Source organism: Notamacropus eugenii, chromosome 1, assembly GCF_028372415.1.
Source record: "Notamacropus eugenii isolate mMacEug1 chromosome 1, mMacEug1.pri_v2, whole genome shotgun sequence".
Classification (NCBI taxonomy): Eukaryota; Metazoa; Chordata; class Mammalia; order Diprotodontia; family Macropodidae; genus Notamacropus; species Notamacropus eugenii.
Genome location: NC_092872.1, coordinates 97,977,810 through 98,049,898, shown reverse-complemented (window position 1 = coordinate 98,049,898; position 72,089 = coordinate 97,977,810). Strand labels below are relative to the sequence as shown.

The following is a 72,089-nucleotide window of genomic DNA, read 5'->3' as shown; positions in this document are numbered from 1 at the left end:
CATCCTGTGTTTACTTTGTGCTGTCTCAATTCTGCTTTGCTCAAAGAGCACAGCACCTTTTCCTACATGGGCACACCATGCTGAGTGGTCCTGTGCCAGCGTCTCCCATGTTGCACAGTCAAATACAAAGTTCTTGAGAGAGACCTTGAGAGTGTAGGATGTGTTCAGGGAGGACCAGTACCTTTCATGTGATGGCTGCCGAGCCTTTTTCAGGGCTCCTTCCACCTTTGGTGTCCACCTGTTCTGCCTGACTCTCACCTGTGGCTCCAAGAAGCTGCAGCATGCACAGCAACCACACCCCAGTAAACTGTTTCAGCAGACGGGCCAAACTAGGTTGACAGAAAAATATTAAAGCACCAATGAAAGAAATTAAAAGCAGCACTAATGTATTTGAGGAGAGGATGACCCAAGAAACAGTCAAAATTCAACTTTCCAAACACATCAACATCAAATATTAATGTCACAAAGATATAGATTTGGAAGGGGGGTGGTGGCACATTATCCTGCTAATTCACATTGAGCTTGTAGTCCACTAAAACCCCATGCTCCTTTTAAAGACAACTGCTATCCATGCTTCCCCCATCTTTTATTTGTGAAATTGATTTTCTGTGCCTAAGTACAAAACTTTATATTTATCACTATTGAACTTCATCTTATTATCTTCTGTCTAGTGTGTTAGCCTGTCTAGTACAAGGGTGGGCCTGGAAGCCACATGTGACCTTTTGGGTATGGCCTTTTGACTGAGTTCAAGTTTTACAGAATGTCCTTTTATTAAGGGGATTTGTTCTTTGAAGTTTGGATTCAGTCAAAGGGCTGCACTTGAGGACCTAGAGGCGACGTGTGACCTCCAGGCCCAGGTTCCCCACCCCTGATCTGGTGTATTAGTTATCCCTCTCACCTTTTGTCATTTGCAAATTTGATGAGTTATTATTTTATCCAAATTATTGATAAAATTGGTAAATCAAAGGCAATCATTGGAATCATTGGATAATTCTTGCCATATTGACAGTGAAATGACAATATTTATCCTTGGACATATGAGTACTACAGTCAGCCCATAAAACTGAATATCATAGCCTGAACAATGTACATTTTTCATCCTCTTCTTTGTTTTTTCCTATTTGGATAGTTAGATAAAACCCCTTTGAATGGTTAAGGATCTCATCATCCAGGAAATTTTTTAAGGGTCCAAAGCTTGATGGGATCAGTATAATCTCATCTACTAAGAGAAGGTTCTGGGATACCTTATCATCTATAATTTTGGATTCTGCACTGGATCCCTTCCATGTGATCCAAAGGTAAACACCTTTGATAAATATTTATTTCCTTGATTTATGCCTTGAATGATCATAACATAGATTGACATCAGGAATGGATCTTAGATGTCATCTAGTCCAATGTCTTCATTTTACAGATAATGATCTGAAGCCCAGAAAGGTTAAACAGCTTGTCCAAGGACACACATAGTTGGGATTTGAACTCAAGTCTTCTGATTCCAAATTGAACACTCTCTCCAGTGCACCACTCTGTACCATGCTGATATGTATGTGTGTGTCATTGAACAAAGTTAACTCTGTTCCTATGTCTTTCTCATTTTTAAAAAAAAAATTATTTATTTTTAACATTCATTTAAAATTTTTTGAATTCCAGATTCTCTTCTTCCCTTCTATCCGTTCCTGACTCATTGAGAAGGCAAGCAATAGAATATTAATTATACATGTGAAGTCATGCAAAACATATTTCCATATTTGTTGCACTATCTTTTGAGGGAATATTACATAATGTTTACATATGCAGAGGAAATACCTTGTTGGAGGAAAGTCTTTGAGACAGCATTTTGCTTTACCAAATCAAATGGCTCTCCATAGAAAACACACAATAAGCCAAGATGAGTTTTGTATTCCCTGTCAGTTACATGAGGGTGAAGATATGATCTATTTGAATATCACTTGTGGAAAACTTCCTATTCCTTTCTAATATATTAAGAATGCCATCTATGTGTGTAGCTTTCTCTGTCTCTGTCTCTGTCTCTCTGTCTCTCTCTCTCACACACACACACACACACACACACACACACACACACACTATTACATAGATAATGAGTAGCTGAAGTTTTCACCTTTACTTTTTCCTGGTAATAATATCTTGTGATGTTTAAAAAATTTGAGAGACATAACTTCTGTATAATTTAATCATTTTACTAATAATATTAGCATGTTTATTAATAAAAAAAAAGTCAGTGTCACTCTCAAATGCCAGACCCTCATGATGGTGGGCTCACAGTTTATATACCCTTAGAAGAGTAGGTATTCCTGAGGGTGGCAATCAACTCTGATTGGTTAACAATTAATGAGAAAATGAATATTATAATGAGGGGCTCATTCTAATGAAGGTTTTGGGGGTATGAGACTTGAATCACCCATATCTTGGTCAAAGAGACTTAAATATCACCTGTCTGACTAAAAGGAGAATCAACATTTTCCCAGACTTCTCTGAGTAAACACAATGAGCAAGGATCTATCTATTAGCCTAAACTTAGAATTTCTTTTACTGTCTTTGAGAAAGAGTTCTTACACTGGTAGATTTCTGGATGAAGAAATAGAAAAGGGAACAAAAAAAGACCTTGGTCCTGAATCAATAATTAGTTATTAATACAAAAGAGAAATAATCACTTTTTTCAGTCTACAATTTTTTTATATTCCATTGGTATTTTCCCTTCCTACAAAGACTTTGAGAACTGATACCTCAATGCTTTCATGATTGTTTTATTTCTAAAATGTACCTTCTTAGTATATACTTGGTCCAATACAGCTAAATTTTCAGTTCTCTTTCTGCTTCCTCTTTAAGCACATCTGGAACTGTAATGTTAAAAGTTCACATGTGGTAGTTCCACTATCTTTGATAGTGAAAGAAGTTTGTTATCGAAGTCATGGTAAATATTTTCCTTGTTCTATCTGTTTGTTATACTTGTTCCACTTTGATTCTTAAATAACCTTGGAATGACTTTGCTCTGCTGGTTCTCTCGACAAGCTTTCTTTAAACTAGTTTCCCCCCCATTGCTTCTCTTTGTTTTATGAGGCAATGGTGTTCATAATCTTCCACTAATCTTTTCCATAAGATTTCGTAAACATATTTACATTCTAAAATTATGTTGCCCTTGGTCACCATATCACTCTGCTTGGCAAGGAAGTCAATTGATGACTGATTGTTTTTAGGTTGTTTAGGTGTACTCATTAAAGCAACTGATTTATATCAGTTAAATTTGTATATGGTGCTATTGTAATCTGTGTAATGCTTTTCTTCCACCCATTTTCTCCCTTTCTTTGTATTAGCAACTCATTTAAATATGTTTGGTTGGAGTTATTTTAATTGCATGTGCTATCTTTTCTAATTTATAGTTTTTCCTTTTCCTTTGAATTAATTGTGCTCTTTGCTCTAACAAGTTAGTTCTGACTGGATAGAACTGATTCGGGAATGATTTGTACATGAGTAATTGTTATTTTCCATCTATTAAAATGTAATCAATTTCTTTTGGGGGAGGATGCTACTTAATATTCCATACTTTTAGCACTTTGTCATTCTTTTCTTAAAGAGAAGTATTGATGGAATGAATATGTTTATGATTCTTCTGTGTAGCTTTTAAAACTTTGGATTCTTTCTTTCCTTATTTCCAACATATTTGTAATTGTTTTTTGCCTATTTCCAACTTTGCACTGAAGTCACTGAATATTAAAATACATGTTGATTTGGAGGATCTTATCCAGTCCTTTTGAGGATTTCTCTACCATTTTGTCCTCTGTAACAGATGTCGGCCCATGAGCTGTAATAATTTTCATGGAATCTTTTTCAAATACTTTTAACGAGCTCTGCAATACAGATGACCAAATGTTCCATGAAGTGATATTTCTTATTACCTTTGGATGCATGAAAAGCTAATGACAATAATTCCTTTATTTGTTTCTCCAAGTAGAACTTTGAGCCACCTTTCACAAATCTACTAATTCATTTTATTTTTTCAAGTCCCTCCCCTTTCTCATCTATAGCACCAAAGTGATGTTCCTAAAGTATAGATCTGATCATGTCACTCCCTGGCTTGATAAAGTCTATTGGATCTCTGTTTCCTCTAGGATGAAATAGAAACTCCTCTGTTGGCATTTAAGGTCTATGAGCTTGTGTGAGCTGAGCTCCTTGAGAGCAGGGACGATCTTTTGTCTGTTTTTGCATCCCTAGCACTTGGCACAGTGCTTGGCACATAGGCGGTGTCTAACAAATGTTTGTTGATTGATTGATGACTTCTAGCCCATCTTTCCAGCCTTAATATATATTGCTTTACAGATCAATCAAACTGCATTTTTTCTCTTCCTCACACATGCCATGTCATCTATCCCTGTGCATTTGTGTAGACTGTGCCCTACTCCCATGGTCATATACTTCTTCTCTCTAGTTTTCTTCAAAGTTTAGCTCAAGTGCTACTTTCTACCTGAGTCCTTTCTAGATCTCTGCTCTGTGCCCTCCCCCAGTTGCTAGATCTGATAGAAAAAGAATTTATATCCCTTGACTTTCTTGCCATCATCCCAGGTTCCAGTTCATTGAGCTTTGGTTCTAAGAGATGACATAACCCAAGTTTCAAGAGAAACCAATTCTTCCCACAATTGGAGAATGCATCAGAGTGACCCATGCCAGTTGAGGCTAGTCCTGTTTGCAACCTAGGAGGACAAAGGCAGATGGAACCCTTCACACAATTAATCAATTATGAATTGGCTAGATAAGGGTGAACACAGGGCATGGCATAGAATTCATTTGGGGTCAGAGGTTGTACTTGTAAGCTCCTGAATTGGTCAGGCTCTTTTTGTTTCCCTTCTGGGGAAAGGGACCTAATTTAACTAATCTAGATAACTTAGTCATCTCTCCTGACAGTGCTTATGATAAGCATAATGAAATAGGCCACCAGGAAAAAAATAGTAACTTCTGAGACAACGTCTGTCACAGAGCATGAAGAAGTAAAGAGATTTTGTAAAGAACTGGATGGGATCTTTCAAAATAATTCAATATGACCACGATATATTGAAACTGAAAGGCAAAGTCCCAGGGAATGAGACATAAAAAGAAAACTACAAACTATTGGAAAATGTAGTTAGTTCCTGATCTGGAAGTGAAAATGGAAAAAAAGTCTTGTGGATTTTACAGAACTCTCATACCCATGTAGCATGAGAACTTTCTTCTAGAAGACACTTAAAGGGGATTAGATGTGGTGAACACTGAGTAACACTGCAAAACAATCGCTCCATCAGTGAAGAAGTGTTTATTCAACAGCTATTACATACTGTGCCAGGCACTGGAGAGATAGAGACAAAAACCAAAATGGACTCAGTCCTCAAGGGCATACATTCTATTGGGATAGTATATAAAAATGTATACATTATTAACATTATGTTAGTTGGGAGATAGGAGAAGGGAGGTGAGAAACTGGGAGAACCAGGTGAGGCCTAATCAGAAGGGAAGTGCTAAGTTGAACATTAAAGAAAACTAGTGATTCAAAGAGACTGTAATGAGGAGGGAGTGTATTCCAGGCCCGGAAGAGTGTCATGTGAAAAGTGTGGAAGTAGGAGATAAAATTTGTTGTTAGCTGGAAAGGTAAATAGGAACTGGGTGGTAAAGGACTTAAAATGCCAAACAGGGCTTTAGTTTACTGAGTAGGGGAAGGGCATGATCAGACCTGTGCTTTAGAAATGTCACTGACAGTTGTGTGGAAGAAGGGATGGAGAGGGAAAGGGTTGGTAGCATGGAGAATAATTCTATTGTACCACTTACAAAAACCTCAAGACCAATGTTTATTTTTCATCTGTTTATTATTTAACTACTTTGTTGTATATGTGTAGATACATATATGCCTCTATTTGAGTGTACTTTCTCTGGAAATAGGGATCATTTCATTTTTTTATATGTGTATTCCCAGTGTTTGGAACATAGTAATCAATTAGCAAAATTCTTTATGGTTTTTATTGATTATTGGGATATAACTTTAAGCCTAACCCTGTGTGGGAGACCACGCTAAAAAAGACAGAAATGTTTGTACCTTTTAAGTAATATTTTACTCACTTGCTGTAATCTAGAGTTCTGCATTAGGCCCACCCTTACATATCAGTGTACAATAAAGAGCCCTGAAAAACCCTTGCTATCAAAGGCCACACGTGTGTGCTATATGTGATAGCCTGCAAGGATAACTACAGATCAGGTCAGCCTCTTTTTAACCCTGTAACCAATTTTGATTAAAAAACAAAACAAAATCTGAGACACAGATAATATGTGTAGGGAAAAGAGATAATACTTCACAACCTCAGAAGGAGCACATCTGGGGACTCCAGAGATAAACATCCCTGGAGACCAAGCTAGTCATGGCACTTCTCTGCCCTACATGATTGGAGCCTTGTATTGGTGCCAGTATATGAGCTCAGGAGAAATAGACCCCAGGGAGCTGAGCTATCTGTAACTGGGAAGACAAATCCAGCCACATCTCATCCTCAATGGGACTGGCCAGCTGAGGATGTGTATCCGTGATACACATAAATAAAATAAAATCAGCTCCAAGAACATGAAAATATATACACTGTTCATTGTATGCTGAGGTGGACACAGTGATTTCAATGTACATTTTTATGGTGTTTTAGGGTTTGCAAAGCATTTTATACAAATTATTACATCTGATCTCCACTATAACCCTGTGAGGCAGGTGCTTCTATTATCCCAATCAGGGAACTGAAGTGACTTTAGGCAGGATTGAATGTAGGTCTCCTTGACTAAGTGCAGCATTTGATGCACTGTGCCATCCAGGTTTCTTGTAAACTTTAGAGGTGGGAATAACTGATCTTTCTTGACCATCTTGACAAAAGCTGGGAATTGTGCATTTGCTCTCTAATGCAATATGGTAGCCTCTTGCAACCCTCAAATCGGAATAAAACCCAAACATTTTCATGTCTTTCAGGGGACTGGTGATTTCACAGATGGAAACATTGGCTTCATTGAAGGTGATCACTGAGTATATCTTTTCATTCTGCATGACTCTTATTCACGTTATCTTATAGGTGCTCCATAAAAGATCTCTCCAATATGCTAAAGACCTTCCTTTAGGCATCTAGGTGATGGCTGTGTCTGGAACCAGGAAGACCTGAGTTCAAATCTAGGCTCAGACACTTACTATCTGTGTGACCCTGGGCAAGTCACTCAACTTCTGTCTGCCTCAGTCTCTTCAACTGTAAAATGAGGGTGATAATAGCACTTACATCCTAAGGTTGCCATGAAGATCAGATGAAATAGTATCTGTAAGCCACGTAGCACAGTGCCTGGTACGTAGTAGTTACTAAATGTATAATACTCATTTCCTTCTTTCCTTTTACATTTCATATGTACAAGTGATGTTATGATTTTAATTTTCTGATCATATGTATCTTGTATGATATCCATTATACCACTTCTTAGCTCTAGATATTCAGTGAAAATATACCATAGTCTACCTATGCCCCACGTGTTTCTCCCCATTGATCATCTGAAATTCTGATGAAGATATAAACACAGACAACTAAAGATACATGGCATCCCATATTTAGTGCACTAGGTTGGCCTATAGGAAACTCCTGAGGGAGAAAACTAGTATACTAGAAAGAACACTGGCTCTGAAGTCAGATGACATAGGTTCAAACCTCTGATGCTTACTCCTGGTATCACCTTGGGCAAGTCTGAACCTGTTTCCTCATCTGTAAAATGAGATGATTGAAATAAATGGCCTCTAAGTTCCCTTCTAATTCTAGGTCCTATGAAACTCTCTAGACTAATGCAATTCTGAAATAGTTCTCTGCAACTTCAAGTCTTAGAGAGTTGCTTAGAGCACTAAGAAGTTAAGTGATTTGCCAGTTGAGTCAGAGGTATATCTTGAACCTAGGTTCTTCTGGCTTCAAGGGTTTTTCTCTGTCCACTCGGCCACACTGCCTCTGTAAGTGTACCAGAGAGCTGCAAAAAGAGAGTGATCCCTGAAGTCTAAGAGGAAGGAACCTATAGATTTGTGGAATCATGGATGACCTTATAAAAGAGTTAACATTTGAGTTAGCCTTTAAATGATACGCAGGAATTCACCGGATCATGATAGGAGACTATGGCAATTCCCAGGCAGAGGGATTTGTGTGACCAAAGAAAGAGAGGGGGAAAGGCTGTTTGTCTTGAAAGGCAAGGGTATAGCATAATGATATGAGGTAAGGCTGAAAAGTTGTGACAGTGATGGAATACTAATAAAGCTGCTCCCAGCCCCAGTATGCTAATTTCCTTATAGGCCCCACTGAACAGAAAGCCTCCTGCCTCTACACATACACACACACACGCACACACACACACACTCAACATCCTAACCTAATTTATACCTCACTACTCACTAGAACAACAGGTGTGTTTATGAACTCATATTTCTCACAGAAACACCAGGTATGTCCATGTGATGGGATCCCAGCAACTGCTTCTACTTAGCCACTGCCCCCAGATCCATTCTTCCTATTTCCCACAGAAACAGTTGGCGTGTCTATGAACTCAATCGCAATCACATCCATCTAGTCTCAGACAGAAACACAATACTCAGAAAGCACCATCTCCAGGATGCCCAAGCAGGATATAGACCCCAAAACAATAAAAGGGACCTTCCCTCAGTAGGCACCTATGTGGTAATAGTAAAGAACTGACCTAGAGTGAACTTATAATGTAGAAAGGCTTATTATAATATCATTATCATACGTACATACACTGCCCCCCCAATGGGTTTTTCTGTATGCATTGCAATTATATGCACTATTCTACTGTGGCTGAGATCCCTCCCCTATTACCTAATCCCTTAATTTTTAACCTGGGGCAGCTACATGGTGCAGTAGGTAGAGCACCAGTGAAGGAATCAGGAGGACCTGAGTTCAAATCTCACCTCAGACACTTGACACTCACTAGCTGTGTGACCCTGGGCAAGTCACTTAACCCCAATTGCCTCATCTTGGGTCATCTCCAGTCATCCTAATGAATATCTGGTCACTGGATTCAGATGGCTCTGGAGGAGAAGTGAGGTTGGTGACCTGCACAGCCCTCCCTCATTCAAACAAAGTCAAGTGCAAGTCATGTCATCATTTCTTTGATGGCATGGTCTTCTTTAGCAACGAAGGATGAACACACACACACACACACACACCAATTTTTAACCTAATTTAATTTAACCCTATTAATCTAATCCCTTAGCCTTTTTAATATTCATAATTTCTGCATCTTTATACTATAAAAATCCATCTTGCTTTCTCTGAAGTTCCTCTTGGAAACTTAGCCTACTTCAATGAGAGATGTCAATTTTCAACAAATACCTGTACTTGGATTAGAGGTGGTCTGACTAAATTCTCTGAGATGGTTCCACCACAACACATCATGAAATCGCAGCAGTTTTTGGCATCCCTGGGTGGGCACGAGCCTAAACTGCAACAATGGCATAGCCTTATGGAGAGCTTGGAATGCCAGGAAAAGGAATTTGAACTTTAGCTTGGAAGCAAAACTAAAGCTCTTAAGAATTTGGGTCAAGGAAATGACTTGGCCAGATCTATGCTTAAGAAAATGATTCTATCAATAGTATGAAGGGTGGAAAGGAAACGAGAGTGGAAGAGGAAACCTATTAGGAATCTATTACAGTATTCCAGGAAGATGGTAATTAAGGCCTGATTGATATTTGATGGTAGTGGAAATAAAGAAATTACAGATGAGAAATGTGATGGGAGTAGAATTCACATGACTTATGAACTGTAATTCAGAAGGAAGAATTAAAAATAACCCAAAACTGCAAACATGGGAGAGTGAATGAATAGTGGTGGAAAGAAATACTGTAGTCAGAAAGAATATTTAGTTTAGGGAAAAGTTGATGGACTTGGTTTTGGACAAGTTGAGTTTGAGGTACTACTGGATGTCCTATCGTGATACACCATAGACGGTTATCTGTCCTACAGATACCTGTCTGGAGCCCAGAAGAGAAAGTTAGACCTACAGGGGAAAAAAATGTGGAAGTCATCTTCATGGAGATGTTAGATCAAATGTTGTGAGAAATGAGCCTGGTGAGGAAAAGGGCATGGAGAAACGAGTAGACCAGCTGTACATGTTGAGAAATACATGTTGAAAGGGCACAAAGAGGATAGCAGTGAAAGAGGCAGAGGAGTGGTCAGAGATGTCAGAGAGAAAAGAGGAGATAAGGGAGGAGAGGATACTGAGTAGGGGTAGGTATCAGTAGCATCAGAAACTCAACAGATATCAAATACCATTTTTCAACTTGAAGCTCACATCTGAAAAAAGGTTGTTAGATTGGGTCATTATGAGATTACTGGTGTCCTCTGAAAAAACAATTGCATAGATATTGTGGGGGTAGAAGCTGGCTTGCAAAGAACTAAGGAAACAGTAATAGGGAAGTACCAAGCACAGCTAATTTTTTTTTTCCAAGACGTTGAACAGTGAAGGAGAAGACAGAAATGAGATTAGATGGATGAAGGATTTTTTTTTTTTAAAGGTTATAGAGACACAGGGATATTTATAGGAAAATGGAAAGGGAGAGATTGAAGTTACATGAAAGACAGGGGATGAACACTGAAGCAAGATGAAAAAGAGGCAGGAGGAATAGGATCTAAGGTTCAGGTGGAAGGATTCACCTTAGTAAGGAGCAGTGATGTGGTTGTTGAACACAGACAAGAGAAGATCACAGGATGGCCTTATTCTCTGTGAAGTAGAAAGGTAGGAGGACAATGAATGAATGAAAAACATATTTGTTAAACTCTTATTATGGAAATAATTACCCAGATGAGTAAATACTGATGATCCAAATAAAAAATAAGAAAGTCCATGCTCTCCAAGCATCTCAGGAAGGAGAGCAGAGAGGAGAATTGGAATTTGTGAAAATGAGATACAGCAAAGTGGAAGGCTTGGTAAATAGCAGCAAAGGCCCAGATGAGATTGTGAAACAAGATATTTGTAATGTAAAGTCCTCTCAGTTTCAGGATTTTCTCCGTCAATGATCTGCAGCCCCCAAAACAGGAACAGAGAATTCAGATGCGAGGGTTTACCCAGGGATGAGGAACTCTGGAAGAACAGAAAGTCAGAGGGGCAAGGGTCCATAGGGTAGTAGGTAATAAAACATGAAGTGCTAGCCCTACTAATGTATCAGATACTATATTAAATACTTTGCAAATATTATCTCATTTAATTCTTGCAACAACCTTGGGAGGTAGGTGCTATTATCTTTCCCCTTTTACAGATGAGGAAACTGAGGCAAATAGGGGGTTAGTGACTTGCTCCATGTTCACACAACTAATAAGTGTCTGAAGCTGGATTTGAACTGAGGTCTTCCTGACTCTAGGCACTCTATCCATTACACCACTTACCCACCTCTAGATAGTACTTTGATATGTATAGGTGGACTTTAATAAGTAGAGCAGTAGCAGAATTAATCTACCCCAGAGTTTGAAATAGAATTAGAAATGCTGGTATTTTAGCACTTCTCTGCAAGCCTCATTCCCAGCTGAGAGGCTACCAGTTCCCTCTTAATGGTGAGGAACCAATATTCTGATATCTAGCTATGACAGTGGGGTAACTAGGACAGGTGACTGGTTAATACTATAGTGACATATTTGTTGCCAAGATGTGCAACTCCTGCTTTCCCTCAATGACAGTAATATCATATTTTACCGATTCATCATTGCCACTGCATAATTGTCACACCCTGTTTTTTTTTTTTTTTTAGTCAAAATAATTAGTTTGTAGCCTTTATCGCCTAATTGTGGCATGGTATGCTTCTTTTTTGTCACACTGCTTAATAGATAAACTGAGCTGCAGTGTATTCACCAGTGGCATATGGATACATAGTTATCTCTTTCGCATAGCAAGCCTCCAGCCTAGAATTCTCAGTGCATATACCTTGGCAGTATATTTCTGAAAGTTGACTGGCACTGTTTGTTTAGAGTGCTGAAGTACTTACGGTATGGTTACTCAACCAAAAAGATATCAAGAATTCTCGGTGATAGAGAAAGCATAGAAAGCAAAGGAAGAGGGGAATCTTTCCACATCCACCCTCAAGGATTTTAATATTCATGTTGATTATCTTTTCAGCAACATCACCACATAATTCCTAAAACTTATTGACTCCAATGACTTCCAGCTTAATTCAGTTAACATGGTCCCATGTTAACTCACATTCTCATGGATTCTGGGTTGGATCTCCAAAAGGCAATGACTTGTGATGATTCTAAGAGTTTCCCTGAGGAGTTGAGATTTTCTAGGACATGTGTTCATGAGCCCCCATCTTGTGTGCTCCCGAAAACCAATTAACCGATTGACATCAATTAACTTTTTAAAAAGTATATCTACTGAGAAGGTATAACAAGGATAGAAGTTAAAAAAGCATGCTCCCATACTGGAAGACACTGGGGAAAGTGGGCTCGAACTTAGAGGGGTAGTTACAAAATATCTCCCTCAAATAGTGGAGGTACTTCCTGGCTTTGTAAATTCTTCCTCTCTTCTCTGAGTCCCTATCAAGTCCACTTTTGGATTGGCATACCCAATGGATGAGTCACTCCTTTGCTCAGCTCTTGGATATGAGGTTGACTCACTGCTGGGTTGGGTTGACATTCTTCAGGCACTGGAGTCCCAGTGCTCCTCAACAGACACGTCTTCTGCTACTGGGTCTCAGACTTCAGTTGTTGGAAAGACCTTGGATGACTGATCAGTCTTCTAGGAACCACCTGGTTGCTCCCATCTCAATATACTCATTTACCTAGGAATAGGAAAAAATAAATATAAAACAGATAAAAGAAACAGGCAGAGTGCATTCATAGACACTTAACAATGACTAAGAGACAGAGACAGAACAGTCTGTCCCTCAGTTAATTCATTTGCCTATGAGCTGGAAAGAGTAAACATAAAAGAGACAAAAGAAACAGGCAGGATGCATTCATAGACATTAAGCAACGGGTAAGCAAACCTCCTTACCAGGAAGCTGCCAGGGAAGAGGGTGAGAAATCTTCCCTCAAATCTTTTGTATGTACATTTAATTCTAGCACAAGTAGCCAATTAAAGGGCTTCATCACCTTGCAACAGGCTGACAGGAAACAGTCAAAAGAAATAGTCAAAAACACCATGCTCTGGAGTGGGGGTAAGCGGCCCTCTAATGAGCATACCCAGAAATAGACTCACAAAGCCTTCATGTGCACTGGAACCAGAAAGAGCATATAGCATATGTTCTAAGAACTTAAGGTCCTATTATATCTGTAATGCACTTTCATACACTGTGCAGTAAAGCTGTTGGTTTTGGTAGGGACAATATTTTATCTACACTTTTTATCTTATACAGCATTTGGCATGGTGTTCTGAACATAGATGCTTACTGTGTTTTGGGTTTTTTTTTTGGTTATCCTGAACTTGACACACATAAATATTTCTATGTAAACAGAATGAACAGAAGAAGAGGGGATTGTACATGAAGCCATGAATATTACATATAGCTTGCATGAAAAAATCTAATATTAGTTTCAAAGCTCTCATGCTTGTCTTTGTCTCCTAAATGCCCTAAATCCCACAGGTTTTTGCTGTGTATTTTACAGTGTTACATTGACCTCTTTTCCTTTTTAAAAAACCTTTTTGGTATCAACATTGATAGTCTCCCTCTCCCTTCCAAATTTTCTTCCTCCCATTAAAAACAATAACAAAAACAACAAACCACCACTATAACAAATAAGCTCAGTCAAGAAAAATAAATCCAATCAAACCTTGGCAATGTCTGAAAATTTGTATCTTAATCTGACCTGGACTCCTCGACCTCTCTGTTAGGGGTTGAGTAACATGCTTCATCAGTGATCCTCTGGAGTGGTGGTTGGTCGTTACATTGATTGGAGTTCCTATGTCTTTCAAAATTATAATTTTGTAGTTATTATATAGTTGTTCTCCTAGTTCTGTTCGCCTCACTGTGTATCAGTTCACGTCTTCCCAGATTTCTCTGAATCCATTTTTTCATCATTTCTTATAGCACAGTAATATTCCATTACACTCACATACCATAACTTAGTCGTTCTCTATCTGGTGGGCACTTCGTGGCTTCCCAGTTCTTTACTTATAATAAAACGCTGCTGTAAATTTTTTGTACATATGGATTCTTCTCTTCTTTCTCTGATCTCTTTGGGTATATTCTTAAAGGTGGTATTGTTGGGTCAAAGGTTTAGTGCTTTTTTTTTTAATAGCTCCTGGATGCTTTCCAGAATGTCTGAACCAGTTGACAGTCCCACCAATAGTACATTAGTTGCCTGTATAGTAAATTATTAATAATTTTTGCTATTGTTCATGAAGAACACTGATTTAGGAGTATGGGGACTTGTGTTCAAATCCTATCTTTATCTTTTACTACCTGTATGATCTCTCTGGGCCTTGATTACCTCATCTGTGAAATGAGTGGGTTGGATTCTCATATGTGAAATGGATCAGATAGTATCTCAGGTTTTTCTGGGCTTTAAATGATAACTCCTGATATGGAAAGTAATTACATGTAAGAATGCACATCCACCATAGCAAAGCATCCAATGTAGTTAATTTATCCATTCACTATTTTAATGACTTGTGGTGGTTTATTTTTAAATGAAAAAACAAAAATAGCCTAATTAAACTCCAGGATCATGAGTTTTTTTCATTTATCTGTCTTTAGTGCCTGGGAGATACCTGAACCATGAAGGCAGTATGCCATAACTCAAGGCATCTGATGGGTAAAGCCTGTCATCCCAGGCACAAGGCCTAGGAAGTGAAACATCCTTTAAGGTGTAACTTTTGCAAAGCCAGTTTGCTTTGAGGATGACTAAAATCATAGGTGTTAAGAGATTTCTTTTTTCCAGGAGTTATTTTTAAATGGCTGAAGGAAATTAGTTAAATCTGTACTGTATTGTCAGAGTACTATTATTGCACTGGAGAAAACTTTTACATCAGTAGAGACCTGATTATGGGAAAAGATTTTGACTATGGTCCTGGACTCCTTATCCCAAGTACCAGAAAGACATTTACTCCTTAGCCTGTGAAGGATTAATGATAGTTGTAAGAATGGTCATAGAAAGGTACTCACATAATGCTTAAAGATTTACAAAGCACCATCTTCACAACAATTTTGTGAGGTCTATAGTGCATTGTATTATGATGCCCATTTTACAAATGAGGAAACTGAAGCTAGCAGAAATGATTTGTTGGTGGTCATATATACTGATAGAACCCAAACTCAAATCTTCTGACTTCAAGTCATGCCCTCTTTACATTTTCCTAGGACAATATAATCTCCCAGGTTTATAACTTTGATGTTACCCTTGACTCCTCCCTCTCCAGTCTTGTTTCTACCTCCATAGCATTTCTCACATGCACCCCCTCCTTGCCATTCACATAGCCACCATCCTGGTTTAGGTCCTCATCACCTCTTGCCTGGACTGTTGCAGTAGCCTCTTAATATCTCTCTGCCTTGACTCTTTGCACACTTTAATCCATCCTCCACATGACTGTCAAAATGATTTTACTAAAATGCAGGTCTGACCATGTCCAATAAAGTCCAATGCCTCTCTATTACTTCAAAGATCAAATATAAACTCTTCTGTTTTTTATCTAAAGCTCTTAATAATCTGGACCTTTCCTATCTTTCCAGTTTTCTTATACTTTACTTTTCTGTGTTTGCTCACTAGGTCAGCCGCACTGATCTATTTGATGTTTCTCTTATATGATATTCAATTGTTCCATTTCTACATCTTTTCATTAACTGTACCCCAAGCAAGGAATATACTTCATCCTTACCTGTGCTTATCGGGGATCCTTGATTTCCATAGAGACTGAGCTCAGGCTCTGCCATTGACATTAAGCCTTTCTTGATCCCTTTAGCTTTGAGTGCACAGCCCTTCCAAAGCTACCCTGTGTTAAGGTTACATATATTCTGTTATATAACTTCTGTGGGAATGTTTCATCTCTTCCCCTGCTAGAATATAAATTCACTGAGGGCAGGGATTGTTTCATTTTTGTCTTTATATACCCAGGGCTTAGCAAAATTCTTGGCACACAGTAGGATCTTAATAAATGTTTGTTGATGGAGACAATAACATGGCCCCAGCCTCATTGAAACCCTACTTAGAACAATGGGAATATGGCAAGGAAATGTGAAAGCAGTGTCCAACAGTGGAAAGAACACTGGACTGGGATCAGTAAATATGGATTCAAATTCTGGTTCTGTCACTTCCTAGGCATGTGTCTTTAGACAAGTCCCTTACCTGATTTAAACCTCAGTTTCCTTATCTCTAAAATGGAGGTAATAATACTTGTATACCCTGGATTATTGTGAGGATCAGATGAAATGCTGTATGTGAAAGTACTTTGTAATAGTACAGCATTATATAAATATGAGTTATTGTTATTTTTGTTGTGGAGACCATCTTAACGCTCCTTGATGACAGCACCGCAGGGGAATGGTACGACCAGGTTAGAAAATGAAAGTGAGTCCGTATCTCTGAGCGGTTTTGGAATATTTTTAAATGAGCTGGTAACATACAAGTAAAGCTCTAAGTCATGATGAAGTTGTAATTAATGGAGCATTTGGTTATCTGCAAGGAAATAAAACATAAGCAAAATTTTTAGTTATCTTTTAAAACTAAGAAACTATAATTTTACTGGTAGAGCAGCTCACATTAGTTCCTGAATCTTTTCTTCCAGTGTTTTGGCATCAGCACCACTGAATTCAAATATCTGTTGACAAATTTTAAAAAATGAAAGAGAAAGGTCAGTTCAATTATTTGCAGGACAAGTAAGGTCTTATCCAGGCTCTATTAGTGTTATCTTTTTTGTTCCAAATTGTATAATTAGTGGATAGATCACAATAATCTTCTCCTTCCCCTTACCATCTTACAAATTGAATTTTAATATCTGAAAGTGATGCAGGATGATCTAGAATGCAAGGTTTAGTTGACAGCTTTTTAAATAATACCTATCTCTTCTCATTTCCCTATATTTGGGTAATTTTCCTTAATATTCCTCTAATCTAATAGGAAACTGTATAAAGTGATTGGAAATAAATCTAATTCAACAGACTTTTTTTTTTATGCCTACTTTGTGCTAGGTACTGTGCTATTCTGAGGGGATATAAAAATGCAATAGACCCTGCCCTCAAGGATCTTATATTCTACTTGATGTGGGAGAGGGTGGGGCAAGGAGAGCAACACATACACAGATAAGCTAATATGAGGTAATAATAGGAAAGGCTTCCCATAGGAGTAGCCATTTTAACTGAGACTTAGAAAGGTAAGGGATATTCTGGATTCGGAGTCATAGGATTTGGATTTGAATCCACCTTCTGCTATATATGACTTGTGTGAATCACTTTATCTATCTGGCACTCAGTTTCTACATCTGTAAAATGAGGGGATTACATTAGATGACCTCTGAGGTCCCTTTTCGCTCTAAATCTATGATCATAGGATTCTCAGAGATCCAGGTGAGGAGAGAATTCCAGGTGTTTAGAGGAGAATTAGAAGAAGGCCAGTTTGGCAGGAATGTACAGTGAACAAAGGAGAATAAAGACAATTTCTCAGCCTGTCAGAAGCTCTTTATCTATTGGCATCATGGAATAATTTAATCTTGAAAACCATAAAACAACCTCAGATTTCTTCCATCCCAACATTGCTTATTATAATAAGCTAAGATTATTTGCCCAATAACAGATCAACCTGCATTGTCAACATGATATGGAAAAGAGAGGGGTAATCTTTCACAGTTAGACAGACCTAGGTTTAAATACTACCTTTTACATACTAGGAAGTCACCTAACCTCTCAGTATCTCGGGTAACCTACAAAATAAATTACATATAGATGCCTATCTGCATTAGTGAAGTGAGTTACTAGGATGAAAATCTCTCACACCAATGAAATAACAGATACATATGCCAATACCTCCCTCTTTCTCTTCCTATATATATCATATATATATATCATATTTTATATGTATGTTATATGTATACATATGTAAATATACTTACATAATATACATAAATATATGCTCAAATTAGTTTATAATATTAACTGACTAGGGAGTAGGGTCTTAGGTAGGCTAAGAAGGAGCAAGGAGCTCTTAGGAGCTAGGCAGGTCACATTAATTTAGTGGAAGCCTGGACTGAGCATGATTTGGGCATCAAGAGGCAGGTTCAGGCAAAATACTGAAGTCAAGGCCCTAGTGACATCATGCAATAACAAAGGGAAATGAGGAAACTCAGCAGGAGATATGGAAAGAATAACAGTAGTAATAGTAGTAGTAGTGGTAGTAGTAGTAGTGGTAGTAGTTGTAGTAGTGGTAGTAGTAGTGGTAGTGGTAGTAGTAGTAGTAGTAGTAGTAGTGGTAGTGGTAGTAGCGGTAATGGTAGTGGTAGTAGTAGTAGCGGTAGTAGTAGTAGCGGTAGTGGTAGTAGTGGTAATGGTAGTGGTAGTAGTGGTAATGGTAGTGGTAGTAGTAGTAGTGGTAGTAGTTGTAGTAGTGGTAGTAGTAGTGGTAGTGGTAGTAGTAGTAGTAGTAGTAGTAGTAGTGGTAGTGGTAGTAGCGGTAATGGTAGTGGTAGTAGTAGTAGCGGTAGTAGTAGTAGCGGTAGTGGTAGTAGTGGTAATGGTAGTGGTAGTAGTGGTAATGGTAGTGGTAGTAGTAGTAGTGGTAGTAGTTGTAGTAGTGGTAGTAGTAGTGGTAGTGGTAGTAGTAGTAGTAGTAGTGGTAGTGGTAGTAGCGGTAATGGTAGTGGTAGTAGTAGTAGCGGTAGTAGTAGTAGCGGTAGTGGTAGTAGTGGTAATGGTAGTGGTAGTAGTAGTAGTGATAGTAGTTGTAGTAGTGGTAGTAGTAGTAGTGGTAGTAGTAGTGGTAGTGGTAGTGGTAGTAGTAGTAGTAGTGGTAGTAGTAGTAGTAGTAGTGGCAGTAGTAGTAGTAGTAATTGTAGTAGTGATGGGGTGCTTGGGTGCTTGTGCTTGGACCCCAGTTTTAAAATCACATTTCTTTCTTGCCTCAAAACACTATCCCTGACAGTTTTCTCCCTGGCCCTAAGGTCACTATGCCTAGCAATAACTCATAAGCAGGCCCCCAGTAAAATAAACTATATTTCTCCATCACAAGAACAAGCTGACTTGTGAAGAAATTCTCTTGTAAAAACAGGATTATCTTGTAACCTCAGAATTATCATGTATGGATTCCCAGAGTTGTCATATTCAATCCAGAGGTCAAGCTACAGACATTAGCTCTCAAAGCTAGCTTGCTACAGACATAAGACACCAAAAACATCTGTCCTGAAAAGCTCCTTCCCTGATTTCCAGTAGTGAATGATGCCAGTAGCCAAGGTTGGAAGTTGTCACCTAACCAGCATATCTGCCAGATAATCCACTACTTTTTCTATATAAACTGTAGCATCATTCCTGTTGAGTTGCAAGTTCCTTAAGGAGCTCTGCCTGCTATATTGGCATTACAATGGTGTTACAGTAAACCTTTGCCACCTTGACTTAAAGGATGGTTGAGTCCATGAATTTATTCTAGACGACCCTCTTCTGTACTGCAGTCCTTGGGAGGTCCCTGAACCTCTCAAACAGCATCACTAGTAGTAGCAGCAGCAGTAGTAAAAGATATTAGTAACAGCTAGCATTTATAATAGTGCTTTAAGGTTTGTAAACAGCTTTACAAAAATGATCCCATTTTATCTTTACTACAGCCCTGGGAAGTAGGAGCTTTTATTCCTACTTTACAGACAATGAAATAAACTGACAGAGGTTAAGTGACTTGCCCAGAGTCACACAGACAGAAAGTATCAGTAGCAAGATTTAAATTCAGGGTTTCCTGACTCCAAGTCCAGTACTCTATCACTGTGCTACCTAGATGCCTCATCGTAGGTGGAGGGATCCCTAGGAGGTCCCTACTATAGGCTTTACTGACTTCATCAGTTTATACAAGGCCATAAGAAGTCTTCTCCACTTAGAACATTTCTTTTGCTTAAATAAAAATAACTCAGTGCTATATCTTGGGCAGGTATGTATCATTCAACAGCAGACAATGAGCCTTCTTTAGACTCATAGCTATCAAGAACCTATTGCTTCCCTCCTTTTCTTGTTCTTCCCCACAACTTTATTAAAGTAGTTGGTAGGACCAGTAAGATGACACATCCTCCCTCATTCTTAGGAAGTTATCAGAAGTGTTTCATGGAAAATAAAGAAACAAAGTGTTCCTGGCTGAACTTTTTTTAAATTTTTTAAAAAATTAATTCATTTATTTGTTTTCAGTTTTCAACAATCATTTCCATAAGTCTTAAATTTTCTCCCTCTCCCTTCCCCATCCCTTTCCAATCTTATACGGGTTCTACACATACATTCTTATTAAACACGTTTTCACATTAGTCAGGTTGCATAGAAGAATTAAAATGAATGGAAGAAACCATGAGAAAAACCAAACCAAACCAACACATAACACAAGAGAAAATAATCTGCTTCATTCTACGTTCCAGTTCCATAGTTCTTTCTCTGGATGTGGATTATGATTTCTATTCTAGTTCTGGCTCTTGTGAGCATTATGGAGATTTTATCTACCCCTCTTAAGCCCTTTCCATAGGTCTATAATAGTTAGTTGTTTTTCCCATGGTGTTTTGGGTTGTGATCAAGAGGGATTCTGGTTTCCTTGCTCCTGCCTCAGGGCCTTCTGGGAAAGAAGTCAAATCAAATCAACTGTGTTAAGTGCTGGGGATGCAAAGAAAGATAAAAAGCAGTCCCTGTTCTCAAGGAGCTCACAGCCATTGGACTGAGACAGTAGGCAAACAATTAGATGGAAACAAGATATATACAGGATAAATTAGAGATAATTTAAGATGAAGACACTAAGATTACAGATGACTGGGAAAGGCTTCTTGCACAAGGTGGAGCTTTAGCTGAGACTTGAAGGCACCAAGGAGGCCGGGAGACCGTGCAAAGGAAGGGGAGAGTTCGGGCATGGGAAACGGCCTTCAGAAGATGGAGCCTCTTGTTTGAGGAGCACCAAGCAGCTCAGCCAGTGCTGCTGGGTCACAGGGTATAAAAAGAGGAAGCAGAATAAGTAGAGTAATTTGGAAGAAGATTAGAATGGTAGAAAGTTGATTTAAAATTCAATTAAATTTAAAATTAAAGTTTAAATTTAAAGCCATTTCAGCCCAAACAGAGGATTTTTTACTTGATTCTGGAAGTGAGAGTTGCATAGTTTATTGTGGGGGAAGGGTGGGTCACATAGTCAGTTCTGTGTTTTAGTTTGACAGCTAGAGGAGGATGAACTGAAGTGGGGAAAGATTTAAGGGAGGAAATTAACCAGCACTTTATTGCAGGAGTATAGGTCTAAGGTGACAAGGTTGTGGTAGTGTCAGAGGAGGGAAAGGGAGAGGGGTATATGAGACATTTTATGAAAATAGAAACATTGCTTGGCAACTTGATTGGATATGAGGGGGTGAGAGAGAGTGAGAGAGAGAGAGAGAGAGAAAGACAGACAAACAGCCAGAGAGAAGTTGAGAATGACCCCAGCTTGTGAGCGTGGATGACTTGGGAGGATGGTGGTATCTGATCAACAGTAGAGAGGTTCAGAAGAGGGGAGAATTTGAGGTAAAAGATAATGAATTAAGTTTTAATATGTTTAAGATATGTATGGGACATCCAGCTTAAGACATCTAATAGTCAGTTGGAAATTTTACACTGGAGATTGAGAGAGAGGTTAGAGCTGGACATATATATTTAAGAATAATAAACATAGAGATAATTGAATCTCTGTGTACTGATGAAATCACTACATTAAATAGTATTGAGATAGAGGAGAAGAGGGCTCAGGACAGAGATTTGAGGAACGTGCATAGTTAGTGGGAATGACCCAGATGAAGATCCAATGAAATAAACCGAGAATAAATGGTCAGAGAGGTAGGAGAACCAGGAAGGAGCAGTGTGCAGGGGAAGAGGGTGACTGACAGTGTCAAAAATTACAGAGGTTAAGAAGTATGAGGACTGAGAAAACACCATTAGCTTTGTCAATATGAGATCGTTGGTAACTTTGGAGGGAACAGTTTTGGTTGAATGATGAAGTAGGAAGCCAGAGGGCGAAAATTCTCTATATGGGTCATGATGAGGTAGGGAAGAATTCAGGTTAACCACTCAATTACCTTAGGAAAATAATATGAAAGAGTGAAAAAATAAAAGTGCTTTATCTGGAACCAGCAGATCTGAGTTCAAATCACAACTCTGTCCCTTATGACTCTGCAGTACCTTGACTTTAGATGTCATCTAATCTCTCTGAGCCTTAGTTTCTGTGTCTCTTCAATGCAGAGGTTGGATGGCATGTCTTCTAAGGTTCCTACCAGCTCTAAATCTATGATCCTTTGCATCTTGGGACTCTTAGAAAGCTAGGTGGTACATTGGATAAAGTGCTAGGTTGGAGGCACAAAGACCTGAGTTCATGTCACCTCAGACACTTACTAGCTGTTTGATCCTAGGCAAATCACTTAACCTCTATCAGTTTCCTCATTTGTAAAATGGAGATCATAATAGTAACCACCTCCCAGGGTTGTTGTAAGAATCAAATGAGATATTTATAAAGCATGTTGCAAACCTTAAAGTGCATGTACATGTGTCTGATCATTCAGCACTATATCTGCTTTAAACAAAGAGCAGCTGCGTGGGCAGCATGGAGAACCACTCTGGATGCCTCCCCTTGTACTCTCGATTTCACTTTGAGTGTCTTGTAAGTCAACCCTATAATTATAGTTCCATCTTGATTATATTTCCCTTCTTATTTTGACAATGAGCTGCATTCTTTTTGTCCCAAATAGGAAACTATTCTTGAGAAACTGGAGAATAGGCTTATTCAGGTGTGGCTATAGCAGCCTCAGAAGATTAGGTTAAACCAGGTGCCTCTGACCTACACACCCTCAAAAATAAATAAAAGCCTATCACTTTTCATAGCATTATTTTGCCCAGTAACATGGAGGAAGTGCTGGGACTGTCACCATTTCTCATTTTTCCTAACCTCTGCTCACCAGAGGGGCTATCCTGGGACACGTAGGGAGCTTCCTAACTGGGCACAAGGTAGCAATTCATTGATAGCAGTATGATGCACCCAGGAAGGAAATGGGCATAGAGCTGGGCCTTTCTCTCTTCCTCTAACACTGAGATACCATGGAGATTGCTTGGAATCTCATGATTCTAGATTTAGAATTGGAAGGGTCTTTAGAGGCCATGGAGTCCAACCCTCATTTTTACAGATGAAAAATCTCTCTGAGACCTAGAGAAGCCAAGGAATAGGCCTGCTATCACATAACTCACAGTATCTGAAGCAGGATTTGAACTCAAGCCTCTGATTCCTACTCTAGGGCTCTATATGCATTATATCACAAAACCAGGGAGGCTACAAGTAGAAGAGGGAGCATCCATCTAGAGGGTTTAGAGAATATTTCCTAATTTCCTTATCTTGCAAACCCTAGAAGAACTAACAATTTCACATGGTTATCAATGGCTAGCTCTGAAGTCAGGAAGACTAGGTTCATGTCTAGCCACTGGTACATACTAGATGTGTGACTTTGGGCAAATCATTTGACCACTCAAGCTCCAGGCAAAGTTCTAATACCATAAGTGAGTGTTTCCTACCATCCTTCCTTGTACTTGTCCTTTGCTTAGTAGTATGACTATGGCTACCATGTCTCCCATCATTCCAGTTCTGTTTGTTATCTCTCTAGCACAGAGCTTGGCCATCTTTCATGGTGGATGCTCAGGAGATATTTGCTGATTTGGATTTTACTAGATTTGAATTTTAATTCACTTTTTCTCAATAGTCCTGTAATCTCTGCAAACCTGAAAAATCTCATAAGCTCAGTGAGCAGAGGAAGTAGACTCTAATATATTATCTTGTCTTCAAGGAATACCAGGATTTTCTCAACAATGACGTGCATGTGAAAGTGGCATGAAGGATATCCTCAAGGATAAAAGAGATGAAGTTAAAAGGGAGGTGGGCAGGTTACATACTAAAAATGAGATAAACAGATGGAAAGTGTGAGTTTTGCCCTAAAATCCATGAAATGTCAAAAAACAACCATACGAATTTTTAGTGCACTCAGTTTTTCTACAGAGTACTAGTGTAGAAGGACACTAGTAGATATAAAATTGATAGGTTATGAAGATACGGTTGGGTGGTCATCTGCATTGGGGGGGAAGGGTGATGTGTGCTCAGGCCAATGTAAGTACAACTCAGTGATGTAATTAATTGGAGTGGTTGAACAGAAGGGACATGAAAAAGAAGTGGGCCCTCAAGGAGCCTATAAATAGAAGGGAATGAATGGGTCAATTAAAAGGCATTTATTAAACACTTACTATGAGGAGGCCCCTTCTCACTATGTTACAAGGCACTGTGCTTGTGGATGCAAATACAAAATGCAAGATAATTTCTTCCCCAGAAAAGCTGACATTAAAGTAGGGGAAGACAAGGCAAGTGGTGGCCAGGGAGGGGTAAATGTCTCATTGAATATTTTTAACCAGTGGAGTAACCTAGATCAGAGCTAGGAAGGTCAACTTGACAGAAGTGTTGATCAGCTAGGAAGCTGTGGCAGTAGTCCAGACAAAGGTTAATGAAGGTTAGTGAACTAAGAAAGTGGTAGTTGTTTTGGAGGCAATTGGTGACTTGCCCAGGGTCATATAATTAAATAAAAGTCAGAGGCCTTGGGGCTGGATTTGAATTCAGGTTCCTTGACTCTAGGGCCATTGTTCTATCGACTATGCCACCTAACTGCCACCAAAAGAGACAGTTTAATGAAAAGAAGGGCATGGAAGCAATGAACATTTCAGTGCTAGGCTCTATAGATTCTAAATCCAAACTGATTTCGTACAGGGGTGAAGAAAGAAGAATTACAAGTGATCGAGTCTTCAGATCTGAAGAAGCAGGAGGATGTTAGTGCCACTCTAGGAAAAGGGAAAGTCAGGGGAAGAGATGGTGTAAGAGGGGAGAGGTGAAATTTGGTTGTATTCATTGTGGTTAGGTTTCTAACTGGCCTGTGTCACGGGCTTTACTGTTTAATCCCTAAAAATGCAGAATTATAGTAACGTAGAAAATCATGGCAAAGAGGGTAGAGGTGTGGCCTTGTAGTCTGTAAGATCTGATGTTCTGGGCTGGGCCTAATTCAGATTAATCCCCTAATAACTTATGCCGATATTAGAATAAAAAGAGACACTCACAGGTTATTCAGTGGTTAGCAAAAGGAGAGTCATTTAGGTACAGGAAAGAAAGGATATTCAGAAAGAGAAGCATCAGGGACAATCCCAGGAGGTAGCTGATGAGCTAAGCGACACTGCCTTGCCTCTCAGTTGCACATGGTGGGCAAGAACTCCATGTGGTTGTTTTGTACTCAGGAAATGATGTCAACGGCCCAAACCTTTAGTTCTCTGGACCAGCTAAGTCTCAAGAATAGTTCCAATGCTTTTTAAGGAAAAACTAGCCTAATTTGCCTGAGGGCAGCGGTTAGAATACTACTCCCACGATAATTAAGTTCAGATCTCGCCTCTGATATATACTCACTGGGTAACCATGGGCATATCTCTTGACCTTTTAGTGACTCATGTAACTCTATGAGACTCTAAATTCATAAGAGTATAAATTAAGTTAGAAGCTATCCAGTTCAAGTCCCTCATTTCACAGAGGAAACTAAAGCCCAGAGAGCTTAAATAACTTGCTCAACATTATCCAGTTGTAATTGACTGAGGCTGAATTTGAATCTAGGCCCTCTGATCCTAAATCCAATGTTCTTTCCCAACGTGCCAGAGTTTCCAATCTGTACCAGGAGGAGTGGATAAATCCTCTCTGTATGAGGGTATACTGATGAAATATGGATTGGATGCCAACCAGAAGAAAGAAGAAACGTGAAAATGGTACCAGGTTCCAACAAGTAAATTGATATATCAGAGACACATGGAAAGGACAGAGAGATAGACAGAAACAGAGAGACAGATACATGCATAGAAGACAGAAGCAGGAAGACAGAGATTGAGGCAGAAAAGATGAGACTCTAACCACTTCTCCTTTGGGATCAAGGTTTTCTGCAGTAGTCTTGGGCTGAGGGAGGATCAAGACCACTGGTGGCCCTTGCTACATTTGTGAATGTCCCAGACGTAAGGAGTCTGGGGTGGAGAAGAGGGGCAGTGTGATTTTGGTGGGATGGAAAGAAGTAGGGAATGGAACAGAGGAACTGGGAAAGATTAGAAGGGCTGTGGCAGTGTAAGGTATTAGAAAAAATACTGAAAAGAAGTCTGGAGCTGTAGTCAAGTCAATAAGTATTTGAGTGCCTACAATGAGCCCCTTGGTCAGGTAGATGGCTCAGTGGATAAGAGTACCAAGCCTGAAGTCAGGCAGACTCATCTTCCTGAATTCACATCTGGCCTTAGACACTTACTAGCTGTGTGACCCTGGACAAGTCACTTAACCCCATTTGCCTCAGTTTCCTCATCTGTAAAATGATCTAAAGAAGGAGATGGCAAACCACTCCAGTATCTTTGCCAAGAAAACCCCAAATATGGTCATGAAGAGTTGAACATGACTGAAAAATGACAACAATATATGTGCTAAACACTGTGCCAAGTATTAGAGAGAAAAGAAAGGGAAAAATAGTCTCTGTTCTCAAGGAGTTCAGAGTCTAATTGGGAAGATGCTATGCAAACGAATATCTACAAACAAGGTAGGTACAGGAGGCTATACGATGGAGTTAATTTTGGAAGGGAAGGCATTGGGGAAGGCTTCTTGTACAACATGGGATTTTAGTAGGGACCTGAAGCCAGAGAATCCAGGAGGTAAAGATGAAAAGAGAATTCCAGTTATGGAGGACAGTTTGCAAAAAGGGCTGGAGTTGAGAGATGGAGTATCTTGTGTGAGGAACAAAAAGGAGACCAGTGTCACTAGATTAAAGAGTACATGGAGGGGAGGCAAATTGTAAGAAGATTGGCAAGGTAGGAGAGGCCAGGTTATTGTCTAGTCTCAATCGTGAGACCTTGGGCACACTCCTTTCTGTTATTGGACCTAAGTTTACATATTTGTAAAATGAAGTCATTGAACAAAAAGATCTCTAAGGTTGTTTCTAACCTTAAAAACCTGTGATTCTGTTATAGTAGAACTAAAGCCCAGATGGGTGAGCAGGGCAGGTGAGAAGAAATGAGAATTCCTACAACCATGTGGCCTTGATAGCTGTGGTAGTAGTGTATGTAACTGTGGGTGCATGTACATGAGCATGTGTGGAGGATTCATTCCTGGGACTTAGGATATGTTGATTCTCCAGCTAGAGCAATCATTCCCATATCAGGAACATTTGAAAATCAGGTATTTCTATCTCAGGAACTTCCTATACTACTGTCCCAGTTAAGATTAGAACCTGAAGTTGTATCTAAAAAAGGATGTTGTGAGTTCCATATCAGCTGTAACAATTGGTCTGGCCTGTTTCTTATGGGCAGTGTCTTAGACAGACAGATTGCTGTGTGCAGGTGGGCCTGGCTAATACAAGTATTTGGTCTTTAAACCAAAGTCAGCTAAATTGTTATATCCCATGAGGACATCAAAGGGTTCCTTCAGAATCCAATATCCCCAAGTACTTGGTTTTCAAAATACTTCATGAAGCATTTATACCAAGGAAATAACGCTGAAGTTAATCTAAATATATACATATATTTGAGAAGTCTACTCCTCTAGATTGGATTAATACCTTTTAATTAAGTTCACTCAGATATTACCAAAAGCTTTATTCATAGGAAAAGCCAGATAAATTACAGTCTCTAAGGAGGACTCCAAGTAAGTTATAGTGGACTATACTTATTGTAATGACCTAAGACTACAGGACTGATTCAACTAAATTGGCTAGTACAATCTAATTCTTAGAGTTAAAGCTGGAAGGAACCTCAGAGGTTATTCAGTCCAATTTTTATTTTACAGATGAGGAAACTGAGGCCTAGAGAACTAAAGGAAGGAAACACTTATTTAATAAGTACCTACCCTGTGCCAAGCATTGTGCTAAGTGCTTTACAAATACTATCTCATTTGAAAGATTCACAACCACTTTGAGAAGTAGGTGTTATTTCTCTTTCTTACCCTCCAGTTTTACAGAAATTAAGACAGAATTTAGTGAATCAGACAGAAATTAAGTAATTTGCCCAGATCACACAGCTAGTCAATGTATAAGGCCAAATATCAGCTCAGGTCTTCCTGACTTCAATCCAGCGCTCTCTCCACAGCATCACCTAGCAGGTAGCAGGCAAAGCTGGGGATTTGAATCCAGGTCAAGTGCAATCACAAATCTAGAGCTCTTATTGTGACAAAATTTTTCCAAGAATCAACTTTGCAGAGATATAGAAAAACTCTTTTTATATATTTTATTTTATTTAGAGAAAAACTCTACTATGCTGAATGTAGGCATCATATTATATCAAACTGAGTGAGCCCAGAACATCAGTTTTAGCAGCTTTATATAGGTTTTAGTTATATAGGTAGGGTGAATACAAGAGAATTTTACAGAAAGCATGAAGGGAAGGTAGTGATTAACACATTAAAGAATAAATGGCTAGAGGAGGAAACAAGATACTAATCAGTGAGCACCAGAACTGTAGCTGATTATATCAAGCCAGAATTTGCAGTCAGAGCAGGAACCAACCAGATTCTGGGTCTACAGTGGATATCAAAGCTTGATTTTGTAGATGGGTGAGTTATCTGACCTGCTCATCTTAAATAAATGACAGTAAGAAAATTAAGCCAGACATTCACTTGACACTGTAACTATTTTAGGATTTCATATCATAGGATCAGAAGTCTACACATTTAGAACTAGAAGAGAACTCAGAAGTTTAGTCCAACCCACTTTTTTTTTTCTTTTACAGATGAGAAAACTGAGATCTAGGGAGGTAAAGGACCTTGCCTGAAGTTAAAAAATAAGTGGCAGGGAGGATTCAAATTCAGGTACCCTGCTAAGGCTGTAAACTTGTACAAGATGATTTTGTGGACATTAGCCAATCATAGCTAATTAAAATAGTCAGCACCATACCTAAATAATAAACAAATGGAAAACCATGATTCTAATGTGATTTTTTTAACATAAATCAATCAACAAGTCTTTATTAAATACCTGTTATGTTTCAGGTACTGTCCGAGGTGCTAAGATGACAAAAAAATGAAACAGTCTCTTCTCTCAAGGACCTTAAATTTTATAAAGAGTACATATATACACATAATTATGTGGAAAAATATATACATAAAATAGGTAACAATATATATTTTGAGATATTGGGCCAGAGGCATTAGCAATTGAGGAAATCAGGAGGACACCATGTAGGAAATATAGTAATACTCTAGAGCTGAGCTTTCAAGGAAACTTGAGGCTTCTAAGAGTATGAAGAAGGAATATGTTCCAGATATGAGGGTCAACCTGTGAGGTGCTCAGATAGAATATGGAATGTCATATGTGAGAAAGAGCAAGAAAGCTAGTTCAGTTGGATTGTATAGTGGGTGAAGGGAAGTAAAGCTAGGAAAGTAGATTGGAGCCATGTGGTAAGGAACTTTAAATGCCAGAGAACTTTGTGTTGAATTCTACAGGAAATAATAGAGGGTCACTTGGATTTAAATAACAAGAAATGAGATGATCTAACTTGCACTTTAAGAATATCATCTTGGCAATGTTGTGGAAGGTGGATTGGAGAGAACAGAATAATTAGGAGGCATTGCAAAACTCCAGATGAGAAATGATGGTGACTTGAATTAGAGTTGTGGCCATTTAATACAGAAAAAGGGATGGATGTGAGAGATACTGTTTGGCAACTGATTGAATATGTCAGATAAGGGAGAGTGAAGAATTAAGAATGACTCTAAAGTTGACAATATTGATAACCTAGAAAAATGGTGGTTCCTGTATCCACCTTGTTAGGGAAGTTGGAAAGAGGGATTGGTTTTGGGGAAAAGAAAATGAGTTCTGTTTTTAACATATTGGGTTTAGATGCTTAGGGGACATTCCATTCTAAATGTTCAATAAGCAATTGATCATGTGGGATTAGAATTCAGGAAAGAGAGTAGGGCTAGATTTCTAGATGTGGAAGTTACATCACATACAGATGATAACTGAACACATGGGAACTAATCAGATCATCATGAGAGAATGCAGAGAAAATAAGAGCATAGGACGGAGCCTTGGGGTATACTCAGAATTAGGGGAATAATTCTAATTCTAATTAGAATTAGAATATCCAGTAAATGATATTAGGTCTGTATCCCAAAGAAATCCAAGGAAAAAGAAAAAGACCTATATGTACAAAAAAATATTTATACAGGTCTTTCTTTGGTATCAAAATTTGTAAATTGAGGGCATGCCTACCAATTGGGGAATGGCTGACCAAGTTGTGATACATGATTGTGATGGAATGCAATTGTGCTATAAGAAATGATGAGTGGGATGGTTTCAGAAAAACCTGGGAAGAGTTACATGAAGTGATACAAAGTGAAATGAGCAGAACCAAGCAACATTGTGTGATGTTTAACTGTGAGTAATTTAGCTCTTCTCAGCAATACAATGATCCAAGGCAATTCCAAAGAACTTATGATCGAAATTGCTATCCCTCTCCAGAGAACTGATGGAGTCTGAGTGCAGATTGAAGCAATATGTTTTCACTTTCTTTATTAGTCTTGGGTTTTTTGGTCTGTGTTTCCTCTTGCAACATGACCAACAAGAAAATGTTTTGCATGACAGTACATGTATATCAAATTGCTTACTTTCTCAAGGAAAGGGAAGGAAAGAGGGAGAGAGAATTTGGACCTCAAAAATTTTAAAAAGCAAAAGTTAAAAATTGTTGTTTGTATGTAATTGAAAAAAATAAAATAAACATTAAATGTAAAAATAACAACAAAAAGAGATCCAGTGAATGAGACAGAATTTTTGTACATAATATATATAATGCATGTACATAATACACACATTTAGGTTTTCTCACTTTGATGACACTTTCATCAATGAATCTACAAAGTCAAATTCATTACCCTAGTAGAGTTCTGACTACTTCTCTGTTAATATCTTTCTGTGGCTGTATCAGAGGATTATTAACATATGTTTTCTGAGATGCCAAAACAATGAGAGGAATCTACATCAAGGTCATTGGCTCAGTTTTTCCATCTCCTTTACTAAAGAGAGTACCAGTTTCCTTTAAGAAACCAAGGCCCATAGAAAACTTTGCAATTAGCTGTGCTCCTGATGTTCAAAATCATTAGTCTCAGGTCTTAGTAGTGAAATTCAGCAAATTCCCACAGAAGGGTGCGTCAGCTACTGTCTAGTTAGAACATATTTTTTTAAAAAAACTTGTAACAGAAACGAAATATGCTGAACCAATGATTTTTCAGAAAGAAGACAACTGGGAAGGGAAGGAAGTGGGTTGTGTGAATATTTTCAAGGCAAAAATTGTGATATTACATAGTGATACAACTTGTTAGAAAAATAGCTTCTTATAGTCCAAAAATATGGTAGCCACGCATGACAAATATCTAGTTTGATTTGATATTGTAGATAGAAATATTGGATCCCTAAGCAAAAATTTCAGTAAAAATAGTCTTGATATGTGTTAGTACAAAATAAAATTACCATCCCCTTACTCCAAAGCCAGAAGCTAAACTCTCTGGCTGTTTACCTCCCCCCATCAGATTAGATCCACAAAAACAATGAACTTTCCACAAACTGAGTTTCTTATCCCTTAGTAAGTAACTGTTCCAGATTAAGAGGGAATTAAGGCCTTTAATTAAGAGGGTATTAAGCTAATGCTCAGGGGGAATAGTATATGAAAATTCAATGTTTCATGAAAAGTTTCTTAGCACAAATTATAAACAACCTTTCTTGAATTAGCAGGAAGAATGCAGAGACTGGCTTTTACTCATTATTCCCAACCCATAAAACATCACCATGTGGATGATCCATTGCCATCCCATAGTGAACCATATCCACAGTGAAACTCTTTAAGTTATCCCTGTGAGGAAGGCCTTCTTTTCTGCTTTTCTATGGGTAGTACCTCCCATTTTACAGTTTCCCAGGCTGGAAACCCTAGAACAATCTTTTCCTTTTCCTTTATTCCATAAAGCATTCTGCTACCAAGTCTTATTCCTTCTCTCCATTCCCACCATCTTTAGTGTAATTGAAACTCTTCACCTCCCAAGAGGCAGGGTTATGTAGAGGTCAGAGTATTTGCCTTGGAATCAGGACATGGTTTCCAGTCCTGCCTCAAACACTCTCTGTGTGATGTATCAAAACTGAAGACTTCTCAGAAAGTCCGTTTCTTCATTTATTAAGTAAAGGAGTTGCACTAGTTGATTTCTTGAGATCTCTTTCAGCTTTAATTCTATGACTCTATGATCATCCTTAGGTTACCTTAAGTTTCTGAACTGGTCTCTTGGATTGCAGCTTTTATAGTTTTGTTCACTTTGTCCCTTTTCCTGTACTTCATATTCTACCAAATTGGCCTATTTGCTGATCTCCATAATTGGTATCCAAAGGCTGACCCCCAACTACCTCACCCCACCTGAGAATCTGCTTTATTCAAGGCCCAGGTCATGTGCTATCTCCTACAGGTTCAGGTCATGTGATACTTCCTACAGAAAGTTTTTCCTGAGTCTCTTAGTGCTCATGCCCTTCACAGATATCTTCTATAGCCCTAACTTTGTATCTCTTCAGTTAAATATAAGATCCTTTAGAATAGAGACCATTTTTATTTTGTCTTTGTGTTCCCTGACCATAGCACAGTGCCTTGCACATAGTAGGTACTTGATAAATTGTTTGTTGAATTGGTTGGGACTGGAATAGATGCAGCACGTAGCCAATGGATTAATTTTCCTAAATAGCTGCTGTCATTAATCTCCTGCTATCAGACATAGAATGAAATACACGTGGAACACCTCTGTTTGGATTTTCAGGCTATCCATCATCTGCATCTATTCTGCCTCTTCACACTTACTTTCTGTTGCTTCCCCACAAATACCTTCTTTAGTCAAGCTGTTCTCTTCATTTTTTTGAGCTCTGGATTCAGTAGCTGAATAATTGATCTTCTATAACTCTCTACCTTAGTAATGACAGAAGTTTCACTTGAAGTGGCTATTGTATTTAAACACAGAATTTGATGGGACTTTAGAAATCTCTGAACACTGGACTTTGCTTCTCTTGACCTGAGATCCTTCATCTTTGAAATAATAGAGGTTGAGTTAGGGGATCTCTACAGTCCCTTCCAGTGATAACAATCCATGATTCTATCCTTGTTGCTGTTCAGTAAAGCAAAACCATAGGAGAGATAAGGAACTTACTCCTGGGCTAGATTCTGTGACTTTAAGCTTGGCCATTTAGGTACTAGTCTCTACACCTTAAAGAGGATGCTTGGGCATAACTTATACATATAGTCTGTAAAAACTTGTACATAATACCAATAATATCTTTAACACTAATGTTATATGGAACTTACTCATGGCATACCATAATCTTAAACTAATATGACCTAACCTCAAAAGAGCAATGGAATGAAACATGAGCTCTAAGAGGGACATGTATGTATATATGTATGTACATATGTGTATGTGTGTGTATTAACACATATACATAAACATCTATACACACACACATCTCAGATGCTACCAATGATGACTACAGAAGAAGTCCCCCAGTTTGTCAGCTAGACAACCACAATGTATTTCTTGGCAATCATGTGACATACTCATGGTCTCTTGGTTAGTAACTGTCGGGAGGCAGGACTCAAACTCAGTTCTCCCCTGAATTGTAATCCAGCACTCTTTTTACTACTATGTGCTGCCTGCTTGAACACTTTTAGTGATGGGGAGCTCATTTTATCACAAAGCAGACTATTTCATGGTTGAAGAACTCTGTCAGATAATTCCTTGTTATGTAGATCTGAAATCTATCTTGAAATTCAAATTCATAGGTCCTAGTTATATTCTCTGCATTAACAGAGAATAAGTCTGGGAACACACATGTTCTAGCTTACATGACAGTCAATCAGTCAGTCGAAGCATTTATTAAGCACCTAGTATTTGTCTGGCATGGCACCAAGTGATGCAGATACCAAGAAAGACAATGACAGTCCTTGCTCTCGAGGAGCTTGTGGTCTATGGAGCAAACAACATGCAAACTAGCATTAAGGGGGATTAGGAAAGGCTACTTTTAAAAGGTGAGGTTTTCTCTGGAAATGAGGTCTTTCAAGTATTTAAAGACAACTATCATGTCATTGGTGTTTTGTTTTCCAGGCTAAAAGTCATTAACTCCTTAAATCATATGACATGATATAGTTTTAAATTCTCTTATCAAACTGCTTACCTCTCCACAGGATGCCTACTATGGCCCCCTCCTAACCTTTCCCCAGTTTAATAGTGGTTTTTCCTACATTTCTCTTAAAAGTGGCACCTGGAATTAAACTCAATACTCCCAAAGTGCTTTATCTGAACAGTGCAAAGCATAGTAGGACTATTATTTCATGTCATTTTGACCCTATCTAATATATGATTAGTAAGGAATAACAAGCATAATTCTATGTAGGGACTCAATTCAATATTTTGTATTCACCACTTATACTTAATTCTATATTCTTCCATTAGGTCTCTTCATAGTCATATCAAACTATTGACTCATATCAAGCTTATATAAGATCAGTGAAAAGGCCTATATTTAAAAAAAAAACCAAAAAGTCAAAACAACTCTGCTACTAATCCAGGGCTCTCCAATTCTGTACTTCTTAAATGGACTGAAAATTTTTAAAAAAATTTTTTTTACAATTTTCAATAATCACTTCCACAAGTTTTAAATTTTCTCCCCCTCCCTCCCCAAGATGGCATGCAATCTTATATGGGCTCTACACATACATTCTTATTAAACACATTTTCACATTAGTCATGTTGACACAAGAATAAAAATGAATGAGAGAAAACATGAATAAAACTAAACAAAACCAAATATAATAAAAGAGAAAATAGTCTGCTTCAATTCTGTGTTCTGAATCCATAGTTCTTTGTCTGGATGTGGAAGGTATTTTGCCTCAAGAATCCACTGGGAAGTTTTTAGGTCTTTGCATTGCTATGAAGGGCTAAGTCTACCAGAAAAATTCTTTGCACGCTGTGGTTGTTGCTGTGTACAAAGTTCTCCTGGTTCTGCTCCTTTCACTCAGCATCAGTTCATATAAGTCCTTCCAGGCCTCTCTGAAGTCTTCCTGTTCATCATTTCTTATAGCACAATAATATTCCATTACATTCATATACTACAACTTGTTCAGTCATTCCCCAATTGATGGGGATTCCCTCGATTTCCAGTTCTTGGCCATCACAAAGAGAGCTGCTACAAATATTTTTGTACATGTGAGACCCTTTCCCATTTTTATGATCTCTTTGGGATACAGTCCTAGAAGTGATATTGCTGGGTCAAAGGGTATGAATATTTTTGCAGCCCTTTGGGCATGGTTCCAAATTGCTCTCCAGAATGGTTGGGTCAGCTTGCAGCTCCACCAACAGTGAATTAGTGTTCCAACCCTCCTATATCTTCTCCAAAATTTATCGTCTTCCTGTTTTGTCATGTTAGCCAATCTGATAGGTGTGATGTGGTACCTCAGAGTTGTTTTGATTTACATCTCTCTAATCAAAAGAGATTTAGAGAATTTTTTCATATGACTACAGATAACTCTAATTTCTTCCTCTGAAAATTGTCTATTCATATCCTTTGACCATTTATCAATTGGGAATGACTTGTATTCTTGTAAATTTGCCTCAGTTTTCTATGTATTTTAGAAATGAGACCTTTATCAAAGATACTAGTTATAAAAATTCTTTTCCAGTTTTCTGCTTCCCTTCTAATCTTGGTTGCATTGGCTTTGTTTGTGCAAAAACTTTTCAATTTAATGTAATCAAAATTATCCATGAAATGGATTTTTTTGAACTTAAATACCAGACATTGCATTATCCTTATTGAGTTTTATTTTGGTTATTTTGGTCCAGAATTAAGGATTTCAAATATTTGTTCTTATGAATTTTATTAGCTATCTCATGCTGCCTTTTGTCATTTGTGGATTTGAATAACACTCCTGCCATGATACAACAATGTTAAACTAAGTTTTTGGTCAGTATTCAGTGAATTGCCACTTAACAATTCACATTTATGATGTACTTTTAACTTTTCAAAGTTTAAATAACCTCATAATAATCCTGCAAAGCAGATAGCATAATCACTATTATTCCAGGTTTACAGATAAGGAAACTAAAGCTCAGAGGGGTCCCATGACACATATAAATTCAGACAGTTCCCAAGAGTCAGAATAAACCACTCCATATTTGAATGCCTTTTCTCTACTGCTCAGCTAATTATCAAAATACATGAGTGTTTTATCAACAGCCAGCCTACACTGAGCCTTTTGTAGACTGTTATTAAAAAAACACTGCTGGCTTGTTTGTTATTCTGCCAGAATCAGAATATAACCACTACCAATTATTATTGGAATATAAAATACCTTTTGGGATTCTTTATACAGCTGAAATGTGGGCATGGATTTGACTTGACAAGAACAGGCCACCTCCTAGGAAATGGAAAAAAATGGTGAATGTCAATCACTAAAGTATATCCCCTCTATCTATAACATATAACAGGGCATCCTATCCTTTAGATTACTCTTTACCATATCATATGGAATGCCCAGAAGTAACCGTGAGTTACTGCCCATAGGTACAGAATACACTATAACCCATTGGAGGGTTTGAACATATCTCTTCTGACAGGAAGTAGGACACTGTGACAGACTTTCCTGCCCTCCAGGAATTCCTTGCAGCCTGAAAACCAAGAAACTGTGCCACTCATGTATTAATGCTTCAGGCATCCAGCAAACTGTCTTTCCACATGACAGGGTTAATATTGTGAGAAGCAACTAGGAGGGGAGAGAAAGAGTTCCACTGTATCCAACCTTGTAAGCGTTTTCTGGGGTATATACCTTACGTAGCCTTGAAATTAGTAAGAGGTGAGAAAAAATGAAAGATTTCTCTAGAATGCATCCAAGTTTTAGAATAATAGCAAATATTCATAGAGCATGCATATTTTCTCATTTTGACACTTACAGCTACCCTGTGAGATAAATAACAAGTGTCACTATCTCTCCCCAATTTATAGTTACACAAAACTGAGACTCAGAGCTTCTATGGAGCTAATACTATTTGAGTAGTTATGATGGATGAAGTACAGACTCAAAATTTTGTATAAGAATGACAATTTTTTTTATTTCAAAAAAGCAAGACAAATACCTCTCAGAATTATAGGTTTCTATTGGTTGAAAAATTGAATAGAAACAAAGGACATTTTTTACCTAAATCTCACCCTAATTACAAACATAATGAGTTCTCCCTTCTTCCACAAGAGAAGAAACTTAAATTTATGTTCAGCAGAGTTAAAAAAAAAAAAAAACTAACAGGGGCAGCTAGGTGATGTAGTGGATAGAACACCCACCCAGGAGTCAGAAGAACCTAAGTTCAAATCCAGCCTCAGACACTCACTAGAATATGTGACTCTGGGAAAGTCACTTAACCCTGATTGCCTCCAAAAAACAAAACAAAATCAAAACCAATAAGTAAATAAATTACAGAAAATGACTGGAAATGTTCGATGTGGTAAATAAGAAAGCTGACCTCAAAGGCAAAGAGACAGAATACTTTGGGTGTGTGGGTGTTTGTGATATGTAATCCAAATTAATAAATGTATACATGATAATTTGAGGAGAAAGAATCAGGTACTAACAATTGGAGGAGATTAAGAGGCAACTCATGCTCTGAGACTTGGAAGAAAGCCAGGGATTTTGAGAAGTAGAAGAGATAAGGAGGCAGGAGTGTGATCCAAGTATGTGGATCAGGCCTGATGCAGAAGATGGAATATCAGCACAGGCAATAGCTGTCAGATAACCTTGGCTAGAATGGAGAGTTTATGAAGCAGGAGGTCATATGAAACAAGGCTGAAATGCTAGATAGGAGCTAAATTGTATAGGGCTTGAAAACCAGCCTAAGAAGTTTGTATTCTGTCCTAGAGGCAATGGAAAGATTGATTTGAAGATTTTTTTTAATAGAGCAGTGACATTGTCAGATCTTTTATGAATATAAAATCAACAGCTCTAGCTCAATCAATCAATATGCATTTGTTACACAGTCAATTAAGAAGCAATAGCTAAGTGCCTAGAATGTGCCAAACACTGTTCTAAGTGCTAAGGATACAAAGAAGAGGAAAACAAACTAACAAACAAGCAAAAACAACAGGAAAACAACAACAAAAACCCCAAACAAAAAGTCCGTGATCTTGTGGAGCTCACAATCTAATTGCGAAATGACATGAAATAACTGTACAAACAAGTTATATGCAGGATGAATTGGGAATTATAAACAGAGGGAAGGCACTGGAATTAAGAAGGATTGAGAAAAGCTTCTTGTAGAATGTAGGATTTTGCAGCAGAATGGTCCTTGAGGCAAGGAAGATCTCTGTTATTTGTAACTTTTGTACCTAACACAGAAGGTTGAATTGGATTGAATCTTTATCATGTTAGCAACTGCAGACATTAAACCAAATAAATTCATCAGAAGAGATGGGTCGCACTCAAATGGCTAAGGGAGGATGCTGATAGGAGCTCAGGCTGAATGTGTACTACTTGATTTGACTGACTCAGAAGGAAATTAAATATTTCCAGGGAATGGTTGACATTGCTGCAAGTAGCTTGAAATAGGATAATTCCAGTTATATATAAATCCCAGTGAGTTTTAGAGGCTCCAAATGGTTTCACAACCTCAGTTAATTAATGAATCACAGGTCATGAGTCAGTATACTTTCACAAAATGTACTTGATTCTTTTATTTTGATTAGAATAATTCACTGTAAATCACTGATGAAAGATTTTTCCATCTAAAATGAATGAATATTAAGTAGGATATTTTCTGAAGACATTGTGTATCACTGAGCCCTCTCCATGGTTCTCGAATATTGCGTTTTTGGTGAGAAGATAACACCAGCTTTTGTACAGGGTCAAGAATTAGAAAAAAAGGGTAAAGAGTTTTCAAAAAAAAAATCTTCAAAATTGTATAAATACAATGATCAACTCATTCTTCTCTTCCCTTTCTCTCCTCCCCTTTCCCTGCCTTTCTATAGGGCAGGAAGTTTTTTCTCTGTTGGAATGTCCTAGGATTTAAAGCACAGAAGCATAATATATAATAAAAGATGAGGCAGTATAGCCTAGTGGATAGAAAGCTGACCTCAGAACCAGGAAGATCTGGTTAAAGTCCTGCCTCTGATACATAAAGTGGACTGTAACTCTGGGCAAGTAACTGAACCTCCTAGTGCTCTAGCCAGCTCGGTAAGACTATACATTACTGAGAAGTGCCAATGTTCCTTGGTAGAGGGTGTGTCCTTACCCATGAAATCACATGGGCCAGGAAGGCCCCTATTCCTTATGTAGTATAGCACATATCCAAGTACTACAAAAAGTTTGAATGAACTAATACATTTCCATTGCAATCAAAACTAATTACTAACTGAATTCACTTCCCAAAGGGAAATGTGTTTAATCTGGTTAGATTAGTAACTAGTAATTAGAGGTTTAGGAGGAGAAATGAATGGGGGTGGGGATGGGAACATAAGAACCATCTTCTAAATGGCTTTCAAGAAGAAGAGGCATTTGTTCTGCTTGACCACATTGAACAGGGCTATGAGCAAAAGGTACAAGTTGCAAAGAGGCAAATTCAAGCTTAACTGGGGAGGATCATTCCTTAACAAAATTTGTAAAGTGTCCAGAAGTATAACAGATTGCTTTGGGAGAGTAGTAGGTCACCTTTCCCTCCCCCTATGGAGGTCTTCAAGCAAAGGATGGGTGACTACTGGGTGGGGATGTGTGGAAAGGAAGCTTTTTTTTTTTTAAACTTTGGGTTGGACCACCCTGTGATCCTCTCAACTCTGAGATTCTGTGGATTTATATGTAAAGCAACATACATTATTCTGGAAGAGGGGTAGGGGTTAAATGTCTTACCGCTGCAGCATCCACATCCACATTGGCAAAAACTACATTTTCATATCGCATAGCCATTTCCTTAAAAATAAAATGGAAGAATCCATTATTAGTACACTGTAAGTTTACATTAACAAATGTTAAAGGTATCAACAGGGGCTTTCTAGCATAAATCTATCAAATGACTTTAAAGAGTCAATCAGTAGTCAATAAACATTTATTAAGCACCTGCATGTGCCATGCACTGTGTTAAGCTCTAGGGATACAAAGAGAGGCAAAAGACAGTTACTGCCCTTGAGCTTATGATACATGATCCTGATACTTCAGAGTATCTAGTCCAGACAGACTTTCCAGGAATGACATAGCTCTCTCAGGGTGTTGTTAAGACAAGACACACTGAACTTTTAAACCAAAGTGTCATCCAGTATACTCTCAAGGTCTAGAGTGGGTGCCCAGGGATCTGGAATCAAGTTCTGACACCATTACTAGTTAGCTAACTTGAACCCACATGGATCTCTGTTTTCAATGATGTCCTTTGACACTGTTGTCTTTTGATGATTTGCCATATTAAACGTGTTTGTCATAAACCTTGCATTGTGATATATTATTATTATTAAGATGTCTTGCTTCTCCAATGAGATGATAAGGTCTCACGTCACATACTATGTGTTAGATGGTCTCTGTATACCTGGTAATATCTAACTCAGCACTAGGTATCCAATCCCACAGTTGCTCTGGTGCAGCCTGGCAAGGAAGGACTCCACCCTTACTGCTGGGAAGAAAAGGCTAGATCTTTGAGAGGGGCAGACTCAGTCAGGCAGGCAGTCAGCTGATCCACGCATTTCCTGATCTCTTCTCCAGCTTGAAACTGCTGTTTCTGCACCCAGTTTCATATTTCCCATTCAGTTCCTTGGATTTTGGTGAATGGGAGAAGCTTTGGTTCCCACACAGCTTGGCCATTGATTTATGTTTGGGAAGACTTTGTTTCAGACCTTGTCCCTCTTTTTCTAAAAGAGGATTTCCAGTACCTCAACAACTGCCCTAATCAATTGCTCTAATCTCTTGTCCCCTTCATCCTTCTACCCCACCACCAGCCACACACACACACACACACAAACACGTGTGCACACATACACACACACATGTGTGCACACATACACACACACACGGTGCAGGAGGTGATAAATCAATGTGTGTTGAATTGAATGATGAGATCCTGTTTCCTTGATAAATTGAGATAATATTGGCATCATTTTTCTTTTTTTTAATGTTTTAGTGTTGCTTCCCCCCTCCCATTGTTGTCATTTCCCAGTATTCTCCCCTCCCTCTCCCAACACACAGGTCCAGAACTTTACACCTTGTAACAAGTAAAGCAAAACAGACTACGCACATGTCGACTATGTTCTGCTTCTTCTACCACCTCTCTATTGAGGAGAGAGAGGTATATTTCATCATGACATCATCATTACATCATGAATCTGAATTTGATGTCATTGGGTGTTTTCCTTTACATTTTTGTGTGTTCTGTATATTGTGTATGTTATTTTCTTAGTTCTACTTATTTCACTCTGCATTGGTTTGGACAAATGTTTTCAAATTTGTTTGAACTCCTCACATTATTTATTAGGGAGCAATAATATTCTATCACATTCATATACCACAATTCATTTCAGTCAGTCTCCAGTCAATAGGCACCTGATTTGCTTCTGGGTTTATTTGTTTGTTTGTTTTTTGCTATCACAGAAGCATCTCACATCATTCAAAGATTTTCAGGGTCTTAAGGATAATAGGTTTTTTTGGTTTATGATAGGTCTTAGCATAGAAATTGACCTTATAATGTTAAAAAAACCCAAACCCTCTTCCAACCTAATGTGAACTTCTTTGTTTGCAGCTGAGCCCTGCCTGTCTGAAGTATCTCTCTAAAACTGATGTGTAAGTGGCTGCTGATGGATAGAGATCATTACCAGGTGAGGCAGGAATGGGAAAGGAAAGCCTGAGATAATCTTCTAGGACAAGGGTTAATTTAGTATATGATCAATACAGGTTAAAACCCTAATTTAGTGAAGTGTTACCTTTCCCAAGTGTTAGCTTTCTCTTCCTGGTTAGAAACCATGTTAATTACACTATAAATGATATTATCCTTAAAAATACTTTGAAACGATCCTATTGTAGATAAATTACTACCAAGAAAGCAAATACAGTATCAAGGTTGGCATCATTTGTTCAATAATTCATAGGAAAGCAGGAAAATTACATCATCCCATCTCTCATGCCTAGAGGCTTTGAAGAATAGGGTTGCAGCATATTTAGGGGAATAGGTTTTACTTCATGGTCAATAGGATGGATGGGAAAAGCTTTTTAAAAAATTAAACGGAGGAGTCTGGCTTTCTGACAAGGCACATTCAGTTCCTACTAAGTTCAATTAAAAAAGTCAAATTGAATCAGCAAGCACTTAAGGGCCTGGGACCTAGCCAATGTAGTTTTTTCCCTTGAGAAATCATCTAGGAAGGTTCTTGTGTCATAAGGCAAATGTTGTTCATTAGATTTTTCTTCTTTTGATCAACGTCCATGTCAGAAGACACAAAAATGTACAAGAGAGTTATGCTTGGTAAGGACTGTTCTGTCAAGCATTGCTCCTCCTCAGCCTCTTAGTACTATAGCAAGAGCCTCAGAGGAGTGTCTCTTCTATTTAAAATGGTTGGTTGCCCAGCAACCTAGCAAGGACAGCTGTGGCACCTGTCTACAGAGACCTAAGTAGACCGAAGGGTTGTGTTTGTTTTTTTTAAATCACTCTTGGTGTACAATGTCCTGCTTTATACATTGATAGAAACCATCATATCTCCCTCCTATTTCAGGGACTCACCTGACAATAATATATTTTTTTAATTGCTATTTTCTGTTTCTTGCATCACCATAGTTATCCCAATTATCCCTCCCCCTCTCAGAAAGCAATCTCATATAATAAATAATGTTTTTAGAGGAAAAAAAAAGTCAGTCCAACTGATTAATACGTTGAAAAAATCTGAAAACGTGTAACACGTAACTCCTGTATACCTTTCACTTTGATGAGAGGGTAGGTTGGGAACAATATTCTTTTAATCTGTCTTCCAAGATCCATCCTCTCCCTGGTCAAATCTTCCACACAACTGCCAATTCCTATTCCTAAAGCAAAGGTCTGGCAAGATCACTGTTGCTGAAGAAGTTTCAGTGGATCCCTATTAATTGTTTTTCTTTGGCATTTAAAGGCCTTCACAGTCAGGCTCCAGTCTATTCCAGGCACAACAATACATTCCTCTTCGTGAATCCTACATTCTAGTCAAATTGGCCTAAGAGCCAGTCAGTTCATGCCATTTCATCTTCTACCAATATGTCTTTACATAGGGTGGGTGCTCCTTGCCTAAAATGCCTCTTCACATCTGCATCTTGGAATCTTTATTTCCCTCAGAGTTTCAATTCAGGGACCATCTCCTATAAGATGCCTTTCCTAATTCTACCTGATATTAGTGCTTCCTTTCTAAATTACTATTTTGCATATAGTTTGAATCTAATTATGTGTTACATAGTCTCTTTGCCCTCATTTGAGTGTAAGCCTGTCTAGGAAAAGGCATCATAGAGGTTTAGCCAGAATCTCTAGACCAGAGACTGGTCTAGAATTCAGTGCTTCTTAAACCCCATACAGGGTCTTGGAAAATCTGACAACAGCAAAATGTTTCTGAACATGCAATGACCAAAAATTAATTAAAAACCAAACATATAAAGAATCTAAGCTATTTTTGGCAGTACTTGGCTGTGTTGCATCAAGCAACTTCACCTCGCCTTGGTTCTGAATACAAAGCAGGTGCAGTTTGTACCATGCATGACCTCAGGCCATGCAATGGCAATGAATGCTTCTGAAACATGAAAAATTGATCTCAAGCACAAAAATTTTAAGAAGCCCTAGTCTAGATAGCATAAGGCAGTGGGTAGAAGAGGAATTTTGCCACAAAGAGCAGAACTAGCCAATACACACTTACCAGGGGGTTTGTACTAGTCTGAACTAGGAATACTTATTCTATTCTAATCTTTAGATTAAGGATGAAAAAAAGATGGTGCCTTGGCACCATATAACATATAACTTGGGTCAAAGTTACAGGAAAAGACAAAGGAGAAAGAAGGCTATGAGTCTATGAATGATTGAATAAATGAATCATTTATTAAATGACCTCTATGTGCAAAGCACTGGTATGTACTGGGGATACAAATAGAAAACTAAGACAGTTTCTCTTCTCAAAGAGAATTGTAATAGGGGAAATATCAGATATGTAAGATTTCATAGGAAAGTCCCATGCTTCTTAGGGTTCAGCAGCAAAGCAGATGTTAATGCCTATTCTTTAATATCATTTCCACTGATAAGATGATATCAGTCTAATGTTAAACCATTTGATAGTGCCCAAGACTTCTTCTATTCCCATAGCTATGTTGATACATCAGGGGATGGTTTAGGAAGCTGAACAACAAAAAGTCTTTCTTGTCCAAAGAACCATGGGACATGGATATTACTTCCCTACTTTGGCCAGGGAGTCTGCCATCTGTGTGCCAGACACTATGCTAAGACCTGGGTTAGGGTAGAAAATTTGAAACCCAGGATAAGAGATGTGTGTGTGTGTGTGTGTGTGTGTGTGTGTGTGTGTGTGTGTGTGTGTGTGTGTGTAGGGAGGAAAGTCTCATCTTCCCCAAAAGATTGGAAGAAGATTACAGAAGTCTGAGATACTGAGTAGCTATGCCAGCAAAATCTATTAGCTAGAGAACTAAAATTGAACTAGTATCAATGAAAAGTCCTTATAGAAGGTGATAAATCATAAAAGAATGGTGGAGAAAACTAAGAAAAGGATAGGTCTAGTTCATGCTAGTGGCATATTAGAATCAGGGATGACTAATAAGACTTCTGTATTTTGCTAACTTTTCCATTTAATTATTTATTGCAATGACCCTATGTATATACTGCATTGAGCTAAATTGAGGTTGCCCCTGAATGTGTGTTATGCTTGCAAAATGGAGGACTTGGAAGGGAAAAGAGACATATATAACTATATATATTGAACTGATTGGTTATTTGGGGTGACAGTGAGGAGTCAAGGATGATGCTGAGTTGCAAACCTAGGTCACTGGGAAAATGGTGGTATCCTTAACAGTAATAGGAAAGTTCAGAAGAGGGCTGGATTTTGGGGGAAAGATAATTGATTTCAGTTTTAGATGTGCTTGATTTGAAGGACATTTGAGGCACATTCCTCTTTTAAACCATTCAAAAACACCCTGCTATGTTTCCATGCTCTCCTGGGAATCCCCAGGTTTCTCTTCCTTTTCTGGTATTGATTCATTTTCCTTAATCTTTCAGTATTTATTCAGAGATGCCTGGAATCTTTTTGATGAGCTGGAGGACATGTTCCCTTCTATTAATTATATCTTCCCTGTTAGTTTTTCTGCTTAAGGTTTATATGCTGAAGGCTTTAAACAGAACTTTCTTCTTCCTAACATTTTTGATGATTTCATTTTTTTAAAAACTTATTTTCTTTTATTGTTCACTTTCTAACTCCTTTCCCTTTGATGAAGCTTTCCCTGGGAGCTAGACCTCAAAACCACTCTATTTTCTTCCTATACTGGGAAATTCACATTTCACCAGTCTCAGTCTGCCCCAAGTAGCTTCTGGGGTGACAGAACAATCCCCAGATGGATGCCAGGCTTTCCCCTTTAGGATTAGTGAAATGCCACACAACCATAAATATTTCCTGCTCCAGTTCCTTCTCTTTTTCAGTTCTCTGGTTGAGCTATATTGAATTCAGAGTGGTGACATGCTTCTCTCTCATTCAGAACAAGAATTTGTCTTTTGATTTTCCCTAGGACTAGGAGGATGAAGGAGTAGAGTGCTTGTTCTAAACTCTTCAGTTGGCTTCTGCAGCCCTGAATTTATTCTGGGCAGTGGGGGAGATGCTGCTAAGTGAACATGTTAGAAGTAAGGGATTAGTCTTCTCTGCTGTTAGTTTATTAGATTTTTATTGCATTATGATTCTTGGTATGGCAGACTGTGGAGACAGCTGAGATTGCCTTGTCTCTTGTGCATTATTCCTATCTTGGAGAGGTTTGAAAGGTCATGAAGATAGGAGAAAATGTCTAGTCCTTCATCTTTTTGGTCACATGACACAGAACATCTTATGACCCAATCAATGTGAAATATTCAGTAGGCAATTGGATATGTAAGACTAGAGCTTGGAAAAAAAGACTAGATAAGGCTAGTTATATGAATCTGTGACTCATCTACCTACAAGTTTTAACTGAAGAAAATGGAGTGTAGGACAGAGATTTGGGGCAAGCTTACAGCTAATGGGTTATGGTATGGATGACGATGATGATGGATGAAGGTGTAGTCAGGAAGGTAAGAGGAAAACCAGAAGACAATAAGTGGTACTACAACACAGTGAGGGAGAGTGTATATAGAAGCGAGGTGATCAGCTTCATCAAATGCTGCAGATAAGTCAATAAGGATGAAGAATGAAATGATATTATTCAATTTGTCAATTAAGAGATCATTGGAAAGCAACAAATATTGGAGGGGATGTGGAGAAATTGGGACATGAATGCCCTCTTGGTGGAGTGGTCCAGTCATTCTGGAGAGCAATTTGAAGCTATGCCCCAAAAGCTGATCAACAGAAAAGCAGTGAGGTATAGATGACAGAAAGCTACCCTTAAAGTGAAGAAAACTGAGGTGCGTAAATACTACCTCTTATACTTCATTGGCAATTTACGAAATCTCTCTGAGGCTCAGGTTTCTCATCTGTAAAATGATGAGCCTAGAGATTATGTGACTCAAGGTCTCTTCCACCTCTAAATCTATGATCTTACAAAAGTAATATACATTTACATGGCAATTTCAGGTTTGCAAAATGCTTTACATATGCTATCTCTTTGTCTCTCACAATAGTCCTGTGAAGTGGATGCTATAATTATTCTCATTTTACATATGAAGAAACTGAGGTCAGGAAACATTAAATGACTTGGTTCTTCCCAACTCCAGATGTGTCCATTGTACCATGCACCACATATTAGCTTATAAATCATTTTTTTCAGGGAACAAATGGACTATTGTGTCAATCCAAAGTGTTTACACTCCTCTCCAAATCAGCAGCTTTTAATCTTTTAAAAAATTTATTTTGATAACTGTATTTCAATAAAATCAGTTCGCTTTGTAATCCTCTATATTCTATTTTATATATTTAAAAAAATTTTCTGAGGAGTCCACAGGCCTTCATCAGACTGCCAAAAGCGCCCTACACAACACATGAAAAAGGTTAAGAACTCTTGCTCTAAAGATTTCTCCTGGGACTGCTGGGAAGGAAACTGTTGATACTGGCTAAGCTTCTCAGGTTGCATTCCAAACCAATTACTTCTTTCTTTGTCCTCCCCACCCCAACTTCTTCTTCCTTACACTATTTATGAAGACCAAGGGTGGTCTTTTTAATGAGGAAGTGCAGAGAAGCATGGGTCATGCAGACCTTTCCTCTAAAGAGGGCATCTGGTCCAAAAAGGGGCTGTGAAGTATAACTTTCCCCAGAAGCAGGGGCTGATCTCGGAATTAGCTTTCCTGGTCAACACACCACAAAGCACACTGGTTCCTAATGGGGAGGAGTGGTTCTTTTAGCAATCTGAATTCACGATAGAGAAATATTCAAGGGTTTGGTTCTTTCACACACTCTCTCACAAACTCGTGCAATATGAAACTGCAGTGAACCTGGATCTTTGGAGATACTGTATTCGTGTTCTACTAATCAAGCCATATTGTAGATGTCTCTTGTAAACCAGTTCTGCAACTAAGTAACCTACAGCTGAAAGCAGAGGGCAACTGCCTGCGGCAATCAGTACATTAGTATTAATCTTCCTGCTATGACATAGAATCTTAGGTCAGGTAAGGCTCTTGAAAAGTCATTTAGGAAACTATCTTTTAAAAAAAAATTGTGTACCCTTATCAGCAAAAATGGAGGGCCATGTACCCTCTCCCCCCATATGCATATTTATTTATAAGTTATATACATGAATAATTATACCAATATATTATGTACATTATATCAAAACTACAGAATGGTGTGGAGAGAGAGCCAAAGAGATCTGGGTTCAGGTCCTGCTGCTGACATTTCTAGGTAGCTGTGTGATCTTGAACAAGTCACAACCTCTCAGTGATCCATGCAATTCTCTTAAGACTATGTTTCAGGAATTTCCTCACTTGGGAGTTCACAATGAAATCATAGATCCAATCTCTATCCCTATAAAATATATATGAAACAAAGTAGGCATTTGAAAGGATGATATAAAGATAAAATAAATATTTTAAAATATTGCTGTACAATATTTTGCTCTCACTAAAATATATGTTTAATAAGAGCTGTGTGATTAAATATGCTTCATCATTTGAAAAAAGTCATGGTTTAACACTTTGTGATACAGTGACTCAAAGGTCTGGTTCTAAAATGCATTTTATTTTGATGCTTGGTTTTTATGGCTGTCCCAGACACCACATAAAGATGTAAATTCAAATAGAGGTCTATCTTTAAAATTGTGCTCACCAAATTGTGATATTTATTTTTCAATTATATCAATCATACAAAAATTTTTGTTGAAATTCTACTAATAAATTTCCATCTTACCTGGGTGTGTGTGTGTGTGTGTGTGTGTGTGTGTGTGTGTGTGTGTGTGTGTGTGTGTGTGTGTGTGTGTATGTATGGGGAAGAGGTGTGGAAAGATTGAGGCATGGTCTTCAGAAGTCAGATCTCAGGATCTCAGGATCCGAAGGACAGCTTTTTCAGGTGGTGAGAAGGGAGGAGCCTCAAGGGAGATGGAAAGATGCCCTAGCTTCCTGGTGATGGAAGGATTTTGTTTTCCTCCAAACTGTCTGATGGATTTGTTTGGCTATTGGGAGCAGGGTTACATATTTGAGAGGATTCTGTGGTTGGTTACATGAGCCCCAAGTTCTCTGGAGACAATGGTGGCAATGGCGGCTGCAGCTGCAGCTTCAGCAGCCACACTCCTCTCTCTCACCTCTAGCTAAATGCTGCTGCTGTCATGGCCACGGTTACTGCTATTATCTGCTCTGGTCAGACTCTCCTTGCTGCAGGGCTTGGTCAGCTGCCATGAGTCTCCCTTATTCTCTGGGTGGGGGAGGTGCAGTAAGAAATTTATATCCTCAGGAAGCATGTCCCCCACTGTGGCCACCCTGGGCTTTGGAGTCCGTGGGGGACTCCCGAATGTTTTATACCATTTTATACCATGTTGTGAAGCATATCCATACCTGAGGATATGAGGATGGATATCCATCATGTAAAGAAAATAATACAACTTTTTTTTTTTTTAAAGAGTCAAACAAACAAACAAACAAAAAACAAAGGGAAAATAATCTTACCTCCTGGGTGCCCCAGGCTTCCCAGGGAAGCAGGATTTCCCAATTTTCATTGCTCCCAGGGCCCTGCCAGGAATTCTAGCAGTTTTCTTTCTAGCCTGCCTGGGAATGGAGCGTAATATGTGTGGGAACCATACCTTGTCCCATCCACTTCTGAGGATGAGGCCCTAGAAGGGTCTCAGCTCCAGGAGAGGCAGGGTCTATCTGTCCCTGTTACACTGCACAGTTGCTGGGGTGAGGGTGGTATGCCAAGCCCTAGCCATGGGACATACAAGGTGTGTGTTGCTGATGCAATGGAGACAGGAAAGGGAGGACATGGATGGATGGGGACTTTCCCAAGTGCTTTTCTGCCTGCCTCTTGGTTTGGGGAGAAGTGCCCATGGCTGGATGACTTTCCATCAGACAGGCAGGTAAAGGAGAGCAGCAGCTGCAAGCTCACTAAACAGCTGTGCTGCTCTCCTCAGTTCTAACATTTTCTTCATGCACATCCACTTATTATTCTCTGGTGTCCATGCTTCCCATTTTGGAGCCAAGCTTGGGATATAAGAAGAAATATGAGGACTTACCTTCCTCCTTTGCTAGGGTCAGGGTTTAGGGATGTTTGGACTTTGGACATCATGAATGTGAGATCCTACATATACTATCTGGCTTGGTCAAAATGTTGGTCAATTTTACTTAACTACTTTATCCTGTTTTGTAACCTTTGTCACAAAGGGTGGCTTTATCATTGATGGGGTAGGGAGGGAAATAATGGAAATGAAGGTGATTAAGAAAAAAACTTAAAGGTTTCAATAATGTTTTTAAAAGTCATTTGGTCAATCCCTCTATGTTCAGGGGAGATCACTCAAATTTTTTCTTAAGTGAAGGGTATGAAACCTAACTTCAGCCATCTCCAGGGAAGGATATTCTACTCCTCCTCCTCTTTATGACCTCTGTCCATAGCCAAATCTACTATTTTATGGTATTTTCTTTGGGGCTTTGCTAAAAGCTCATTGTTTCAATTTGAAGGGGAGAATAAATTCATCAGTTCATGTAATATCTTGAGTTTCTTTGCAGAAATTTTCATTGAAAATTAAATTTGAAATTATTTGTCCCCACCCCCATCAAAGTGGCTAAAATACCCCAAGGTGACATGGTCCTTGACCCAGCTATCTAACTTTTTAGGAATTTATTGTCAAGAAGCTCAGAGAAAGAAAAATGTCCCAAATCTCAAAATATTTCTAGCAATTCTTTTTGTGGTAGTAAAGACTTGGAAACAAAGCAGATGCCTATCTATTGGGGAATGGCTAAACAAATTGTGACATGTCAATATGGAATATGACTATGCCATAATAGATATCAAAAGTGAATTCAGAGATGTATGGAAAGACTTAGATGAATTGATGCAAAGTAAAAAAAATAGACCCATGTGTAAGCCTAAGAAAAGTGGAATTTTTGTTGTTTTTTTTTTCCTGGAGTTTAGTTTCCTAGGCTTAGATTAAGTTGTAAACATCTGAAGGATTAATCTCCTTTGAACCTTTATAATTCACAGTTGTGCTGAGTCATATGGGCTTCATGCCTTCTGGCTCCGAGTCAATCAAGAGCTGAGTCTTTTATATATTCTGGGAGGTTGGTATTTTGCTTTGGGGGACTCAATCATGAGAAGAACCTTTTGATTCCCTGAACTGGACTCTGAGTAGCCGATTGTTAAGAACCCTCTGACTATTCAGATGTTGGTGCTTTTTTTGGTGTGGTGGTGTATGTAGGTGGTTGTATTATTCTGTTTAGACAGTTGGATCCATATCTGTTGGATTCTTTCTTGGACACACTTCTCTCTGCTAATATAGCTTTGTCTTTCTGCATTGTTTAATTAAAGTAAGTGTTGACCCTTTTGAAGCTGTCTTTCCTTTGGAAAAGCAGATCAAAGAACCTGTGCTAGCAGCCTACCCTGTGTGCTAGCGTGGTTGCTAATACACCATGAAAACAGTATACATAAGACTACAACAAAGTAATAAGAAAGAACTACAAAAAAGAAATTAAATGTTGTGTAATTATAATCAAACTTTGCCCCATACTAAAATTTAGAAAACACACCTCTTTTCCTTCTTTGCAGAAGTGGGTAACTCTGAGTGTGGAATATTGAATATTCTGTCTGACCCAGCTGATACATTAAGTTTTGCTGAACTTTTTTTCTCTTCTCTTTTTATTTATTTTTTTAAGTAAAAGATGACTTGTTGAATAAGAGAAGTATATTTGGAAATGAATGTGAAGTTAAAAACAAAAATCTTTAATAAAAATAATACGATTAAAGTAAAAGAAACAAACAAAAAAAGAAACATTTAACTACAGGGTGTCTAGATTAATGACCTCATATCTTAACTTGGAACATGGCATATTTTACTCAGCTCTAATTAATCAGTCAGACAACCAACAGGTGTTTATCAAGCATTGTTCTAGATACCAAGCACTGTTCTAGGTGCTGAAGATATAAAGACAAAAATGAAAATCTACCTTTGAGCAGCTTATTTTCTAATAGCAGAGATGCTACAGAAAACCATGTTCTTAACAACAAAACAAAGTTTTCAAATTTTGAGCTTTCAAGAATGGCAAGGAAAAAGATATGTTTATATCAAGGGCATTTAAACATCCTTTTAAGTGTTTAGGAGAGAGCTGGTGATACTTACGTGAACAACAGGACCGATTCTTTTGCATGGACCACACCATTTTGCTGAGAAGTCAACGACAACAAGCTTGGAACCAGCATTCTTCAGAAAAGTCTCAAATTCATGCTGAAACAAGCACGTAAATGAGAAAATGTGTTTAGTAACCACATACGAGTCCCAGAATCAAGGAACTAGAGGAAGGGACATTTGCTATTGTTCAGTTGGTTCAGTCATGTCCGACTCTTCATCTCCATTTGGGATTCTCTTGGCAAAGACACGAGAGTGGTTTGTTATTTCCTTTTCCAGCTCATTTTAAAGATGAGAAAACTGAGACAAACAAGGTTAAGTGACTTACCCAGGGTCACACAGCTAGTAAATGCTTGAGGTCAGATTTGAAGTCAGGAAGATGAATCTTCCTGACTCCAGGCCTGGCACTCTTTCTACTGCACCACTTAGCTGCCCCTAATGAAAGAACCTAAGAGATCATTATTTTACAAATGAGAAAACTGAGGACTTAAAGGTAACATAACTTGCCTAACATCACAGATAATAAACTTATAATTTTTGTACCTATTATGTAACTCGGTAGGATGTAAAAAGCCTTCCATAAATGTCTGGCACTTAATAGGTGCTAATAAGTGCTTATTAGTAGCAGAACAGGGCCTAAAAGCCATCTCCTTATTCCTACTGGAGAGCACTATCAACTGCATAACACTGCCACAATTTTGCAGAGAGGATTAATTAAAATTTTTTCCTTCTAAAATTTTCACTGGTTTCCCCCATGCTTGTCAAATGTACCGGCTACCAGTACATAACAGAAGTCTAAAAGAGAACAAAGTTAATGCTTTGGGTCATTTATGTATTTTTTTGTACTCTCATGCAAATGGCAGTTAATAAAAACCATTAATTTGAGCATTTTCCTGGGACTCATATATGTTTTAACTGAATATATGAACTTGAAGAAGAGGCATTTTTAAAAACATCTACTAAAGTCCAATGAACTCCTTTTGATTGACATTCCTAATTATTAAATGCCCTTTGCTATACTATAAACTAGGTTTTCTTGACTTTGATGAGTTTTATATAGATCCAAGGCCCTAATCCTTCCTAACAATGGTGCCTAAACTGATAATCAATTAAATCATCTCTATAATTTCCCAAAGAAATCAGGAAATATGAAACTGAAAAAAAATGGGTAAAAACCAGAGACAATAACTCTCTATTTCCTGTTTCCTAGGGCAGAGACCAGTGATCTTTCAGAGATTGTATTCAAAACAATCATTCATTCACTTTTTCAAAGGGATGGAACATGGTAGTTACTGGAAAATTAGGTGGCATAGGGGATAGCTAAATAGAATGCCAGACCTGGAGTTAGGAAAACATCTCCGTGACTTCAAATCGACCTCAGACACTTGTTAGCTTTGTAACCTTGAGCAAATCATTTAACCCTACTTGCTTCAGTTTTTTCATCTATAAGATGAACTAGAGAAAGAAATGGCAAATCATTTCAGTATCTTTGCCAAGAAAACCCCAAATGAGATCCTAATGAGTCAGACATGATTGAAACAACTGAACAATAACAAATATCTCTTGAAGTTTAAAGGGTTTGGTAGAGGTCATTGGCAAAATAATTGTTTTTAGAGTTTTTGGAATACTAGCAGTAAAGAGAGACAACAATGGGGACTAGGATTTTGAAAATAGATCATTATCATTAGCCTGTGCACCAAAAGTTGTTGAGTTTTGTCAATTAAATTTGAAAAATATTTATTAAGCATGATTAGATAAGGCAGTGTGTTACAGTGGATAGGGGTTCAGCCTTGGAGTCGTGACGACCTATGTTTAAATCCTTACTGTCTAATTATATAAGATCTTTATATGCATCATCTCATTTGATCCCCACAGTAGCCCTCCCAATGAAGTATTGTAATTTGTAACTGAGACTAAGGAAAGAGGGATGGCTTCCCAGTTCTTATAATTAAGTCTAAGTACCTTAGTCTTCCTTTGAACTTAGTTCTTTCTGATTCCAAGTCTAATCCTACACCTACAACACCACAATAAATACTAGCAGGGTGGGCAAAAGCTAGCTATTTAACCTCTCAGTGGTTCCTGCAGCTCTCTAAACATCATAATTTACAGGTGAATGTCTATTCTGTACAGATGAAGGGATTTTCCAAACTGGGAGTTCTCACACACCAGTGAAATCACAGATCCAGACCTTTCTCCCACTTTTTTTTAATTTGAGAGACACTGTGCTAGACGCTGGGGTTACAAAAGTAGAAATGAAATACACACCATCGCAAAGAGCTTACAAGTAAGTTAATTAGAGATGGGAATGGGGGAGTTTAAGGATGGTGGTGGTGGTGGCTGTGGTGGTAACGGGGAAAGATGTATTCCAAGAACCATTAAATGAGAGAAAAATCTAGGAAAAGTGCTTAGAGAAATTTTAAGATAAAAAGATCACTTTTAGCTGGAGGGAAAAAAAAAAAGCAAGATTTAGCTGTCCCAGTTTTTCCTTAACCCTGGAGCTAATGGGCAGTGGGTTATATATTTGACACAGTAGGAATTTGGGTAAAAAATGAAAAGAAAAAAACAAAATTTCTATCAGATAATTAGCCTCTTGGGTACTTTTCATGGGAACCATTTCTTCTGGACAGTCTATCAAAAAATAAATGTATAGTGGAAAAAAATGATGGGTCTGGAATCAGGACCAGTGGGAAAAAATGCTGGGTCTGGAATCAGGACCAGTGGGAAAAAATGCTGGATCTGGAATCAGAGGACCCATATTTGAATGCTGCCTTTGGCACTTACTACCTGTGTGACCTTGGGCAAGTCACTCAGGGCCTCAGTTTCCTGATTCACTAAAGGAGATGCTTGGACTACGTGGTTTCTGAGGTTCCTGCCAGCTCCAGTTTCTATGATTCTGTGACCTCTGCTACATAACTAAGAGTTCTGAAATGGCATTCAATTCAATTTAAAAGATATTTGAGGGCCTACTATGTGAAAAGCCCTGTGTCATGCGTTTCCATGAGAATCGCTGACGACTGCACAAGGAAACCATCCCTAAGGCTATCAAACTTCTTTCTCTTTTCTCTTCTGCCAGGCACCCAAAGTAAAAGTCTTTAAGATACACAGCAGCTCAAACCAAATACTCACCAGGTTTTTAATGCTCTGCATAATGGTTGCCAAGGGAAACAAACTGCAGGCTGTTTTGTTCACTGCTTTTAACACTGACAATTGTATACTCCTTGTTAAATAGTCAGGCTTGAGGTTTCTGTGACATCACCACATACGTCATCTTAGAACCTAGAACTTCAATGGACTTTGGATCCATTTTACTGGTTTTCTGTGACGTGGCTTAAGTGGGGCTCAAAGACAGTGTTTTCTATTTCAGCCATTGTGAAGGCCTGTTGTGTAGCCTAGCTAATCTGCCTGAACAACTTTCCTAAAATCTTCCTGTGTTCTCGGGAAGTGAATGAATAAAAGTGAGAAAATGATTCATGTGTCATAGGATTCTTTTTGCAGTTGAGAAACACACCCTAAAGTCATAATTACAGTATGTAATAAGATTTCCATGGTATTATGACTCAAACATAGACCTTCTGTAGAAGGAATCTCATTATTTTACCAAAAGCTGTTTAAACAAAAAGAGAACTGCTTTGATAGTGCTTTCAGTTTCTCAGAACTCATTGATTGTTAGAGAAACATGAAAGGGAGATAACTCTTTTTTGATTATGATAAAATTTTCCACAAATAATAGACAATATGGCTGGAATGTATTTGGCTCAGAATTATGAAATTCTGAACCTTCAAGCTTTTTGGACAAAGTTTCAGAATTCTGAACTTTGGCTCCAAAAAGCTTGAAGAAATTTTTATTTATCAATTTAGTTAATTACTTTATTTTTGTATGTAGAAATATGTTTATTTGTATAGTCTACAAATAATATATTTCCATATTTTATAAATATTATTCCATATATACAAATTATCTATATATTTTTTTTGGCATAAAACTTTTCAGGAATATTTCTTGAATAACTTTCCTGCCTCAATCTACTTTTCTAAACTTTTTTCTCCTGCCACTTCCCTAAACAAACCTTTCAATCTGACCAGATGGATCCACTTGCTCGCTTTAAACATACTAAGCATATTAGAAAAAAGCTGTCTTCACTCATTGCCTCAATTTCCTTTCCTCTCATTTATTTCTCATCCCCTTCAATATGGCTTACAACCTCATCACTCAAATGGAGCTGCTCCCTCCAAATCTACCAAGGGTCTTATTGGACGGTCTTCTCTTAGTCCTCATTCTTCTTGACTTCTGCAACATTCGATGCTGTTAACTACACTTTCTTGAAGGAATTTTTAAAAAATGCTGATACCCAGGAGATGCCCCTTTACCCTTGATGACAACTCTAGTTATGTCTTTTGAAAGCTTTGTTCATGACCTTGAGAGGCTATCCTTCCCTATTCAGACCAAAAGCTCCTATTTTCATCTCCAGGGCTGGAGATTTTCTCTACACAGAGATGCTTTTGTCCTAAGATACAGCCATCACACAAAATCACCCTTTACCACAAACCCTGGCCTCTTGTGACATTTTTATCTCTTTGGGAGATTCTAAGATGTGAATCTTGATGTTCTCCAATCATTTAAGACTGGTCAAGATTCATTCTCAGATGAAGCAGATTTGTTTTCTTTCTTTCTTAAAAATGGTATTTTATCTTTTCCAATTCCATGTAAAGACAATTTTCAACATCCATTTTTTATAAGATTTTGAGTTCCGAATATTTTCTCTCTTTTTCCCATCCTTCCTCCCCAAGATGGCAAACAATCTGATATAGGTTATACGTGTACAAGTATATAAAACATGTATGAAACAGATTTCTACAGCAAAGGTATCAAGCACATGGCCCAGAACACTCCCAAGTGGGTCAGAACCAGATTAAAATGTAATAGGGAAATATTTGACAAAATAAACAAAAATACCACAAAACATAAGTAATGTTAATATGTGGTTCTTAAGTCAATATATGGTCCTCAGGGTCCTTATGTAAAATTTAACGATCTCCATTCCTATTTGGGTTGTCAACTGGATTGGAACTAGTTTCTAACCTGTGGGTGGTTGGAGCCAAACCGAGAAGGCTAGAGACGGGAGAGTCAGAAGTTTAATTAATTTCAGAGTGAAGAAAATGACATATACATATGGAAGCCCCCTCCCCTCAAGAAGGAGGGCTTAAGGCTGCTGATCCTGGGGCCACTTATATACCTGAAAGGGGTAGGCCCACAACATAACCATTCTTAGATCTTGAGATATATCTCATGGTTGGCATTTTTTGGGACAATACAGGCAGTCTTGGGTTCTGTGGGATCATTCATTATCTTAGGTCTTAGGAGTTGTGGCCACCCGCCTGGGCACAGAACCAGAGCTCTGTGACAGGAACAGGAGTACAGTACCTGTCAGTGACAAGGAACAGGGATTATGAACATGTGATGGATGGCCCTGGGAAATAGAGGGAGCTAAAATCCCTCAATCTGACCACATGGTGCTGGTCAAATTTGCCAGAGGGTAATGTCATGCTGAGTGCAAAGGATTATTGTTATGCCATGCTCAGGGCACAGCCTACTTGCTGGGCCTTAGCTCTGGAAAACAGGGTATCTCTAAAACATTTTGACAGGATTTGACACCTCTGGTCTATAGGGCAGGAGCCTTCTTCCCACTTTTAGGACAGTGCCTGTCAACTAAATGACACCTTCCTCCATTACTGCACGAGATATTTTTTTTTTTTGAAACCAGGCAGAATCCAAAAACTTTCTAGCTAGGTTGTAAAGGGCTTTAAATGCCAAACTGAGGAGTTTGTATTTGATGCTGGATTTAACAGGGAAACACTGAGCAACACTGTGCTTTGACTATATCTTTGTCAGCTGTGTGGAGAACATATTGGAGAGATGAGAAATTGGAGGCAAGGAGATCAGTTAAGAGGATGTTGCAGTGGTACCAATGAGACATGATGATGGGTTGAACTAGGGTGGGGCCCCTGTAAATGGAGAGAAGGGGGAGGGATGTGGGAGTTGTTCAGGTAGCAATGACAAGACTTGGCAACTAATCTGATATGTGGATGAGGGAAAGTGAGATGTTGTGGATGACTGGTAATGGCAGAGGAGTTCAGGACCCAGAATTTCTTATTCCATCACTGCCCCTAATGATTCACAGTATATTTTGGACTTTATCACAGCTATATTTTGTTGAAAGCTTGTATTTTGAGCATTCAGATTCATTTGACCATGAGATATTTAACTCATGTCTAGTGATTCGGCCCTCAGTGAAGCTGGTGATTGATTAATAGCAGGGTTCGCTCAACCTTGGAGCAAATCAGGGAGGGTGGGGGCGGAGAACATTTGATCTTGAAAGGAGATTAGGTAGTCTTGGCAGGTTTAGGAACATTACAAAATGCTCCCAGGATCAAAGGGATGTAGTTTCTAAGGCTCTCAGATCAAGTTGAGGTTCTCAACTGGGCATTCAAAGTCAAAGGACCAGCAGGGAGGAGGGCAGGCAGACTCAAAGGCAAGGTTACCTTCAGTAGAGAGATGTACAATCTAGGTAACTAATCAAGGAACTAGAAACCAATGGGTAGAAGTAGAAATGAAGCAGCTTTAAGCTCAGAGTAAGGAAAACCCTTCTGATCACTAGAGTTACCTAAATCACGTAATCTTGTTTGCTTCAGTTTCTCAACTGTAAAATGCAGAGAAGGAAATGGCAAACCACTGCAGTATCTTTGCCAAGAAAACCCCAAATGGGTTCACGAAGAGTTGGGCATGACAAAATGCTGTAATCTGCATGCTGCCGGGGTATAACCAATAACATAAGCTGACAGAAACGTTAGAATTGTGCTTCTCAATGCATGAAAACAAACTTGATTAATCAAAGCATACAAATACTACCCTCTAAAAACAAACCACCAACCAGGCCTCGTAGAGCTTCCTTTAAGCATACTGGATGTCAGAGGCCAAGTACCACCCTCTGCCCTGGTCCGCTGGTAAATATGTCAACCAATCACCAATGCCCTTGAGGGAACACCAACTTGATCAAGTTTCAAGTTTGGGAAACATAAGAGCCAGCTTTCATTATGTCTTAAGAACAGGCTGATGGCTGGACTCTCAGGTAGGTTTTTTCTACTTTTAGCTATGGGTATTCCTAAGTTTTCTTTAAAATCACTGATAAAGTTGCTTATAATATTTTTTCATTGACTTTGTTATGTCACAAGATCAATATGTGTTTATTGGTTGTTTAAGAACATGATACATGTGGCTTACATGATCATACTACAAAGGTGCTTATTTTATTATTTAAAAACAATTTATTCAAAACAGCTCAGTCCTAACATAGAGGCTTAAAAATGAAATCTGTTGTGGTAGGCTAATGAACTATCTTGTTAAGGTAATAGAACTTATTCTCTCTACATTTTCAGTTATGCTAAGTTGATGAATGTATTCTTACTATTTTATCAAGGTACTCCAGATAATTTTCACTATTGTTCTTTCAGGAGGCAGAGGATTCCTCTTCATTAAAGGTCTTTAAGTAGATGCCAGATAGCCATTCTTCACAGATTTCTATACAAGTATGAGCTGGACTAGGTGACCTGTAGAGTGAAAAATGCATTGGTTGAAGAACTAGGGCACTTGGTTTCAAATCCTGCCTCTGACAGAGTGACAGTGACTTCAACTTAGCCTTTGTGGGCCTTAACTTCCTCATCTTTAAAATGAGGGAGCTGAATTAGATGACCTCTTTTTATTTTAGATCTATGGTTTCCTAGGCTTCTTCCAATTCATCAGGGATTTTGTGCATCAGGGATGGATCTTATCAAAATTCTGTGCTACATTGTAATGCTTTAAAAGGGTCCCTGAAACTACCAATGTTTTCCACTTGCAGATTTTAAAATTGTTTGGTGGAGAACCGATGCTCAGAAAATTGGCTTTTAGGGCAGATGTGTGATCATTATTTTTTTCCCATTAGGCAGCTTTTTCTTTGAGTTTTATTGATGGTTTGTTTTTGTGCTACAAACTTTTTTCTTTTAATTAATTTATTTAATTTTAGTTTTCAACGTTGACTTCCATAAGCTTTTGAATTTTAAATTTTTTCCACCTCTCTCCCTCCCCCCCTCCCCAAGACAGCATGCAGTCTACATATACATATACATTCCTATTAAATATATTTTCACATTAGTCATGTTGTAAAGAATTAGAATGAATGGGAGAAACTCGAGAAAAAAAGAAAACAACAAAAGAGCAAATAGTATACTTCGATCAGCATTCAGACTTCATAGTTCTTTCTCCAGCTGTGGATAGTATTTTCCATCATGAGTCCTTTGGAGTTGTGTTGGATCCTTGCATTGCTGAGAAGAGCTAAGTCTATCAAAGTTAGTCATTGCACAATATGGCTGTTACTGGGTTCTCTCACTTCTGTTCATTTCACTCATATACTACAAACTTTTACAGGTTACTCCCACCTTGTGAGAGGTCTCTTGCAACAAAATAGAAATAGCTAGGTAAAACTAATAGTACAGTGCCCTCATCTTAAAGTGTAGCCATCATTCCACATCTAACATGTCTCCCCCCCATTTGAAAAAATGAACAGAAATCTATTTTTTCTTCTTACCCCTCTCCTTCCACCACTGGGGTAAAACAAGAAAGAAATAAAAAATTCTTTTAACAAATATACTGAGTCAAAACAAACTCCCTCAATGGTACACAAAAGTATATATGATTCATGGTGCACATTAAATCCATTATCTCCTTGTACTGGATACCACATTTCATTATCGATCCTTTGGAATCAAGAATAGTCATAGGATTTTGTTGATCACTGTTATTACAGCTTTCATCATGTGTTTTTATAGCATTTTTGTTAAAAAAAATTGTTCTAGCTCTGCTCATTTCAGTCTTTGTAAGTTTATAAAAATCATTGAAATTGATCATTCTTATAATATTGATGTTAGAATGTTAATTATTTCTCTTTTCACTCATTTTGCTCTGCATCAGCTCATGTCTTTCCATATCTTTTTGAAATCATCAATTTCCTTATTTCTCACAGCACAATAGTACTCTATCACATTCATATACCACAATTTATTCAATCGTTCCTCATATGTTCAATATCATCTCAGTTTCCATTTTTTTCTTTTACTTCCACCAAGAGAGCTGCTATAAATATTTTTGTACATGAAAGACCTTTTTCTCTTTCTTTGATCTCTTTTGCATCCAGGTCTGACAATATAGTTAAATCAAAGTGTGCAGTTTAGTAATTTTTGCTATCCAGAATGATTGCACCCATTTACAGGTTCACTAATTACAGCCTGGTCTTTTTAAACAAAGAAGTTGTTCAAAACAATATATCACAACAGCTGGCATCTGACACTGGTATTCAACAATCCACAAGGATAGTCCACCACCATTTTACTAAAATGATAAAAGTGGTTTTCATTATCAGTCTTCTGGAACTAAGATCAGTCATTCAAATTTAATCTGGATTCTGATGTTTTTGCTTCTCTGAATTCATCATATTCCACTTTTCTTATAACATACTACCAGATCTATCAGTAGTGTATCAATATGTTTGTTTTCCCCACAGCCCCTCCAAGATTTTTCATTTTCCTTTTCTGTCATCTTTGCCACTCTTACTATGCCACTCTGTGAGGTAATATATGAGAACTGGTTTAATTTATTTCTTGAATTCAAAGTGATTTGGAATATTTTTTCATATGTCTGTAGATAGCTTAGGTTCCCTTAAAAGTTCACATCATATCCTTAGACCATTTATTTACTAGAAAATGATTCTTTTATAAATCAATTTGAATCAGTCCCTTATATATCTTAGAAATGAGGTCTTTATCAGAGAAGCTTGCTGCCAAATTTTTTTGTTTGCTTATTTGTTGATTTTTTTTTAAAAACCATTTTAATTGTTCTCTTTTTTCCTTAGTTTGTTCAATTTTTTTGCAAAACTTTTAAAATTTTATTAATCAAAATTATCCGTTTTATTTTCTATTATCTTTATTTCTTGTTGGTCATAAATTGTTTCTGCTATCCATATATCAGGTATGTTTTTCTTCTTATATCTCTAATTAAAAATGTGACCTGTAAAGTCTAGACTACGTATCATTTCTTACCAGTCTTTGTGTAAAGTGTGAGGTGTTAGTATAAATCTAATTTCTTCCGTAGTGCTGTGATACTTTCCCAGAACTTTTTGTCAGGTAATGAGTTCTTCTCCCAGTAGCAGGGGTCTTTGTGTTTATTGAATACTAGAGATTAGATACATTTCTTCTGTGTGTTGTATTTTTAATCTGTTCCTTTGATTGATCTCTTTGTTTCTTTAATGCCAAACTAGTAATTACTGCTTTGTAGTATAGTTCAAGATCTGGCCCTGCTAAGTTCCTTTCATTCCCCATATTTTCATTACTTTTCTTGAGATTCTTGAACTTTTCTTCCATATGAATTTGTCAGTAATTTTTCTTACTCTATAAAATACTTTTGTAGTTTGGTAAGGCATTGAATAAGTAAATTAATTTGGATAGTATTGGTTTTGTGATACTGGTGTCTCCTACCCATGAACAATTAATATTTAATCAATTATTCAGGTCTGGCTTTACTTCTGTAAATAGTTGCTTGTATATTGTGGAAGGTAAACTGCCACATATTTTATACAGTCTATATAGGAGTTTTTAATTCTTTGTATAAATCCAACCTCATCATAATGTATAATCTTTGTAATATGTTATTTTTATCTTCTTTGTTAATATTTTGGTTTTTTGTGTCAATGTTCAGTAGGGATGTTAGTCTATGATTTTCTTTTTCTGTTTTCATTCTACTTGGTTAATATATGATGACTATACACATATGCCATAGAAAGAATTTGGTAGAATTGTTTGTTTTTTTCTTTTTGCAAACAATTTATGTAATATTGAAATTAATTCTTCTTTGGAGATTTGATAGAATTCACTTTTGAATCAATCTGGTCTTGAAGTTGTTGTTTTTTTTAGTTCATTTATGAGTCGTTTAATTTCTTCCTCTAAGATTAGGTTGTTTCAATGCTCTACTGGTTCTGATAATCAGGGTAATTCATGTTTTTTGTAAGTATTCATTTATTTCGTTTAAGTTATTGGTTTTGTTAGCATATGAGCTAGGTAAAATAGTTTCTAATAGTACTTCTTCATTTGTTAATTCAGTTTGCATTCTGAGCCCATCAGTTCTCTGGCTGGAGGAGGATAGCACTTTTTATCAAGAGTCCTTTGAAATTGTGGTGGGTTATTGTGTTGATCAGAGTTACCAAGTCTTTCAAAGTCTTACAATATTGGGTGTTTTTTGTATTTTAAATGTATTTTATTTTCCCCCCAATTACATGTCAAATCAATTTTTGCATTCATTTTTACAAGGTTTTGAGTTCCAATTTTTCTCCCTCCTTCACTCCCTTCCTCTCTTCTGCAAATGGTAGGCAATTGGATATATGTTATACTTGTGCTATCACGTAACACTTATTTCTGTATTGGTCAGAGTTGTGAAAGAAGAAATGGATCAAGAGGAAAAAACATGAAAAAAATAAAATGAATAAAATATGCTTTGATCTGGATTCAGATCTTTATCAGGATGTGGATAGCATTTTCCTTCCTGAATCCTTTATACTTGTCTTGCATCATTGCATTACTGAGAAGAGCTGGGTCATTCATAGTTAATCATTGCACAGTGTTGCTGATACTGTGTACAATTTCTTGGCTCTGCTCATTTCATTTTGCATCAATTTGTACGTGACTTTCCAGGTTTTTCTAAAATCTGTCTGTTCACCAATTTTTATTGCACGATAGTATTCCGCCACATTCATATACTATAGCTGGTTCAGCCATTCCCAAGTAGACAGGAATCCCCTCAATTTTCAATATTTTGCCACCCTGAAAAGGGCAGCTATAAATATTTTTGCACACATATTCTCTTTTTTATGATCTCTTTGGGATACAGACCTAGTAGTGGTATTGCTGGATCAAAGGGCATACACATGGTAGTTTGGATATTGCTCCAAATTGCTCTTCAGAATGGTCAGATTAGTTCACAACTCCACCAACAGTGAAGTTGTGCCAGTTTTCCCACTTCTCTCCAACATTTATCATTTTTCTTTTTTGTCATATTAGCCAATGTGATAGGTGTGAGGTGGTGCCTCAGAGCAGGTTTTAATTTGCATTTCTCTAGTCAAAAGTAATTTAGAGCACTTCTTTATATGCCTATTGGTAGCTTTGATTTTCTTCATCTGAGAACTGCCTGTTCATATCCTTTGACCATTTAATCAACTAGGGAATGGTTTGTATTTTTTAGAATTTGACTTCCTTCTTTATATGTTGGATAAATGAGACCTTTTTCAGAGACACTTGTTGTAAAGATTGTTTCCCATCTTTATACTTTCCTTCTAATCTTGGTTGCATTGGTTTTGTTTGCACTGAAGCCTTTTATTTTAATATAATCAAAATTACCTATTTTATATTTGATAGTGTTTGTAGCTCACTTAACTTCTCCTTTAAGAATTTGAATACTTGGTGTGTATATGTTTAATATCGATATTGCTTCATTGTCTACAGTACCTTTTAGCAAGATGTAGTTTCCTTCACTATCCTTTTTAATTAGGTCTATTTTTGCTTTTGTTTTGTCTGAAATCAGAATTGCTACCCCTGCTGAAACTCCAGTTCCTTACCTTTGCTTTGTGTGTGTCTCTTTACTTCAAGTGTATTTCGTCTAAACAATATATTGTAGGATTCTGGTTTTTGATCTACTATACTATCTGCTTCCATTTTATGGGAGAGTTCATTCCATTCATATTCACAATTATGCTTACTAACTCTGTATTTCCTTCCATTCTATTTTTCCTCCTGTTTCTCCTCTCTCTTCTTTCACCCTTTCCTTCCTCACCAGTGTTTTCCTTCTATCTGCTACTTCCCCTGATTCACCCTTCCTTCTGTCAGTTCCCTTACCCCACCTCCCTTTACTTAATTTCCTTGCCTCCCTTTACTTAATCTCCTCCCCTCTTATTTCCCTGTTGGGCAAGATAAATTTCTGTTTTCAACTGACTGCAGATATTTTTTTGAACGAATACTTATGAGAGTAAGGTTCAAGCTTGCCTGTCGTCCACCCTCTCCTCTTTCCATCCACTAGAATAGGTCTTTTGCTCCTCTTCGTGTGAAATGATTTATCCCATTCTACCTCTCCCTTTCTTCTGCACCCATGTATTACTCTTTTTCATCCCTTAGTTATTTTATGTCATTTCTTCAAATTCACCTTATGCCCATCCCTCTGTTTATATATATTCCTTCTAGCTGTACTATTGTTGATACAGTTTTTAAGAATTACAGGTATCATCTTCTTGTGTAGGGATGTAAACAGTTTAGCTCTCTTGAATCCCTTATGTTTTCTTTTCTCTTTCTACCTGTTTATGCTTCTCTTAGGTCTTGATATTAGAGATCAAATATTTGGTTTAATTCTAACTTCCTTATAAAAGCTTAAAATCCTTATATTTCATTGAATGAGGCTGAATTGAACTCAGGTCTTCCTGACTCCAGGTCCAACATTCTATCTACTGCATCACCTAGTTCTTTTCCTTCTCAAAAGATAAGTTCAGGGTCCTAAGGGATGTAATGTAGTATCCATGCTCTGGAGGCCCAGTCCCTCAGTTCATGTGGAAGCAGGTATATTGCCCCAAGGTGTGTGCCATCTTTGTATCTCCTTTATTCCCCACTGGCAAAGACTAAGCACTAGGAAGTGACAGAGCTAGGAGTCTAACCCAGGTACTCTATCTCCAAGTACACTGCTCTCTTCACTGTGTCACCCTGCTGTTAGAGGTCTGACCTAAAGCTTCTTTCATGTGTTCCTACTGGAAAACAACTCTTGCCAAATTCACCTCCTTACCCAACTTACTGATAGAACCAGAGTGAACCTCAAAAGTCATCTAGTCCAATTTTCTCCTTTTATGTAGGAGAAAATGATGGCTCAAGGAAGTAACTTCTTCAAAATCACACAGGTAAACAGTAGTAGATCCAGAATGTGAGCTCAATCTGCAGTCTCTAGATCTGATCCTCTTTACATTGAGCCATGTTGTTACTACTTTTGTATTCTGTTTTCACTCTGCTACATGGGTGACATAAGGGGTGACATAAGGGTGACAAGAGAGCCAAACCCAAGCAATTGCATGTAACATGACAACAGGTGGGTGGATGGCAGTTCAATGACATGGAATCAACATGAGAACATAACTTAGATTGGGCAAAGAATACCATGCTGCCTTCTACTTAATTTACATGGATTTGCAAGAGAGTTTTTGGAACACATTCTTTGTATTACCTGCATTTGTTTTCAGTTCCCACAGGCATGTGGGGTATATTGTTAATCAAACTATTGTTACACCGTTCTCTCTCAGTTCTTGTCATTATCATCTGCTGACTTCCTGGTTACTCACCATTCAGCTTATCAAAGTATCCACTGTTTTATTAAGATTTTCCACCTTCTCTCTTAAATAATTGATTCTCTCAATTGTTTGTTTGGGGTTTTTTTGAATCCTTATTTAGGAGCTCTAATTTCCCTCATCTTTTTTTTTCCTTTTCTTCTTTGTTCATTTTCTTGAGTCTGTGATGTGATTATCTTATGTCACAGTCCTTTTGCTCTAAACCAAACCCTCTCTACATGAAAGCCCTCCCCTTATAATAATTTTTAAAAAATAGCTAAATGAAACAAACTTAGACAACAGCAACTATGTTATTCTGTAACTAAACACCTTATGCTGGAGATTCTTTAAGTTATTCCATTCTCATTTGTAGAGGTCTACCGTAAATATCATTACAGTATTATTGGTACCTTCCTGAGATTTCTCCTTCCTTTTTTTATACTCATAGTATTTCTTTTTTTGTTCATTCATTTCTTCAAGTCTCATTGCTAGTTTTTTTTTTTTCTGTGAGATTTTCATTGTAGATTTCTTTCCTCTCTTTGGTTATTGCCTCTCCTAGTTGGTGCCTTTTTGCATTTTTTGAAATGATGAAGGGGAATTAGATAAAATTATTCACCTAATTATCTTGCTGGCATTCACTTTCTGTCAATTTTCTCCAAAATTCTGTAACCTAGTTCAATGTTTTCTTTACCTTGATGCCATTCTGGAATGCTACAATCACTATGTAAAGACCCTTTTAACAATCTGCTTTTATAGTCAACTAAAATTTCTATTTCTGTTCTACTTATTTACCCACCAAGGGGTCACACTTTAGACATCTTCAGCACATAAAATCATTCCATTTCTAAGATCTTAAGCATTGAAATTCTCTCCTATGGCCATAATATTCCTTTCCCCACTGCCTTATATGTTCCTTCCTTTACCATGATTTTAGTCTCTTTTTCTGAAGTGAATGGGCAGGATCACCTAAGTCAACTTGTATTTGAGTAGACATCTAGTATCTTTTTGAAAATCTTAAATGTGAAGGAACCTGCTAGCTCCTGAGACAGCCATTCCATTCTCATATATTCTTTGTTCTCTTAAAACATTACCTATTCTCCCATTCAATGCTACTCTGGTTTCCCATTCCTCTTCATACAATTCAGTGATCTACTTAATAGTGTAAACTCTTCCACCCTCAAACTTCATGCTTTCTTAACTTCATTCCACTTCTGCCTTTATAACCTTTAGTCTTGATTAACTCCTACCTTATGCATCCTTTGTTCTTAAACAGTAACTTCTAAACATTATTTGAAATCAAAGAAAGTTGATTTTTTTAAAAATAAATATTTTATTTTTCCTATCATATTTAAAAACAATTTTAACACTTATTTTTTTAAATTTTGAATTCCAAAGTCTTTCCCTCCCTTCCTCTTTCCCCCTTTCGTTGAGAAGGTAAACAATATGATAGTTTTTACATGTGCAGTTACACAAAGAATATTTCCATGTTACCCATGTTGTGCCAAAAAAAAAAAAATCCAAGAAAAACAAGTAAGCAAAAAAAAAAAAATTATGCATCAATCTGTATTTATACCCCATCAGTTCTTTCTCTGGAAGTGTATAGCATTTTTTCATCATGAGTCCTTCAGAATTGTCTTGGATTATTGTGTTATGGAGAACAGCTAAGTCATTCACGGTTGGTCATTGTACAGTTGTTCTCCTGGTTCTATTCATTTCGCTTTGCATCAGTTCATTGAAGTCTTTCCAGATTTTTCTGAAAACATCTTGCTCATCACTACTTATAGCACAATAATATATATCATAACCCTATACCACAACTTGTTCAGCCATTCTCCAATTGACGGGCATCTTATCAATTTCCAATTCTTTGCCATCACAAAAAAAAGCTGATATAAATATTTTTGTAGATATAGATCATTTTCCTTTAAAAGTAATGTCCACAGGATAGAGACTTAGTAGTGGTATGTCTGGGTCAAAGGGTAAAATGATTTTGGAGTCCTTTTTGGCATAGTTCCAAATTGCTCTCCAGAATAGTAGGATTAGTTCACAACTCCACCAATAGTACTTTAATGTCTCAATTTTCCTCTATCCCCTCCAATATTTGTAATTTTCCTTTTCTGTTATATTAGCCAATTTGATAGGTGTGAGGTGCTACCTCAGAGTTGTTATAATTTGTACTTCTCTGATCAATAGTGATTAGAGCATTTTTTCATATGACTATAGATAGCTTTGATTTCTTTATTTGAAAGCTACTTGTTCATATCCTTTCCCCACTGATCAATTAAGGAATGACCAGTACTCTGATAGATTTGACTCAGTTCTTTATATGTTTAAGAAATGAGATCTTTATCAGATAAACTTACTGTAATTTTTTCACAGTTATGATTACTACATATTTCCTTTATCCTGTTTTCCCCCATTTATCTTTCTCTTTTTTCTTTCACTATATCTTTCCTCAAAAATGTTTTGCTTCTGACTACCATCTCCACCAATGCTCTCTCCCTTCTATTAGCCTCCTTTCTCTTATCACTTTCCCCTCCTACTTCCCTTAGGCTAAGACAGATTTCTATACCCAACTGAGTATACATGTTATTCCCTCTTTGAGCCAATTCCAAGGAAAGTGAGATTTGTGTTGTCTGTTCTCCTCCTCCTCCTCCTCCCATCTTCCCTCCACTTTAAAACACTTTCACACCTCTTTTATATGAGATAGTTTACCCCATCCTACCTTTCTCTTTCCCCGTCTACCAGTCCATCCCTCTTTCTTTTTCCTTAGTTTTCTTTTTTAGATATTCTGTCATAGTCTGCTTACACCTATGTCATCTATCTGTATGTGTGTGTGTGCGTTCTTATATATCCTATAATTACTCTAATAATGATAAAGTTCTTAGGACTTACAAGTATCACCTTTCCATGTGGGAATGTAAGTAGTTTAGTCTTATTAAATCCCTTATGGTTTCTCTTTCCTATTTATCTTTCTATGTTTCTCTTGAGTCATATATTTGAAAGTCAAATTTTCTACTTAACTCTGGTCTTTTCATCATGAATATTTGAAAGTCTTCTATTTCATTAAATACCTATTCATTTCCATTTTATAAATGAGTTCATCCCATTCACATTAAAAGTTATGATTACTGTTTGTGAATTTCTCTCCATCTTATTTTTACTCACTATTGTCTTTCTCAGCCTGTCTTTTAACCTTGTCCCTCTTAATTTATTTTTTTTCCTTACCCTCCTACTTCTTATTCTACACACCCTTCTAAGAGTCCCTCTTTTATCCTCTCTCCCCACTCTTCTAAATCTTCATCTACATACACTTCTTTCTTTCTTTATTTTATTTTTTTAAATTTGTTTTTGGATTATGACATTCATTTCCACAAAATTTTGAGTTCCAAATATTCTCCCTATCTCTACCCTCTCCCCACCCCATAATACCTTGCATTTTGATTACCCCTTCCCCCAGTGTGCCCTCCCGTCTATCACAACCCACCATTCCCTTATCCCCATCTTTTCTCTTTTCTTTTAGGGCAAGATAGATTTCTATACTCCATTACCTATATTTCTTATTTCCCAGTTATATGCAATAACAATTCTCAACATTCATTTCTAATACTTTGAATTCCAACTTCTCTCCCTTCCTCCTTCCCCACCCATCCCCACTGAGAAGGCAAACAATTCAATACAGGCTATGTATGTGTAGCCTTGCAAAAGACTTCCATAACAGTCTGTATAAGACCACCTATATTTCCCTCCATCCAACCCTGTCCCCTCTTTATTCTATTCTCTCATTTGCCCTTGTCCCTTCCTAAAAGTGTTTACTTCTAGTTACTCCCTTCTCCAATTTGTCCTCCATTCTATCATCCCCTTCACCCCACTTGTCCCCTTCTCTCCTACTTTCCTGTAGTGTAAGATAGATTTTCATACCAAATTTAGTGAGCATGTTATTCCCTTCTTAAGTCATATGTGAAGAGAGTAAGCTTCGCTTGTCCCTTCTCACCTCCTCCCTTTTGTCCTCCATTGAAAAAGATTTTTTTTATCTCTTTTATGACTGATAATTTGCCCCATTCCATTTCTCCCTTTCTCCTCCCAATATATTCCTCTCTCACCCCTTAATTTTATTTTTTTTATAGATATCATCCCTTCTGATTCAACTCAACCTGTGCTCTCTGTCTATGTGTGTGTGTGTGTGTGTGTGTGTGTGTGTGTGTGTGTGTGTAATCCCTCCACCTATCCAAATACTGAGAAAAGTCTCAAGAGTTACAAATATTATCTTTCCATGTAGGAATGTAAACAGTTCAGCTTTAGGAAATCCTTTATGATTTCTTTTTCCTGTTTACCTTTTCATGCTTCTCTTGATTCTTGTGTTTGAAAGTCAAATTTTCTATTCAGTTCTGGTCTTTTCATCAAGGATGCTTGAAAGTCCTCTATATCATTGAATGATCATTTTTTCCCTTGAAGTATTACACTCATTTTTGCTGGATAGGTGATTCTTTAATCCCAATTTCTTTGACTTCTGGAATATTCTATTCCAAGCCCTTGATCCATAAATGTAGAAGCTGCCAGATCCTGTGTTATCCTGACTGTATTTCCACAATACTAGAATTGTTTCTTTTAGGCTGCTTACAATATTTTTTCCTTGACCTAGGAACTCATTTGGCCACAATATTCCCAGGAGTTTTTCTTTTCAGGTCTCTTTCAGGAGGTGATTGGTGGATTCTTTCAATATTTATTTTGCCCTCTGGTTCTAGAATATCAGGGCAGTTTTCCTTAAAAATTTTATGAAAGATAATGTCTAGGCTCTTTTTTTTGATCATGGCTTTCAGGTAGTCTCATAATTTTTAAATTGTCTCTCCTGGATCTATTTTCCAGGTCAGTTGTTTTTCCAGTGAGATATTTCACATTATCTTCTACTTTTTCATTCTTTTGGTTTTGTTTTGTAATTTCTTGGTTTATCATACAGTCATTAGCTTCCCTCAGCTCTACTCTCATTTTTAAAGAACTATTTTCTTCAGTGAGCTTTTGGGCCCCCTTTTCCATTTCGCTGATTCTGCTTTTTAAAACCTTCTTCTCCTCATTGGCTATTTGACCTCTCTTTCTAATTGAGTCAGCCTATTTTTAAAGGTGTTGTTTTCTTCAGCATTTTTTTGGGTCTCCTTTAGCAAGCTGTTGACATGCTTTTCAAGCTCTTCTATAGCCTGAGCCCATTTCATATTTATTTTGGAGGTACTGGAGGCAGAAGCCTTGACTTCCTCTGACAGTATGCATTGTTCTTCCTCATCTGAAAGAATGGAAGGAGATATCTGTTCACCAAGAAAGTAACCTTTTATGGTCTTATTTTTTTTCCCTTTTTTGGGCATTTTCCCAGTCAGTTACTTGATTTCTGAATCCTTTGTCAAGAGAAGGGTCCTAGTGCTCGTCCCCCCCCCCCCCCCCCCCCCCCGCCCCAGTACCATGCTCAGGCAAAATTCAGA

The 72,089-nt window shown here is 37.7% G+C and overlaps 1 protein-coding gene across 2 annotated transcripts; it reads right to left on the bottom strand.

The window, feature by feature from the left end:
• Positions 1-12,911: 12,911 nt before the first annotated feature.
• On the bottom strand, positions 12,912-55,614 carry TXNDC8 (thioredoxin domain containing 8). Of its 2 annotated transcripts, XR_011967341.1 has the most exons (7): positions 55,316-55,611; positions 52,184-52,288; positions 40,121-40,180; positions 36,587-36,652; positions 16,730-16,788; positions 15,850-16,646; positions 12,912-13,940 (listed from the first exon to the last, which is right to left on the bottom strand). XR_011967341.1 is itself a non-coding variant. In XM_072610667.1 (5 exons), exons 1-5 carry the CDS (start codon positions 55,334-55,336, stop codon positions 16,726-16,728), a joined length of 315 nt encoding a protein of 104 aa, XP_072466768.1. In that variant the 5' UTR covers positions 55,337-55,614. The 2 variants fall into 2 exon arrangements, 1 of the variants encoding a protein (XP_072466768.1); XM_072610667.1 differs by lacking the exons at positions 12,912-13,940; positions 15,850-16,646 and having other exon boundaries at positions 16,726-16,788; positions 55,316-55,614.
• Between the last annotated feature and the right edge of the window lie 16,475 nt (positions 55,615-72,089).

Bases quoted from the DNA above. Each gene is read 5' to 3' on its own strand.
- TXNDC8 (XM_072610667.1), bottom strand. From the start codon at position 55,336: ATGCAGAGCATTAAAAACCTG. The intron at 52,289-55,315 runs GTGAGTATTTGG...TGCTTGTTTCAG, and splicing joins TGCAGAGCATTAAAAACCTG to CATGAATTTGAGACTTTTCT. The intron at 40,181-52,183 runs GTAAGTATCACC...TTTATTTTTAAG, and splicing joins GAATCGGTCCTGTTGTTCAC to GAAATGGCTATGCGATATGA.